The 72089-nt window shown below is 38.8% G+C and overlaps 2 protein-coding genes and 2 pseudogenes across 2 annotated transcripts; 2 read left to right on the forward strand and 2 right to left on the reverse strand.

Moving 5' to 3' along the window:
- The first annotated feature begins 9404 nt into the window (after window positions 1-9404).
- LOC118850849 lies at window positions 9405-12112 on the forward strand (annotated as a pseudogene).
- Window positions 12113-27189: 15077 nt separating this feature from the next.
- LOC118850631 (C-C chemokine receptor type 5-like) lies at window positions 27190-30699 on the reverse strand. The gene is made up of 2 exons (XM_036760183.1): window positions 30629-30699; window positions 27190-28419 (listed from the first exon to the last, which is right to left on the reverse strand). The coding sequence occupies exon 2, from the start codon at window positions 28406-28408 to the stop codon at window positions 27356-27358; it is 1053 nt and encodes a 350-aa protein (XP_036616078.1). The 5' UTR covers window positions 28409-28419; window positions 30629-30699; the 3' UTR covers window positions 27190-27355.
- Window positions 30700-32084: 1385 nt separating this feature from the next.
- Window positions 32085-49376, forward strand: LOC118850851 (annotated as a pseudogene).
- Window positions 49377-49484: 108 nt separating this feature from the next.
- Window positions 49485-56932, reverse strand: LOC118851603 (C-C chemokine receptor type 5-like). Its single transcript, XM_036761106.1, has 3 exons — window positions 56867-56932; window positions 56092-56170; window positions 49485-52858 (listed from the first exon to the last, which is right to left on the reverse strand). The coding sequence occupies exon 3, from the start codon at window positions 52845-52847 to the stop codon at window positions 51798-51800; it is 1050 nt and encodes a 349-aa protein (XP_036617001.1). The 5' UTR covers window positions 52848-52858; window positions 56092-56170; window positions 56867-56932; the 3' UTR covers window positions 49485-51797.
- Between the last annotated feature and the right edge of the window lie 15157 nt (window positions 56933-72089).

Below are 72089 nucleotides of genomic sequence, written 5' to 3' on the forward strand. Positions count from 1 at the left end.
AAAGATAGTATGAGTGACCGCTTTGCTAAAATCATACTCTTGCCCTACCAATCTAGCTACTAACCATTGGACTGGCATTTGACTTTCTTTGGATACGTAATTCCTGTCCCTTTCTCCATAATCTTTCAAAGATTTCTGACAAAGGCTCAGCTGGTCACACCTGCCATTTATTGCAATATATTGTTGGGTAGTTTGTGTGTGGCTGATTTCTTAAACTCAACAAGGGAAGTAATGTGGTCTTTTATTATCTATCTTCTTATCTCAGGTTTCAGTTTCCTATTAGCCATTTTCCTTCTGTCCTTTCCAGTCCAAAGATCAGTCCAAAGAGAGAATAGAGGGAAAATAATAGTTAAGTAGTTCTTTCTTCCATTATTTCTAATTATTATCCCATCCATCCTGAATAGAGGTCTCATCTCTGCTTTGATCTTCCTCTTTCCCCCAAGTGACAGGTGAGAATTTGACAAGAAAGGAATAGAATTCAAAAAGTGAAGTAGTAAGGGGCTACTTAGGGTATGAACAGATAGCCTTACATACCTCAAGGGTTGCTGAAAGCATCATGATGCTACAAAAAAGTAAATAACCCTTCTCCATAATTATGACTGAGCACCATCAAGAACATTTTATTTATTTGTTTGTTTATTTATTTGTATGCTCTGTTTAGCAAGGCGGGGAATAATATAATGTATTTCTGAGAGTATTCAACAAAAATAACTAAAGTCTTAAGCTTACTTAAGCATCACTGTTTCAAAAAATCACACATGAAATAACTTGGACAATAGTGTATAAATGTGGTGTATTTGATTCCATACTTTGCAAAGAACCGACTTGTCCTTTCAATGTATTTATCAATGATTTAGAGGGAGCCATACATAGAAAATTTGTGGGTTTTAAAAATAATTAAAATTTTTTAAAGTTTATAAAATTTAATTTCCATTGAAAGATATACATATCAAAATATACACATAAGAAACAGAGAACCTACAAGCAAAATAAGAATAACTAAAGAACCAACAAAAAGCCCTCCAAAACAGATTAATCAAAAAAGGAAAAATATAAACAAAACAAATAACAAAAACTCTGCATCCCAAATCCATGAACAACAAAGCAAACAGCATAAAAATTGGTGGAAGATGATTGTATATGCAACCTTACCCTCCTGTTACTTTTTCATTTATAAAATGAAGACCAAATGGATGAGCTTTAACTGGGTAACAACATTGTCCATTGTATTTACCATGAGTTTCCTTGCTGTTTGATGTTGTCTTCTTTTACATAGTTGAAGGCTATGTATATATTGTTCTTTTGATTCTACTTGTTTTCACCCTGAATTACTATGTGTGTGTTTTTATGCTTAGTTGTATTCTTTGAAATGTGTTACTCCTTTATTGCATAATTCCAGTTTTCCAGAATGATTGAGTCGCTTCAGAGCTCTGTAAACAGTGAACTAATGTTTCTGTTTCCCAGAGTGCTTGGCAGCACTGAATTTTGTCATCTTTTGCCAGCTTGATGGGTAAAAGATGACTTCCCCTAAGCTATTTTATTATTTTAATTTTTACTTCTCTTAGTATTAGTGATTTTGAGTAGTCAAATTTTAAAAAAATATGCTTTTATTGATGTCTTTTTTTCATTCACCAAAATTTCCCCAATATCCTTTCCATTTCTCTCCTCAAGAGTCACCCTATATAACAAATAATATTTTTAAAGACCACCCACCATAAAAAAGAAAAAAATGAGAAAAAAATCAGCAAAATTAATCAATAAATTGAAAAGTCTGAAAGTATCACAAATGTGGCACACTGCAACGGGGTATGGTGGAGTGGGGATTCTTTTTTTGAGCCATGCTTATTCTTTTTAATTTTGTAATATCCACTTTTGATTGTTTGCGGTAGTCTTTTCATTTGCATTACTGTAGTCATTGGATGTTATTTTCTTGGTTCTGTTTTACTCTTCATCTACTCATATAGATTTTTCCATGTTTCTCTGAATTTACCAGTCATTCAATAAACATTTATTAAGTTGCCTACTATGTGCTAGGCACTGTGCAAAGCATCATATTTGTCATTTTTTTTTTACAGCACAGTAATATTCCATTACATTCACATATTACAATATATTTTGCCATTCTTGAATTGATGGACATCTACCTTGTTTCCAATTCTTTGCTGGTGCTTTTCAAAAATTCACAGCTCTACCAACAAGTCACCAAAGTACCTATCTTCCCACAAGCCTCCTAATATTGATGGTTCCCATCTTTTGTCACCTTTGACAATTTACAGGATGCCTGGTAAAATCTTGGGGTTATTTGATATGCATTTCTCTTATTATTAGGGATTTGGAACATTCTTTCATGTGGTTGTCAACAGTTTGCAATTTTTCTTTTGAGAATTGTTTGTTCATTATTTTTGACCACTTACCTATTGAGTTATGACTTTTGATCTTAAACATCATAGTTTTTATGTCTTGGGTATAGAAACCTTTATCTGAAGAGTTTGATACAATTTTTTTTTTTGCATTCAGCTGCTTCTTCTTTTATCCTTGATGCATTAATTTTCTTTATGCAGAAGCTTTTCAGTTTCATGTAAAGTTATGTTTTATTTTTTGTAATTGCCTATATCCCTTGTTAAAGTAATAAATGAATGAATACACACACACACACACACACACACACACACACCCTCTCCTTACCCATGAGAGGTATATGATCTGCTTCTCCTCTGCTCTTAATTTTTTAATTATTATTTATGTACTTAATATTTTTAGTTTTCAGCATTGATTTCCACAAGAGTTTGAATTAGAAATTTTCTCCCCATTTCTACCCTCCCCCCACTCCGAGATGGCATATATTCTGATTGCCCCTTTCCCAGTCAGCCCTCCCTTCTGTCACTCCATTCTCCCCCATCCCCTTTTCCTTTACTTTCTTGTAGGGCAAGATAGATTTCTATGCCCCATTGCCTGTATATCTTATTTCCTAGTTGCATGCAAAAACTTTTTTTTTTGAACATCTACTTTAAAAACATTGAGTTCCAAATTCTCTCCTCTCTTCCCTCCCCACCCACCCTCCCTAAGAAGGCAAGTGATTCAACATAGGCCACATGTGTATCATTATGCAAAACCCTTCCACAATACTCATGTTGTGAAAAACTAACTATATTTTGCTCCTTCCTGCTGCCCTTTATTCAATTTTCTCCTTTGACCCTGTCCCTTTTCAAAAGTGTTTGCTTTTGATTACCTCCTCCCCCTATCTGCCCTCCCTTCTATTGTCCCCCCTTTTATATCCTTCCTCCTTCTTTCCTGTGGGGTAAGATACCCAATTGAGTGCATATGTTATTCCCTCCTCAGGTCAAATCCGATGAGAGCAAGATTCACTCATTCCCCCTCACCTGCTCCCTCTTCCCTTCCTACAGAACTGCTTTTTCTTGCCACTTTTATGCAAGATAATTTATCCCATTCTATCTCTCCCTTTCTCCCTCTCTCAATATATTCCTCTCTCATCCCTTAATTTGATTTTTTTAGATAGCATCCCTTCATTTTCAACTCACCCTGTGCCGTCTGTTTGTATATGTGTATATATATATATATGTGTATATATATATATATGTTTGTGTGTATGTATGTATGTATGTATATATGTATGTATATTCCCTTCAGATACCCTAATACTGAGGTCTCATGAATTATACACATCATCTTTCCATGTAAGAATGTAAACAAAACAGTTCAATTTTAGTAAGTCTCGTATGATTTCTCTTTCTTGTTTACCTTTTCATGCTTTTCTTGATTCTTGTGTTTGAAAGTCAGATTTTCTATTCAGCTCTGGTCTTTTCACTGAGAAAGTTTGAAAGTCCTCTATTTTGTTGAAAATCCATATTTTGCCTTGGAGCATGATACTCAGTTTTGCTGGGTAGGTGATTTTTGGTTTTAATCCTAGCTCCATTGACCTCCAGAATATCATATTCCCAGCCCTTGGATCCCTTAATGTAGAAGCTGCTAGATCTTGTGTTATCCTGTTTGTGTTTCCACAATACTCAAATTGTTTCTTTCTGGCTGCTTACAGTATTTTCTCCTTGATCTGGGAGCTCCGGAATTTGGCAACAATATTCCTAGGAGTTTTCTTTTTGGGATCTTTTTGAGGAGGCGATCTGTGGATTCTTTCAATTTCTATTTTACCCTCTGGCTCTAGAATATCAGGGCAGTTCTCCTTGATAATTTCTTGAAAGATGATACCTAGGCTCTTTTTTCGATCATGACTTTGAGGTAGTCCAATAATTTTAAAATTATCTCTCCTGGATCTATTTTCCAGGTCAGTGGTTTTTCCAATGAGATATTTCACATTATCTTCCATTTTTCATTCCTTTATTTCTGTTCTATAATATCTTGATTTCTCACAAAGTCACTACTTTCTACTTGCTCCAGTCTAATTTTTAAGGTAGTATTTTCTTCAGTGGTCTTTTGGACCTCCTTTTCCATTTGGCTAATTCTGCCTTTCCAGGCATTCTTCTCCTCATTGGCTTTTTGGAGCTCTTTTCCCATTTGAGTTAGTCTATTTTTAAGGTGTTGTTTTCTTCAGGATTTTTTTGGGTCGGTCTTCTTAGGAAGTCATTGACTTGTTTTTCATGGTTTTCTTGCATCACTCTCATTTCTCTGCCCAATTTTTCCTCTACTTCTCTACCTTGCTTTTCCAAATCCTTTTTGAGCTCTTCCATGGCCTGAGAGCAGTTCATGTTTTTCTTGGAGGCTTTTGATGTAGGCTCTTTGACTTTGTTGACGTCTTCTGGCTGTATGTTTTGGTCTTCTTTGTGACCAAAGAAAGATTGCAAAGTTTGAGTCTGAATCCGAGTCCCTTTTTGCTGCCTGGCCATGTTCCCAGTCAACTACTTGACCCTTGAGTTTTTTGTTGGGGTATAACTGCTTGCAGAGTAGAGAGTACTTTGTCCCAAGCTTGAGGAGCTGCACTGTTGTTTCCGGAGCTATTTCTACACAGCAAGCTCTGCCACACCAGCACTCCTCCTCCCCCAAGAACCACCAACCCAGACCAGAACTCAGATCTAAGCAGGCTCTGCACTCCTGCTCTGATCTGCCACTTAATTCCTCCCACCAGGTGGGCCTGGGGCTGGAAGCAACTGCAGCTGTAGCTCTGTAAGCAGCCTCAGAGCTGCATCACATCTGTTGCTTCCAGGGTGTTGGCAGACCACAAACTCCTTTCACTCTGTCCCTGAAATTTTTCCCACTAACCTTCTCTGTTGTCTTTGGTGTTTGTGGGTTGAGAAGTCTGGTAACTGCCACAGCTCACTGATTCGGGGCTCTTGGTCCTGTTCCACCCGGCTCCCATTCTTGTTGGTCTGGGAGTGGCCCACGCTAGGCTCTGCTCCTCTCTGCTCCCAGCATAGTGTGATAGACCTTACCCAGCAACCATCCAGGCTGTCCTGGGCTAGAGCCCTGCTTCCCTCTGCTATTTCATGGGTTCTGCAGTTCTAGAATTTGTTCAGAGCCATTTTTTATAGGTGTTTGGAGGGCTTTGGGGGACAGCTTTAGGCAAGTCCCTGCTTTCCAGCTGCCATCTTGGCCCCACCCCACTTCTCTCCTCTTCTGATCTTATTGTGGTATGATCGGGGATAGTTTAGTATATGTTTAGCAACCAGCTCTCTAGAAGAAAAAGTGCACATGATACACTTCTAAGTTTTATCTGTATCATTAACATTCTCTCCATTACTTTGTCACATCTGGAAAATCAACAAAGCAATAAATCGAGCTCTGATTTGTAGTATTTGACAATTTCTGAGCTATAATGCTCACACTGAAAATTTAATAATCTGCTCTTGTGAGTAGGCATGATCTGGTTGCAGCATAGCCCTGGGTGTGCTCTCTAATATCAAGGCCACTTATCCTTTCAGAAGGTGTTGTAGAATATGGTATAAAGTGTTAATCTAAGCCCTGTATCTGTCAGATTGCTTTACAGTTTTCCCACCAGTTTTTTTTAATGAAGTAGGAATTTCTAACTATTTGTTTTTTTTTGGTTTATCAAACATTGGATTATTGAATTCCATTGTTTCTGATTCTCCCTTGTTGTCTCTTCCAGAGATCTTCCCTTCTATTTTTTAGCCAACACCAGATGATTTTGATGACTGCTTTATGAGCTTGAGGTCTTGGATTTTGAACGCTTAAAATTAATTTTTGATTGTACTATTTCTCTTTGGAATTATTTGTTCAGATACTTTCATGGCTCATTAGAAAATGATTCATTCTTTTTTTTTTAAAGTAGATTTTTGGACATTGGAGAAATTTCATGCAAGCAGGTTTCCATGTCTCTTTCTTCTTATGATAGATGCATTACCTCTAAATGTACAAAGACCTTTTAAATTTTTAGGTTAATTGAGAATAGATCTATTTTGTTAATTGAAGGTTAGGTTATATCTATTTTGTCTTTCACTAATTCTCTTAGAGAGGCCATGTGGTATAGTGGATATATTGCTGGACTTGGAGTCAGGAATACCTGGGTTCATATTTTTACTCTGGCACTTACTCACTGTGTGGTCATGGGCATCTGCTATAACTTTCAAAGGCTCATCTACTAAGTTATAGGTTGTCATTTGTGTGGGATGAGGGAATTCTTACATCCATGAAATCATATTCTCTTGGTGTATTATTTCCTCTATATTGTAGATTGGGATCTGGGTTCAAATCCCATCTTTGATACATAATATCTGTTTATATCCTGTCTGTTAAATGTTTATATCCTGTCATGGAACCTGGGAATACTACACCCAGGCAACTTTCTAAGTTGCAGAAGAGTTCCCAACTTGCACCAGTAGGGGGGGTTTCTTCACCAGGAGTTCCTCACTCAATCACAGAAATCTCTGCCCTCTCCCCACCCCCTCTCTCAACTTCTCTTCCCCCTTCCTTGTGACATTTTAAACTTAGATCATGCATCTCTTGGGAATTTATGGCTGTATATCATGCTCGATATTGGTACAATTCCATTTTTTGCCAAACTATTCTCTAGTTCTCCATCAGTTTTTGTTGAATAATGAATGTCTTTCCCAGTGATCTGTGTTCTTGGGTTTATCAAATGTTAGATTACCATATGCATTTGGTTCTATTTCTTGTTTATCGAACTTATTCAGCTGATCTTTTTTTAAAATAAGGTACAAAGTTATTTTGATAAGCATTGATTTATAGAATAATTTTAGACCAGGAGGTGTGATTCTCCTTGCTCTCTTACTTTTTTCATTATTTATCTTGATGTTCTTGACCTATAATTTTCCACTTATGAATTTTGCTATTTTTTGTCTAATTTTGTAAAGTATTCCATTGGTATTTTTATTAGCATGGAATTAAATTTGTTGATTAACTTGGGTTGTATGGTAATCTATTTGTGTTTTGGTCATCTAACTCTCAGATATTTAATACATTTTGTTGTGATTTTAAATAGCATTTCTCTTTCTGTCCTTTTTCTTTGTAAAAATAATATGGAAATCATGCTGGCGATTTTGTGGGATTACTTTTTATTCCCTTTACTTTGTTAAAGCTTTTTGATTAGGTTTTTTTGTTGTTCTTCATTTTTTAAGTAAACCATCATATCATTTGAATAGAGAGGCATTTTAACCTCTTCTTGCCCAGTCCTTTTTCCCTTAGATTCTCTTTTTTGCCTTGTTGTTATTATTAGTCATGTAGCATTTATTAAGCAGCATCTGTGTGCCAAGTATTGTGTTAATTGCTGGGGATACAAAGAAAGGCAAAAAACATTCCCTGCTCTCAAGGAGCTCACAATCTATTGGAGGAGACAACATGTAAACCACTATGTGCAAACAAGATGCATACAGGATAAGTTGGAGATAATCAATAGAAAGAATGCACTAGCATGAAGTGAGACTGGGAAAGACTTTCTGCAGAAGGTAGGATTTGGGACTTGAAGGAAGGCAGGGAAGTCAGAAGGCCAATGTGAGGAGCAAGAGAATTCCAGGTATGGGGGACAGCAAATGAAAATGCCCAGAATCAGGAGATGTAGTGTTTTGTTTGGTGGTGGTGTTTTTTTTTTTTTGAGGGGGTGGGGTTGGAAGAGCAAAGAGACTAATGTCACTGAATTACAGGATATGAGAAGGGAAGTGAATATAAGAAGATTGGAAAGGTAAGAAGGGGACCTGGCTATGAAGGACTTTAAAAGCCAAGGAGAGAATTCTATATTTGATCCCAGAGATTGAATGAATGGGAAGGGCTGTACGTGACATGGTCAGACCTATGCTTTAGAAAGATAAATTTGACAACTGAATGGAAGTTGGACTGCAACGGGGAGAGACTTGGCCAACTAGGAAACTATTCAGTAGTCCAGATGTGAGGTGATGTGGTCTTGTACCAAGATAGTGTCAGTGTCAGGGGAGAGAGGGAGAGTTCAATTTTGCATATGTTGTGTTTAAGATGTCTATGGGATATCTGGTTTGATAGGCATTTGGAGATGTGAGACTAGTAGTCAGGAGAGAGTTTAGGGCTGGATAAATAAATCTGAGAATCATCAGCTTTAGAGATGTCATGTAACATGAATTTTTGATAATTGCATAGTTATGGTGACTCTGTACCATTTTGCATTTTGTCAGAAATCACATGTGCAATGCCTGATTTTTTTTTTTGAGTCAGCTGAGTGATCCCTTCTCAGGCTTTAGTTTTGGCTGAGATTTGCTTTTTGAATATGGTTTGATGGTTACTTACTCCATTCCAACTTGATCCTCCCACCACTTGGATATTGTCTATAGCACCCATCATCAAAGTATAACAATCCTTTTCTGTCTCTCCCTTCTTCAAGTCCATTTTTTTAAAACAAGTTTTGGCCCGTACTTTTGTACAGTTTACATCTCACTGGTCTGTTCTGGCATGCTTCTCATGATATCAGAATCACCTGGATCAATGATAGCCAGTGTACATACTCTATAGTACTTCCCACATGCTGTACCCAATTCGATGTTATTGCCACTGTAGTTACGTGCGCCAATTTTGGCCAACATAGCATAATATTCAAACTCTGATTTCCTCAAGGCTGGGCAGTTGTCGGCTAAGATGACCAATGTGTCTTTGCCTTGTTGGATCATTTTCAGGGTCTGTTTGTTGTCTAGCATGTATTTGCTGCTTTTCATCACCAGCTAGAGCCTTGAGTTGATGGACTTCAGTGACTTTTTCGTCTTCTTTGCAGCCACCATCTTCCTCCCTGCTGTGCTGGAGGACCCTCAGCCAGAGACCTGCTGCCAAGATCCATTTGTTTCTTTTTGAACTTTTTCTATAGGATTTGCCATCAGTTTCTAATCACTGTTTCTCCAGATGCCTATTGTAAGATTGGGATGTTAAAAAAATTTGAGAGACATAATTTCTTGGTAATTAGGCATTTTATTAATAATGCTAGCATTTTTAATAACAGGACAATGGCAGTCTCAAATGCCAAAGACCCTCATGGCAGTGGGCTTACATCTCATATACCCTTAGAAGATGGGTTTTCCTGAGGGTGGCAATCAAGACTCTGATTGATTAACAATTAATGAGAAGTGGACTTTACAAAGAGAAGTGAGCTCACTCCAATGAGGGGCTGAGAGTGACATCATGTCACTCTTGGACAGAGAGACTATCTCTATACCCAGACCACCCCCAGCCTTGGGCTATCTAGATAAGGAATCTATATCCCTCACCCAAGCCTGAGCAGAAGGGAGTTTTGCCATAGATCAGAAGTCTGATCTAGTTGGGTAGAGTAGTGATATCCAGAATGAGGAGAATGTTAGCCCTATGTTCCATCAACCCTGTCCTTGAGAGATTGGATAAGGAAATAGGAGGAGGGAAAAAGCTTGAGTCTCCCCATTTTTAATAATTGGCTATTAATATGAGAGAGAAATAATCAGTTATCTCAAGGTGGAAACCTCAAAGAAACAACATATTAGTTAATCTGATAGGTGTGGGGTGGTACTTCAGAGTTGTTTTAATTTGCATTTCTCTAATCAATAGTCATTTGGAGCATTTTTGCTATGAGTATAGACAGCCTTGATTACTTTTTCTGAAAATTGCCTGTTCATATCCTTTGACCATTTATAAATGGGGGAATGGCTCTTATTTTTATAATTTGACTTAGTTCTCCATATATGGGAGAAATGAGACCTTTATCAGAGAAATTTGGTGTAAATTTTTTTTCACAGTTATGATTACTGTGTATTTCCTTCCATTCTATTTTCCCCATTATCCTACTCTCTCTCTCCTTTCAGTCTAACCATCCTCAAAAATGTTTTTGCTTCTGACTACTGCCTCCCCCAGTCTGCCCTCCCTTTTATAGCCCCTTCCTTCACTTATCTTCTTCCCCTCTTATTTTCCTATAGGACAAGAGAGATTTCTATGCCCAACTGAGTGTGTATGTTATTCCCTCTTTGAGCCATTTCTGGTGAGAATAAGATTCATGCTTTTCTCTTCATCTCCCCCACCTTTCTATTTACTGTGAAAGCTCTTTTGTGAATCTGTTATGTAAGATAATTTGCCCCATTCACCTCTCCCTTTCTCCTTCTTGCAGTGCATTCCTTTCTCTAATCCCTTAATTTTGTTTTTTTAGATAATCATCCCATCATATTCAACTCACACCTATGTCCTTTGCTATGTATACCCCTTCTAATGGCCCTGATTAAAGTTCTAAGGAGTTACAAGTATCATTTTGCCATGTAGGATTGTAAACAGCTTAACCTTATTGAATTCTTTATGATTTTTCTTTCCTGTTTACCTTTTTTGTGCTTCTCTTGAGTTGCTGTCCACCCCATAAATCTGGTTTCTGTTCTGTAAGTTCAACCAGCAGTCTAGTGGGAGTAACAGCCGGAACTGTCTTCCTTCAGCCTGCAAAGCCTCTTGTGACCTGTGGTGCTACTACAGTAGCACCTGTCTCACTCCAGCCTGAAAAAACCCTCATCCCCAGGGCATAAGGAATGCTGTCACTGCCACCAATGAAACCCACTGTGACTTCTGGAGAAGTTACGGGGCCATCCATTTCTCTTCCACCTTCCAAGTCAGTTGTGAATTCTGGAGTAGCCACATCTGCCTCTGTAAAGCCTGTCATTGGGCCTCCTGTTCATATCAAACTTACACAACATGGATCCTTCCTTTCACAACCAGCCAGTACTCCACAAACTCTGAAAGTCAAACAGTTAGTAGTACAACAACCTTCTGGATGCGTTGTCAAACAAGTGACTACCCTACCATGTTCCTCAGCCCTGACCATTCAGAAATCTGGACAAAAGAGGATGCCCTTGAACACAATAATACAGACAAATCAATTTCCTACGGCTTCCACTCTAAAGCAAATTACCCTGCCAGGAAATAATGGAACAACATTCTTCAGAGATGAAGGTGACATCAATGATGTCACTTTCATGGCAGGAGTCAACCTCAGTGAAGAAAACACCTGCATCTTAACAGCAAACTCTGACTTAGTTGGCACACTGACTCATTCGCATAAAGAAGAACCATTCCTTTTTACAGGGACTCTCCAAAAGAGAATTTTAGACACTGGAAAAAGGCATGCCATCATGGAACTTAACTCTGACGTTGTGAACTTGCTCTCCAATGCTCCACAGGAGTGGTTATGAGGCCTTATAGAGAAACTGACTATAATTGCTCAGCATTGAATGACAACCTGCAAGGAGAGTGAAAATTATGTCACGTCTAGTGATACCAGATTGCAGCTTAGATTTCTAGAGAAGCTGGATCATGTTGAAAAACAGTGAAAGGATGAGGAAGAATGACAGATGTTGCTCAGAGCAGCTAAGAGTCTTTCAAATAAAGAAGATCCAGAGCAGCTGCGATTAAAGCAGAGAGCCAAAGAGATGCAGCAGCTTGAGTTCACACAAATGGGACAAAGAGATGCCAATATTACAGCCCTTGAAGCCTTGGACCAAGGACGAAGAGACCTCTGGACTGTGTTGTTGGATCTGGAATCAAGGGTTTAAATGGCAATGCCCTTGCCTCAGGGTCATCCAGCCTGACTGTCACCAGACAATTATTTCTCCCAAGAATTGTTTGAGTCTGCCTCAGGGATTTCATATTCTACATGGAACAAGAAGAAGGGATGAAATATTCACAAGCCCTGTACCATGCTCTTCTGAAGTGATAACTCCACCTTTCTATCCAGGCCCTTGGTATGTACTGCCAAAGAAGATGCAGAAAGCATTGTGGTCCTGTCCTGATGTCATCAATGGCCATTTCTGGAAGATAATCACCATTGAGGATAATCTTTGTTTACTTTTGTGCTTTTATTAAATACCTACCTAAGCACCTGTAGAGTTTCTAATAAATACAGTTCAGCTTTGAAAGAAAAACAGTCTTCCTAACTTCCGAGGCCAGCCCTTTACCCATTACACCACCTCACGATCTTGCATCACTCTCATTTATTTTCCTAATTTCTCCTCTTCCTCTCTTATTTGATTTTTCTAATCCTTTTTGAGCTGTTCCAAAAATTCTTTTTGGGTCTAAGATTAACTCTTTTTCTTTGAGGCTGTGGATGTAGCAGCTTTGACTCTGTTGTCTTCTTCTCAGTTTGTATTTTGATTTTCCCTCTCACCCTAGTAACTTTCTATGGTCAGATCTTTTTTGTTGTTTGCTGATTTTCCCAGCTTATTTCTTGACTTTTAACTTTGTGTTAAAGTTTGGCTCTGCTCCTATGGTGGAGGCACCATTATCCTTAGCTTCAATATTTTTGTGCAGCTGTTTTCAGAGCTAACTGTGGGGGTTTATGATTTTTATTTCTTCCAAGGTGGTATGATCCAAGGAGAGGGGTGCTTACTACTCTCCTGGCCTGTGTTCTGGTCTCTGAACAACCATAAGCACTCGTTCCCACCCTGGAACTGTGACCAGTGTCCATGCTGCCCTGAGGCCCCAAGCTCTGATGTGCTAGTGCTTCTCCTCACCCTGGGACTGGCACCCAGACCATGACCTGTAGCTAGATATAGGCAATGCAGCAGAGTCCTACCTCCAAGGCCAGTAAAGAGACCCCTGTAATCTCCTGACTAGTTGTCTGACCCTTTTACCGTCTATGGGCTGAGAGCTCTGGAAGACACTGCTGCCACTGCTGATTCTGTCACTCCCAAGGCCTGTTGCTGGTTTGCTGCAGTGTGGCCTGTGCTCAATCTTACCCCAATGTGACAGACCTTCCTGCCAATCTTCTAAGTTGTCTTGGGCTGGAAAGTTGTTTCACCTTCTCCTTTTGTGGGTTCTGCCACTCCAGAATTTGTTTTGAATCATTATTTGAAGTTGTTTGAAGGGGAATCTGGGAGAATTCAGGTGAGTCCCTGCCTTTTCTCAGTCATTTTGGCTTCATTCCCCCATTGAATATTTCAAACTAGATAATCCTGTTTGCAACCCAAATTCAACATGTCAAAATGGAACTAATTTTCTTCCTCTGAAAACATACCTTCCATTCAAACTTCCCTATTACTGTAGTGGATATCATTATCCTAGTCATCCAGGATTGCAACCTCAGAATTTTCCTTAAGTCCCCCTTCATCCTCACCCCAGATATCCAAAAAGCTGCTAAATCTCACCATTTATAGCTCCACATTTTCCCCATTTGTTTACTTCTCTTCACTCAGATGGCCACAGCCTTGGTTTAGGACCTTATCACCTCTCACCTAGATTTTTGCAATAGCCTCCCTTTAGTCTCTACCTCTCCAATCCATACCCTACACCACTGTCAAAATGATTTTCCTAAAAACAAGTCTTACCATGTCACTTCCATATTTAGTAAACTCCACTGATTCCATGTTGCTACCACCCTCAAAATATAGCCATTCACAACCCAGGCCCAACATATTCTCCAATTTTATTATGTATTATGCCTCTCCCCCCACTCCATGATACAATGAAATTGATCTACTTTGTCCTTTGTTGTCCTTTACACAAAATAGTTCATTTTCTATTTGCATGCATTTATATTGGCTGTCCCCTGTGGCTGGGATGTCCTCCTACTTCACCTCTGCCTCTTAGCATTTCTTGTTTCCTTTAAAACTCTGTTCAACTTATATACAAAAGTTTTTCCTGATTCCTGATCTGGGAGGGTTCTACCCTCCCTAATTTACATTTTATTTATTTTCTATGTATTTATCTTATTTCTTCTACTTGAATAGACTCCTTGAGGGCCAAATTTGTTTCTTTTTTGTGTTATATCTCTAGTACCTGGACAGTTCCTGGCACATAGTAGATGTTTAATAAATACTTGCTTAATAAAGTTTACACATATAAAATATTTGTAATTTGCAAATATTTATTTGCAGTTTGCATATATCAAAGGCTTGAGCTAAGCTTGTCCTCCTCAAGAATGTAGTCTAAAAGCCCTTTAGTGAATTGAAACAAAACTTCTATTTTAATGGAAAAAATATTCTGTTTTTCTGGATAGGCAATTTGGGACTATTGGTTGATTTCTTTTGGTTTTTGATATCTGTCCTTTCATTTCTTGTTCTGCATGGAAAGATTGATGCTTTTTAATATGTTGTTTATTTCTTCCATGCTGCTTACAAAATTTTCTCATTGTTGTTGAAACTCTGTATTTTGAAGATTGCATTTCTAGGTCAGCCTAATTTGTGATTCCTATGTGTTGGCATCTTGTGTTTTCTGTTGGCTATTACTCTTTCTTGTTTTTTCTACTCTTTTTTGTAATATCCTGAAAGATTGCATTAAGACTCTTTCTAAGTATTTTTTCTGGGAGATTTTTTTCTAGTTAATTATTTTATTTTTTATTAATAATTTTCTTTCCATTAGGACCACCAAATTCTTTACAGATTCTAACATCTTACTAAAAATCTCCACCAATATTTTCAAACTGTTGATTTTCTTATTTGTGTATCTTTACTCTTCATTCACTGATTTCTTCATTTTTTTCTTTCTCCATTAATTTCTTCTTTAGCTTTTCTGAAGAGTCATGTGATTGATCCATTTTTGATCCTGGGACTTTTTTCCTTTCTTTAGTTTCTTTCACCCCAAACTATTCATTATGTTGAGTCCCTCTGTCCTTCTCTTTTGTTTTCTTGTTTCATAAGTTGATTTTCCCCCCTTTGAAAGAGGACATATGCCCCCCTGTGAAAGGTTTTTGGGTTTTTTTGTTTATTCTTTTGCATTGGTAGATTTCCTGCTTTTTGCAATGATGTGGGAGAATTGGGTTCAAAAATGGCCACTTGTTCCACCATATTTCTCTTCCCCCAGATCTCTCCCTTCCTACTCCATAAGGCTGTCTTATTCAGTTTTTTGAGTAGCTGAAAGTGATCACTAATACTTTGGTGACAGGATCAAGTTTGAAAAGGATCTTAAGTCTGAAAGAATGGATTGAGTGAACAGGGAAAATGAAAAATTATTCTTAATGCTATAAAAAGGCAAATGCGGTAGTAGTATAAGACAGAAGAAACCTAGCTCAGCAGAAGTTCATGTGAAAAAGACTGGCAACAAGCTCAATACAAACCAATGGTATGATTACACCACCAAAATAGATCATACTACATTAGTCTGCATTAAGGGGAATATAATGGTCCCATTGGGGCAAGTCATTGTCCCATGACATTCTATAATGCTCAGACCACACTTAGAGTGTTGTGGCCAGTTGTAGAAGACATGTTTTTAAAGGGACAAATTGGGGCATATCCAGAGGCCAGTTATTAGGCTGAAGGGTCTGGAAACATTAGATGAGGAAAGCTGAAGGAAACAGGCATGTTTTACTTAGAAAAGGGAAATCTTAAAAGGAGCCTTATGTCTCTCATCAAATATTGTGTGAAAGACAGATTGGATTTGTTTTGAAGAGCTCCAGAAAGCAGAACTAAGATTAATATTAGGAGGAATATTTTTAGCTCAATATAAGTAAGTACTCTCTACCAATTAGAACTTTCTAACACTAGAAGGAGCCACCTCATGAAGTTGAGAGCTCCCTATCAGGGGAGAGTGATTTATGCAAATTCCATTTGACAGGGTTATTTTCAAGAAGGGTGTCAGACTGGGTCAGAGGTTGGACTTGATGCCCTCTAAGGTTTCCTTGATTGTAAATACTTTGGTGACAGCTGATCTCTTAATTGACAACTGTCTCCCAGGGACCACCATTTTAGGATGGACCCTAGTCATGTTTGACCTCACCCACACCTAGACTCAGTCTCCAGATTTTTCCTTCTCTTTGCCTGTTGCTTCACCATCTTGGAGAAACCCCTGCTCTAAGTCCCTGCTCTCCAGATTGAGATCTCCCTTCCTGAGTCCATCATTTCACAGAAAACCTCAGCCAAGCTTCACCTCACTCATGCCTGGACTCAGTCACTAGATTTCTTGTTATTTTTTTCCTGATGTCTTTATCCCTACATGGTTACACATGCCCCCACTTTCTAACTTCTTTATATATGTTATCTTTCCTGACTAGAATATAAGCTTCTTGAGGGTAGGGACTGTGTTTTTTTTGCTTGTATTTGTATCCTTAGCACTTAGCACATTCTAAACATTTAATAAGTGCTGTATTCATCCATCCATCTATTTATCTGTATATTTGTCTCTGTCTATCTAGCTAAAAATCTTCCTTTAGACATTGAGCAAATACCATGAAATCTAGTTAACTTTTCATGAAAAACAAGGTGAAATTATTTCTTAGATATTTGTCAGTAACGTATTTTTCTTGACAAGCCTCCCTTCTCTTTTTTTTCTGTTATACATAATCTGGTAATAGGAGGTTGCCAGAGGAATTGCTCTTCAAGTACAAGTTGGTTTGCATACCTTTCTTACCAACTGATTCCAGGACTATCTGAACATCTAATATTTCCCATGTCATTACTCCCTTCTCGATATAATTAAATAATTATTGGGAAAGCAGTCATGGCAGAGTGGATAAAGAGTTGGTCTTGGAATGAAGAACACCTGAATTCAAGTCCCTTCAGTTCTAAAAGTGGGGTCTGTCGACATCTGTGGGACTCCATAAAATGGAGATAAAAACAGCACCTAACTTGTTGACTTGACAGCTCCCAGGGCTGTTGTGAGGATAAAATGAGATGATATTTATAAAGCACTTTGCAAACCTTAAAGTGCTGTGTAAATCCAGCTGCCATTTATTAAGTCATAAAGCAGTTTTGATATACGTCAGTGGAGGGAGTGTCCATCCCAAACCCCATGTCCCTCACAGACCCCTGAAGTCTTCCTGTGAAAGGTTAATAGAATGGGAAGATCTCCCCCCCCCCCCCCTCCATTGTAGGCTTCATGTGGAGCCAATTAAGGGAAGGTTTATTAGAGGAGGTTATTAGAAAGGTTAAAGGCATGTGAAAGGTTAATAGAATGGGAAGATCTCCCCCCCTCCATTGTAGGCTTCATGTGGAGCCAATTAAGGGAAGGTTTATTAGAGGAGGCTTGTTTGTAGGAAGGCTTACACCTTTTGCTAATTTCTAATTAGGCACTGAGTCTCAAGGGTTGTGATGTCCTCTGGCTCTGAGAAGGGTATATATACTCTGAGGTTAGCATTTTGCTTTGGGGCTCAGTCATTGGAGGAGGGTTTGTTTGATTAGGGCAGAGGAGACTCTGGGTAGCTGTTAAGGAGTGCCCCCCCACCCCTGAAAACCCAGATGTTGGTGTTTCTCTCTCTGGTAACTATGTATGTACTGCTAATTTTTCAGACAGTTGGAACCCCAGTCTGTTGATTTGTGTTATTATTTCTGCTTGTAATCTCTGTATTTTCTCTGAAGTTGAGTGTTCTGACTTTTCCCCTGAACTAAGTGAATGACATACACACACACACACATACAAACACACATACATATATATATATTTACATACATATATGTACACACACATGTCACACCCCAGCACAGATTCCCATTCTTGGCAGTTCTCATTAACCCCCCTGGGACCTAGGTATTTTAGCAGAAATCACTTCAGATTTGTAGCATAGTTTGCCATAAGGAAGAAGACGCAATGAGCATTTATTCAGCACTTAACTATGTGCCAGCCAATGTGCTAAGTGCTGGAGATCCATCTATGAGCAAAAAGAAAAACAGTCCCTGCTCTCAAGGGGCTTCCATTCTAATGGAATCTACCTATCTGGCAGAATCACAAAAAAGCATGGAGATGCTTTTTCAGACTTATGTCAGGCAAATGGAAAGCATCCCTGATTTTCACTGTAACATTAAAGGTTTCATTTCACTTCCACCTGGAGTCAAATATTGTTTGGAAGGAATTAGATTCTTATTCTTCAACTCCTCTGTCCTTTGGCATATGTGGTATTACTAGGCTGGAGAGACTCTAGGGTTTTTTTAAAATCCCCACCACATAGCACAGTTCCTGGTATATAGTAGGTACTGAATAAATGCAATCTCCTCCAGAGACCAGGTTCTGAAGGACTGAACTGTTCCTCTCAAAATTCTCACCCTGGTTCCCCAAGGTCCTGATAGGTGAGTGCCTCACCTGTGAGCTGCCACCTGTTGAACTCTAGACATGCTCCACTTTATTTCCTGAACATCCCCTCGCTGGTTGTTTTTTGTGCCTCCAGCATCTACATACACCCCAGCTCCTATCCCCCAAATTTCTAGTTCAGAAACCATAATCAAATCAATACCGCCATTGCCAGGCACCCTGTGGGAGAGACAGGAGGCAGTATGTAGAGGGCAGGTCAAACCACCACCACCTGCTTGACCACCAGGTTTTACCACCACAGCTACTGAAGACCCAGGAAAGAAAGCTCTTGTCACCAAGAACTACCAGAGGTTAGAATATGCCAAAAATAACAAGAGAGAATGAGCTCTTCAGCTGCCAGTAAGATAATGTTTTGGTTCAAACCAAAAGAGAGATACTAGTCTCATACAAAAAGGTCCATTTTAGAAATCTCTAGGGGGGCAAGCTTGAAAGTGAATGTGTTAAATCCTGGCTTTTCCCTGGTTGTCTGCAGCCTCTCTCTCCCCTTGTGGTTTTTCCAAAGAGTCTCTCTTTGAGAAAACTGAGCTCTCTAAAGTCCCTTGTGCAGATGCTCTCAGCTTTCCTTCTTTCCCCCCATCAGAAGTCATATCTCCTTACATGGATGCAGCACAAATCTGCAAAACCATCTCCCAGGGTTGAGCAGAAGCAGAGTTATATTCATAACCAGCCTGTATTTGGCAAGATCACTGATGCTTCTTTCTTTTTCTTTTTCCTTTTGGTTCTTTTTCTCTCTTTATTTTGAAAACGATTATTCATTTATTTTAAACATTTATCTTAAATTTGAGTTGCAAGTTCTCTCCATCCCTCTTAACCCTTTCCCACCCAATGAGATCAGTAATATGATATCAATTACACATGTGAGATCATGAAAAACATATTTCCATGTTAGCCACATTGACTTCAATTTGCACTCAGATTTCATCAGTTCTCTCTCTGGAGGTGGATAGCATTTTTTCATCATGACCATTTTGGAATTGTCTTGGATCATTGTATTGATTAGAGTAGCCAAGTCTTTCACAGTTGATCATCATTATAATATTACTATTACTACGCACAATGATCTCCTGGTTCTTCTCACTTCATTCTGCATCATTTTATATAAATGTAGCCATGTTTTTCTGAAACCACCACCCTCATCATTTCTCATGAGCACAATAGTGGTTCAGCCTTTCCCTAATTGATGAATATCCCCTCAATTTCCGATTCTTTGCCACCACAAAATGGGCTGCTATAAATATTTTTGAACACATAGGTTATTTTCCTTTTTGTTTGATATGTTTGGAATACAGACCAATAGTGGTATTGCTGGGTCAAAGCATATGCACGGTTATATAGGCCTTTGGATATAGCTCCAAAATGTTTTCTGGAACTGTTGGACCAGTTTACCGCTGTGCCAAGAGGGCATTAGCGTGCTTATTTTTCCCCTATCTCTTCTAGCATTTGTCAATTCTGACAGGTATGAGGTGGTACCTCAGAGTCGTTTTTCTAATCAAGAGTGATTCAGAGCATTTTAAAATGCAACTATAGATATCTGATTTCTGGAAACTGCCTGTTCATATCCTTTGACCTTGTATCTATTGGGGAATGAAGCTTTTTTTTAAGTAAATTTGACACAGTTCTTTATATATTTTAGAAATGAGGCCATTATTAGAGAAACTTGCTATAAAATTTTTGAGATTACTTACTTTTTAATAAAATGTAGTTTCCCTCCTTTTAAAAATTTTATCTCTTTTAATTAGGTCTATTTTCATCTCTTTTAGTTAGGTCTATTTTTACTTTGGCTTTGTCTGAGATCATGATTGCTACTTATGTCTCTTTTTACTTTGGCTGAAGCATAATAGATTTTGCTACAATTCTTTTACTTTGTGTCTTTCTTAATCAATTGTGTCTCTTGTAAACAATGTATTGTTGGATTCTGGTTTCTAATCCATTTTGCTATCCACTTCCATTTTATGGGTGAGATCATCCCATTCACAGTTATGATTACCGTCTATTTCTCTCCATCCTATTTTCTTTTTTATGTCTCTCTGTCTTTTTCTGTATCTCTCTGTCTGTCTTTCTATGTCTCTGTCTCTGTCTCTCTCTCTCTTTCTCTCTCTCTCTTTCTCTCTCTTTCTGTCTCTCTCTCTCTCCTGTCCTTCCTCAAAAGTCTGCTTTGCTTCTGACCACTGCCTCCTTTAATCTACCCTCCTTTTTGTCTACTCTCCCATATATCTCTTATCCCCTTCTCCTCCTATTTTCCAATTGTGCAAGAGAGATTTCTATACCCAATCTAGTGTATATATTCTTCCTTCTTGAGCCAGTTCTGATGAGAGTGTGGTTCAAGCATTGTTCACCATCCTCACTCCAATCTTACCCTCCACTGTTAAAGCTCTTCCTTGCAAACCTCTTATGTGAGAACATTTTCCCCATTCTACCTCTCCCTTTCCTCTTCTCCCAGTACATCCCTCTTTTACACACCTACATATTTTTAGATCATCCCAACATAATCAACTCACACTCATGCCTTTTGTCTGTGTAGACTCCTTTTAACTGCCCTAATAATGATAAAGTTCTTAGAATTTACATGTATCACATTCCTATAAGGGAATGTGAACAGTTTTACTTTATTGAGTCCCTTGTGATTACTCTTTCATATTTACCTTTTTATGCTTCTCTTGAGCTTTGTGTTTGAATGTCAAACCTTCTATTCAGCTCTGGTCTTTTCATCAAGAATGCTCAAAAGTCCTCTATTTTATTAAATATCCATTTTTCCCCTTGAGGGATTATACTCAGTTTTGCTGGGTAGGTTATTATTGGTTGTAATCCTAGTTCCTTTGCCTTCCAGAATATCACATTCCAAGCCTTCTGATCCTTTAGTGCAGAAGCTGTTGAATCTTGTGTGATTTGAGTATAGCTCCCTGATAGTTGAATTGTTTCTTTCTGGCTCCTTGATCTGGGAGCTCTGTAATTTGGCTATAATAGTACTGGGAGTTTTAATTTTGGGGTCTCTTTAAGGAAGTGATTGGTGAAATCTCCCAATTTTTATTCTGTCCTCTGGATCTAAAATATCTGGGCAGTTTTTCTTGATAATTTCTTGAAATATGATATCTTTTTTTATCATGGCTTTTACCTAGTCCAGTAAATTCTTAAACAGTATGGCAGAAACTAGGTGTAGACCAGTATCCTACACTGTATACCAAGATGAGGTCAAAATGGGCACATGATTCAGACACAAAGGGTGATACCGTAAACAAATTAGGAGTGCAAGGAATAGTTTACCTGTGAGATCCATGGAGAAGGGAAGAGTTTATGACCAAACAAGAGACAGAAAGCATTATGAGATGCAAAATGGATAATTTTGATTATATTAAATTAAGATTGTTCTGCACAAACAAAACCAATGCAACCAAGATTAGAAGGAAAGCAGAAAGCTGGGAAACAATTTTTATAGTAAATTTCTCTGATAAAGGCCTCAATTTTCAAATATATGGAGAAATGAGTCAAATTTACATTAGGATACACATCATTCCTCAGTTGAAAAATGGTCAAAAAATATGAACAGGCAGTTTTCAGATAAAGTAATCAAAGCTGTCTGTAGTTATATGAAAAAGTGCTCTAAATCATTATTGATTAGAGAAACGCAAATTAAAACAGCTCTGAGGCACCTCATACCAATCAGATTGACTAGTATGACAGAAAAGGAAAATGATGTGTTGGAGGGGCTGTGGGAAAATTGGGACCCTAATGCACTGTTGGTAGAGTTGTGAACTGATCTAACCATTGTGGAGAGTAATTTGGAAATGTGCTCAAAGGGCTATAAACTTGTGCATATCCTTTGATCCAGCAATGCCACTACTAGGTCTGTACCTCAAAGAGATTTTTTTTAAAAGGGGAAAGGACCTATTTGTTCAAAAATATTTGTAGCAGCTCTTTTTGTGGTAGCGAAGAAATTAAGGAGATGCCCATCAATTAGGGAATGACCAAACAAGTTGCGCTATATGATTGTGATGGAATACAACTGTGCTATGGGAATGATGAGCAGGTGGATTTCAGAAAAACCTGGAAAGACTTACATGAACTGATAACAAAGTACATTGAGCAGAACTAGGAGAACCTTGTACACAATAACAGCAATACTGTATGATGCTCTATTGTAAATGACTTAGCTGTTCTCACCAACGCAATGATCCAAGACAATTCCAAAAGAGTCATGAAGAAAAATGCTATCTACCTCCAGAGAAGGAGAACTGATGCAGTCTGAATGCAGATCTAAGCATACTGTTTTTCACTTTATTTTTTCATGTTTTTTTGGTCTATGTCTTCTTTTACATCAATAATATGGAAATATGTTTTGCGTGATCACACATGTATACCTATATCAAACTGTTTACTGTCTCAGGGAGGGGAAGAGGGAAGGAGAGAATTTAGAACCCAAAATTTTAAAAAAATGAATGTTAAAAAATTGTCTTTACATGTAATTGGGAAAAAAGCAAATTATTTGATAAAAAATAAATCAACTAGTCTAGTAATTCTTAAATTATCTCTCCTTAATCCATTTTCCAAGTCAGCTGTTTTTAGATGAGATATATTTCACATTGTTTTCTATTTTTTCAAATTTTTGACTTTGTTGTTTCTTAAAGCCTCATGTATTCATTAACTTCTACTTGTCCAATTTTAATTTTTGAGAAATTGTTTGTTCAGTGATCTTTGCTACCTCTTTTTCCAGGAGTTCTTTTCCTCAGTGAATTTTTGTCCCTCTTTTACTATTAGGCTAATTCTGTTTTTTAAAAATAGTATTTAATTTTTCCCAATTATACATAAAAAACCCCAATTTTTAACATTAACTTAAAAAAGTTTTGAGTTTGAAATTTTCTCCCTCTCTTTCTCACTTCCCCTCTCCCTAAGATGGCAAGTCATTTGATACAGATCATGGATAGAGAACCTGCAGTCTTAAGGTCACATATGGCCTTCTAATCCTTAAATCCAGCCTTTTAACTGACTCCAAATTTGACTAAATACAAAATCCTTGAAAGGATTTGTTCTGTAAAATTTGGAGTCAGTAAAAAGGCCTCTCTTAAGGACCTAGAAGGCCACATGTGGCCTTAAGGCCACAGGTTGCCCACCCCTAATATAGGTTATATATTTGCAATCATGTAAAACATATTTCCATATTAGTCATGTTGTGAAAAAAAAAAAGACACAGACCTCTCCTGCTGACCTCCTAAGTTGTCTTGGGTTGGAAAAATAATTCACTCTGACTTTTTATTTGCTCTGCTGCTCCAAAATTTGATTTGCTGCATTATTTTAAAATTGTTTGGTGGGGAATGTTAGGAGAGTTCAGCTGGGTTGCTTGCTGCCTCTAATCCTCCATGTTGGCTCCCGCATGATCACTGGTGTTCCTTATCTCTCATTAATCACTATCTGATGCCTCCTGTTAAGAAAGATGGGATTGGGCTTTTTGCTGAGAGGAAGCTAGTAACATGCTTTGTTCATAATTCATGCATTTTGTCAAAGTATTTGCACCCATAGTTATGGTGTTTGCCCATCTGCACTGGTTTCTGAATTTGTAAGGAAGCTAGAGTTCCATCACGTCCCTTGATGTAAACCATTCTGTTATTTATCATATTAACTACCCAAGTTTCTATTTCTTGTTTGAGCCAACTTGGATTTCTATTGTGTTGGACTTGCTACAGTTAATCCTGTATGGATTACTAAACGCATCTCTTTTGAGTGGATGTGGATTTCATTGAAGGATTTATTAAGCCACTACTATGTGTCAGACACTGTGCTTGTTGTTTTACAAATATTATCTCTTTTGCTCCTCACCACAACCCTGGGAGGTAGATGCTGTTATTGTCCCCACTTTATAGTTGATGAAGCCAAGGTAGACTTGCCTACGGTCACACAGCTAGGAAGTTTTTGAAGCTGGATTTGAATTCAGAGCTTCCTTTCTCTAGGCCCATTGCTTTATCCAATAGGCTACCCAGCTGGTGACTGCAGTTAATCTAAGTATTGTTCTGTATACCAAGGAAAACCAGAAAATTTGTATGTATGTTTAGAGGTACTTTTGTCTAAGGTAGGGCATTGATTCCTTTTAAATATCTTATTGTTTTATACCATAGTTGCCTAATGTAATCTCCCATTAAAAATTTGCCCTGAAAATTTGTATGGATCACATGTCCCTTGAAAAATGTTTCTTAAAGGACCGGTCTATACCCTTAATTATGGCACCATATATGTCATGGTAGAACTGTTTGCTTAGTACTTATAACTATCTACTCATAGACAAATTAGAAGAATTGAAAAGCAGTGCTCTGAGTTACTTCCTATTACAGGTCACAGATTACGTTGTGCCAGGTCCTGTCAGGAAGCAGGAAAACCAGTCAAATACACCCAGCACAGCACTGAGAACACAGGCAAAAGGAACCTTGACAGGCAGGGAAAACATAGTAACTACTCTCAGGGTTTTTCATGGAACATCCATGCATAGGAGCACATCAGTATGAGACTGGCAACTGCACTTCTGGAGAAGCGAAACGTGGACTTTATCAGTCATATGTGTATGCCAGGGCTACCTCTCACTTATTTGATATTATAGGAAAATAAAAGCCTTGGGTCCCCATTTTTTCCCTATCAATTGTATTTATTTCCATCTAAGAATATTTTTGAAAAGACACTTGTGTTTTTATAACGCAATTGTGGAGTAAATTCATTTTGAAACCACAGTACAGTTGAGGCTGAAATGTTTATTTTAAATATGTGAACATTAGTTCATCTGGTCTTGCAAGAAATTAGATCATGGGCACAAGGAAAACCAGAAAGAAAAACCTTGAGACCAAAGCCAGTCTAAAATTATTTCACAGACTTTTCCCTTTTCCTCATTCCCTTAACAGCTGCTCTCTATTTCCATAACTGCATCTTCCTTCCTTCCTTCTTTCCTTCCTTCCTTTCCTTCCTTCCTTTCCTTCCTTCCTTCCTTCCTTCCTTTCCTTCCTTCCTTCCTTCCTTCCTTCCTTCCTTCCTTCATTCCTTCCTTCCTTCCTTCCTTCCTTCCTTCCTTCCTTCCTCCTTCCTTCCTTTCTTCCTTCCTTCCTTCCTTCCTTCCTTCCTTCCTTCCTTCCTCTTTCTTTCTTTCCATATTTCTGTCTTCCTTCTCTTTTTCTTCTTTCCTTCCTTCTTTCTTTCTTCTTTCCTTTTTTTCTTTCTTTCTTTTTCTTTCTTTCATTCTTCCTCCCTTCCTTTCTTTCTTTCTTCCTTTTCTTTCTTTCTTCCTTTTTTCCTTTCTTTCTTTCCCTTTCACTGATCTCTGTCTTCTGTTCTCAGTACTTATTCTCTTTCGAACTTGAACCTTTCTTTCTGGCATCACTTCCACTTCATTCTAATTATAGAGATAGTAACCTAAACACTGAATCCTCAATCCTCCTATTGGCAGTTTCCAATGGAAGTGCATGTTGTCATAAGACAACTCTCCTGAATCTGTTGAGACTGATGTTTCACTTTAAATCACCATAGAAAACTCAACAAGTTTCATTTGATGAGACAATATGCTGACAATTCCTTCCTTCTTATTCCTTTTCATCACAGCCTGCCATAGTAAGAATGAGCTGTAGATTCAGGACCAAAAGGTCTAACTCTGAATCCTGGTTCTGTTTCTTAATAGCCGCATCATTTGAGACAAGTTATTTAATCCTCTTGGCTCACAGTTTTTCCCTCTTGTGTAATGTAAGAGGATTGGACTGACTGATTTCTAGGGCCCTTTCCACTCTGGACTCTCTTGCCCTGAACTCAAGCCTATCTTTTTTTTCTTGATTCTTCTTTGAGCTTTTTTTGTTCTATCTATGCTGAAGTCTTCTACTTCAGAATGCTTCCACCATAGAGCAGTTTTGGTTGTGCTAGGAGGCTAGTAGAGATGAGAAGCAAAAGAAATGGTTCAGTGAGCTGTGGTTTTGGGGGAGCAAGAAAAGGTATGAGGGAATCAAGATGCACGGAGCTGACATAATGGAGACACAGGAGTAATACCGGTGAGATTAGAACCTATGGGAGTCTAGGGAAGGGTGCTAGCTTATTAGAACCTTATCTGTTTACCCTTCAACCAAACTGTCCTTGCTGCTCTCCAAACACATCTCTTTCATGCCTTTACACTTTTTGTTCATGTACTTTTTCCTATTTAAAATAACCCTCTCCCCACCTATCCAGTTCTCTTTGAGGGCAAAGCTGGAATCCCTTCTCTGTGAACCCTTCCCTGGATCCTTCCAATTAGCTCTCAATCTCAGCTTTCTCTAGTATTTAAAGCCTGAATTAGGGTTCTTAACCTATCTTCTGTCAATCCCCAAGGGGTCTGTGGATAGATTTTAGGAGTCCTTGAACTTGTTTTTAAATATTTTGACAACATTATTTTAGTATAATTGATTTCCTTTGTAATACCATACATTTTATTCTATGCATTTGAAAACTATTAGGAGAAGGGTTGTTTGAGCTTCAACAGATACTGCCAGAGGGCTCAATGACATAAAAAACATCCAGAACTCCCAGTCTAGATCCTTCTTTGGGCAATCAATTATGTTCTGCCTGCCTTATTCTTTGCCTTGTAGAGTTATATTCGTTGTTTCTTCACTGTATATGTCTTGCTTTCTCAACTAGATAGCAAAACCCTTGAGGGCAGGGACGATGTCTCATAATTCTTTAGATCCTTCATGGCATTAAGGGCAGAAGAGACAGACAGTATTATTGGTTGTTCGATTTTTAGGTGACACAACCCAAAGCCCAGAGATCACGCTCCACCAACAAGTTTCATTGAACTTTGTTGGGAATTTGATTTTATGGGTTTGAAAATATTTAGTATAGAGCATATCTGACTGGGAGGACTTATTTTTTTTTAAACAAGGACTTATTTTAAAACCTTAATGCAATTACTCCATTAACTGGAAAAAAAACCTATGCATGCAATAATACATCCACTTTACAGACCAGTAGAAATGTCCTGCTCCCCAGTAGATCGGGTATATGTTGAGCTCACTCGGTCAAGCGTCTCCCCATGGAAAATGGGGCAGTGTTTGCAGAAACGCTGGACAAGGTATTTGCGGAAGAAGGTAGAGAGGTATCTCCTAAACTTTTCCCCAACAAAGGCATAAATCACTGGGTTGATACAGCAGTGAATCATTCCAAGTGTCTCTGTTATTTGCATGGCTCGGTCCAGCCTCTTGGAGCTGTCACAATTGTTCAGACCAAATAAAGCTTGGAATGTACTCAAGAGAAGCACGATGTTATAGGGGGCCCAGAAGAGAAAGTAAATTATCATAATCACAAAGATTAACCTCACTGCCTTGTGTTTCTTCTTCTCATTCCGACACCTCAGCAATGTTTTTATGATTCCTGAGTAGCAAATGATCATAATAAAGAGGGGTAACGCTAACCCCAAAATATTCATCTTTAAAGTTTCAAAGTTCTTCCAGGCAGAAAATTGCTCTAATGGGAAATGAGGGCTGCAGGTGTGTTGCATCCCTTCCTTTTGAGATTTGGTGAAGATGAATGCTGGTAGAGAGGCTAAGCCAGCCACTACCCAGGTGATGACACTTGTCAAAATGCCAGAGGTGACAGTCCTAGCTTTCAGAGCAAACACGGCATGGACAATGGCCAGGTACCGATCGATGGTCAGGAGGATGATGAAGAAGACTCCTCCAAAGAAACCCATGTGATAGAATCCCGTCAGTGCCTTACACAGGCCATCACCAAAGATCCACTGGTCTGCAGCATAGTGAGCCCAAAAGGGGAGGGTGATGATGAAAAGTAAATCAGAAATGGCCAGATTGAGCAGATAGATGTCAGTCATGCTCTTCAGCTTTTTACATCTTATCAAGACCAGAAAAACTAGCACATTGCCCACAAAGCCAAAAATGAACACCAGGGAGTAGAGTGGAGGGAGGAGCTGTGATGCTGTGTGCTTTACATCAAGTTTCTGGCAGGGTTCTTCATAGTCGAATGGGTAGAATGGCGAAGTTGTCTCAATGTCCATCTTGCTTTGTCCTATGAATAAAGGAAGAGAATTTGCTTAATATATCCCCTTAAATACAAACTACCCTAAATACTAAAATTACAGTTAAGATATATATACAGACACATATCCACACATGAACTTTTCTTTGTGTATGTTTTACATGTAGGTATTTACATAGCTCTGTATATATTGCTTCCCCCAAATAGAATGTCGGGTCCTTAAGGCAAGGACTCTCTTTGTGTCCCCAGCTCCACATTGTTATGTGCTTAATAACTATTTGCTGAAGGAATGAGTGAATAAATGAATGGCAAATCATTGAGTATTTACAGGGAAACAGACCCAGAGGACTCATATTCTACCACTTGCTAGTCATTAAGGCCATGGCCAAGTTGTTTTACTTTTCTATTCCTCAGTTTCCTAATTTGAAAAATGAAGGGGTAGGATTAATTGACCCTTAGACTCTCTTCCAGCTTCCAACATTTCAAGATTTGGTGAGGATTTTCCTGTCATTTTCACAAAGCAAAGAAGAATTCTGCTCTGTTGGGAAGAGGGATGAGCATAATGTTCTACCAATAGAAATCTACTGGGTTTCCACAGTGTTTGCGAGTGAAACTTCAACAGTTTCAGATTGAGAGTGAGCCCTCCCCGTCCCCACCCACTTCCCCTGCACATATCATCTTAGGAGAACACTCATTTCAGTAGTGTGTTGTGAATAGGAGGACTGGGGACTCAAATTGAACTGGCTTGGGGGTCTCTACAATTTAAATGATGGGGACAGATGCACAGTTTTCCAGTGAGTTTTCTTAACACAATTTAGATAATCTAGGACATGGCACCCATATGCCTCAACCCTTTTCTCCGAGGGAGAAAAGTTCTCCCAAATTTATCAATTTTAATGGTCTCTCATTCTTTTCTACTTTGTTCAGCCATATTGAGGGATCATCCCTCATGCATATAATGGTGAAGTGGAAAGCATGCTGCAGGCCATACATAGTCAACACACTTCTTAGGCTTCCAATAGATGTTTCACATCCTCTTCAACCAGAAGGCTGTCCTCAGCCTACACATATTCCTTCTGGCATATTCCTAGACTCTCCCCAGTCCTAACTGAGGCCACTGAAAGGAATGCGTGCCACGTGGAATGACGCATGACTTTTCAGAGAGTTGTGGGTCATGGTTCTAGAAAAGACTTCAGAAGCCATAGAGTTCAACTTACTCTTCCTATAGAAGAGGAAGAAACCAAGGCCCATGGAGATCGAATGATTTTCCCAAGGTCATCTGGTGTCAGAGGTGGGATTTGGATCATAGGAGATTCTGGAGCTAGAAAGAACATCAGGGCTATCTCATCCAAACCCTTCATTTTACAGGTAAGGAGATCGAGTCTCAGAAAAATTAAATGACTTGTCCAAGGTGACACAAATAGTAAGTGACTGAGATGGGATTTGAATCCAGATCTTTTAAGAGCCATTGCTCTTTCTGTTGACATAGGCTCCTAGGGTCATAGATATAGGGCTGGAAGGGACCCTAGAGGCCACTTTGTCCAACTCTGTCATCCTACAGGTGAGGAAACTAAAGACTAGGAGGACTAAATGACTTGCCCAAAGGCAACCCAGCAGTAGATAGCCAAAGTAGCATTTGAACCCAGGTCCCCTGGTTCCAGGGCAAGTGCTCCTTCTGGTGGACCAAACTACCTCCCATTTACAGTTGACCCTACCCTACATTTGACAGAGGCTCTCTCAACAAGACTGAAGCTTGTGGGTAACTTGCTGTCAGTTTTGACTTTGTCATGGTTTCTCTTCCTTTGGAGAAACAGGACCCAGTCACTGAGACCCATCTGTAGGAACCTGGGAGTTCAGTTTAAATTCCCTCTCACACAAGCGAATCTCTTAAGTTTGTAGCAAAGTCTCTACTCTCTGACTACAGATTAAATTTGAAATTTGTCATCTGACTGACTTTCTTTTTCCCAGGTAGCATAGAGTTCTACAGCACTTATCATTCATTGCAATTTTCCTCAGACTCTAATGTGATCACAGGCTGGAATGGATCCCAAATTCTCTATTTTCCCTACCTTGATGAGGATGATTTAAAAAAAAAAAAGATAATCCTGCCACCATCTTGGCATATTGTCAAACACATTTCCCCACCTTGAGTTATTCTGTATTATTCCCTCTGATTTTCACCTGGTTCATCTGAGCAGCTTTGGTAATTAATAAATAGAAGTGCTAAAAGGTTACTTACCCTTAGAGTTCCTGTGAGGGGAACTTGTGTTCTTCTGGCCAAGCGATCTGTGAAATAAATTATGTGTAGACAGCATACTCCGAAGTAGGAAATGCTGTTTCCTGCCTATGAGGGAGGTGTTGGTTTTTTTTTTTTTGGGTCTAGATAGATAGCCAAAAGTTCTTCTTTTTATAAATAGAACATCCAGTGGATAATGGCATATGATCCATCTTGTGAAACATCCAGTTACTCTGCTTCCCAATTAGCTTGGTCTTCTGCCCATACACTAATGGTTGTAGATTCATTCTTACAAACATAAAGGGAAGTCCAGTGTCTCTATGGACCTGACTTTCTTGAGTTTTGTCTTCCACAAGGTGGCAGAGGAAACAGTTGATTCAGGCAACTTGGTCCCCAACTCAATTTTTTGTTTTGTAGTTTGTGGGTTTTTTGTTTTTTTGTTTTTGTGAATGTGTACCTCAAGGGATTTATTGATTCATTGTTTGACTCTATTGTTTTTTCACTTTTCCACTCTTTGTGTGATATCAGTGTCTGGAGTGAGCCTTTAACTGCTTTGTGTCTGTCCTTGATCTGGGTTGCATGTACACCCATGATCTTGTCACAGTGAAATTTTCCCAGGAGTCTGGATTTCAGAGCCTTATCTGTGAGCTGTATAGCAGGAAAGGGTATAAACAGGTTTCTGTTTAAAAGATGTCACTGCCTTCTAGTAGAGGCACTGGAGGAACAGAGAGGAGATGGAAATTGCAGCTGGTGTTTTTGAGAAATTATTTGCTTTATCTGTAAAATGGAGATTATAATAGTTGCCCTTTCCTCCTGATAAGAGTGTTGTGAGCTTATCAGTGGGTCTGAGTTATTACCATAATCCTGGCCTTCTGGTCAATTAGTGCCCTCAGGGTGATGCATGTTGTGCAGCATATTTTAAAAGACACCAAGGAAATAGTAGACATGGTCCCTCCCTTTAGGTAGCTAAAATAAGATAATCCATGTGAAACAATTATTAGAAAACATTTATCATTGATAAGGAAAGTGTTGGATAGAGGGCTGGAATTGGAGTCAGGAAGACCTTAGTTCAAATCTTCTCCCAGATACTAATTAGCCATGTGACCTTGAGCACGTCATTTACTTTGTTTGCCTCAGTTTCTTGATTTGTAAGATGGTGCCAATCATAGCACCTACTTCAACTGTGTTAATATTTGTAAAGCACCTTGCAAACCTTAGAGCATTTTATAAATGCTAGTTATTGTTAATATTATTAATTTTATTATCAACAATAAAAGATAGGGACTGTATCACAAGATTGTTGTGAGGATGAAATGAGAGAAACTAAAGTGTTTTCACAAACCTTAAAGTGCTGTATGAATGCTGGCTCTTACTATTATTGACAAAAACAAGAAAGCATGGAAAATTCTACATATGGTAACACCTCACTTATCTGACAGCCAGTAATCTGAATGTCTGAATGAACCTGGAAGTGCCTGAAACACAGCTGAGAAGACAGCGTGGTGGTGCAATAGCCAGTGAGGAAGGGAGTTCCCCATTGCTGCAGGTCTTCAAGTGAGACTAGATGACCCAAAGTTAATGGTTTGTAGAGGGAATTCTTCAGGTATTTGTTGGACTAGATAATATCTATGGTCCATTCCAGTCTTGACATTCTATGACTTTCATGATTATAGAAGAAAAAAGACAAAATTGGCATGTTGGGAGTTTGGGTTTTAGGTCTGACTCTGCCATCAATTATCTGTTTGATCCTGGGAAATTAATGAATCACAGTAGGTTTTAATGTTCTTGTCTGTAAAATGAAGAGACTAGTATGAATCTGTAAGATGAAAGGACTATGACAGCAGCAGCAACAGTCATTTATTAAGCACCTACTTTGTGCTCAGTGCTCTGTTAGGCACTGGGGATGCAATGGTTAAAAAAAGAAAAAGCAGTTTATGATCTATGGGGAAAACAAAATGTGGACATATAAGTAAATACAAAACAGATAACAAAATGATATCTGGGGAGAGGGCACTAGTAATTGGCATGATCAGAAGAGGCTTCCTGTAAGGGGTAGCATTTGAGCTGAGCTATGAAGTGAGATGGAGGTGAGAAAAGAATACATTCCAGGCAGGGGAGACAACCAGTGCAAAGGCCTGGAGGTGGGAGATGAGTGAGATTTTCTAACTTTAGAATTTTATGTTTCCACAATAATCCAGATATGAACCAAAAAAAGGTCTCTGACTAGCCAAAAGAGCTACCACAAGGTCCCTTCATTAAGAGCATATACTCTTATTTTACGTAAACTTCTTAGAAGATCAGTTATCTGCTTTCAGAGGCCACAGCGGATTAAAAATGTCAGACCTGAGGTGGCTTAGTGTTGGTACCACCCCAGCCAGCAACAAGAATCTCAGAATGAGAAGGCACCTCAGTGTCCATCTAATCCCATCTGTACCAGACCAAGAATGTCTATTACAAGTGTCCCTCTAAGTTGCCTATTTTATTTCTCATTGGCTATAATTGTTAAGAAGTCTCCCCCCAACCCCTTATATGGTGAAACAATGAACTTACTCTTCTAGGGTGAAGTTTGCTAGGGGTACCCCTGAGGGGTTAAGGGTATTTTTTTCTAGTGCTATCAGCTCACATTTCCATTCTAGTGTGTTTTCCTCACTGTTAACCACCAGTGACTAGTGCCCAGTACCATTTTCACCAATTTGTGCCAACTAGTTTTTACAAAAAGATGTTTATTGCTAAGATATAGCCAGAACAGAGGTTACAAGCATTTCCTGCCAGTCTCTGGGGCCCAGTGGAATGATTGCCCCCTTATTTCTGGAAGCTCCATACCTTTTAATGCAGCCTTAGGTCATGTTAGCTTTTTTTTTAATCTGCTTCTTATGATGTTCATTTAGCACCAAAGATCCCAGATCTTTGTGGTGGCAAAGAACTGGAAATTGAGGGGGCACCCATCAATTGGGGAATGTCTAAGCGTGTTGTCATATATGATACTGATAGAATCTATGTTATAAGAAATGATGAGTTGGTTAATTTTAGAAAAACAGGTAAAGACTTGCATGAAATAATGAAAAGTGAAATGAGTGGAACCAAGAGAATATTGTACACAGTAACAGCAATTTTGGTTGAAGAACAGCTGTAAACGACCAAGTTATTCTGCATGTTATAAAGACTCAAATCAATTATAAAGGATCTATGAAGGAAGATGTTATCATCTCCAGAGAAAAGAAATGATCAATAGAAGTGTGTATAGTATGGTTTTACATCTATTTATAAATCTGTGTCAAATAGAGGCCTTGTGTAGTTCCCTGTGTAGAGGGAGGAAGGGAGATAGTTTGGACTTTAAAATGTAACCAAAAAATAAATTTTTAAAAAAATTTAAAAGGAAAGAAAGAAATTTCATCTGATGCAGCACAACGTTTTCACCTCTTAAGATCTTTTTGGACACAGATTTTGCTCTCTTCATTAAGTATCTCTTCTAGCTTTATATTATCTTAAAATTTGATAAATATGTCCTCTGGTTTCACATCCCACCTTTGATACATAATATCTGTTTATATCCTGTCTGTTAAATGACTGGTCAAGTCATGGAACCTGGGAATACTACACCCAGGCAACTTTCTAAGTTGCAGAAAAGTTTCCAATTTGCACCAGTAGGGGGAGTTTCCTCACCAGAAGTTTCTCACTCAATCACAGAAACCTGCTCTGCCCTCCCCCCACCCCCTCCCTCAACTTCCCCTCCCCCGTCCTTGTGACATTTTAAACTTAGATCATACATCTCTTGGGAATTTATGACTGTATATCATGCTCAATATTGGTATAATTCCATTTTTTTCCAAACTATTCTCTAGTTCTCCATCAGTTTTGGTTGAATAATGAATGTCTTTCCCAGTGATCTGTGTTCTTGGGTTTATCAAATGTTAGATTACCATATGCATGTGGTTCTATTTCTTGTTTATCCAACTTATTCAGGTGATCTTTTTTTAAAATAAGGTACAAAGTTATTTTGATAAGCATTGATTTATAGAATAATTTTATACCAGGAGGTATTATTTATCTTGACGTTCTTGACCTATAATTTTCCACACAAGAATTTTGCTATTATTTTGTCTAATTTTGTAAAGTATTCCATTGGTATTTTTATTAGCATGGAATTAAATTTGTTGATTAACTTGGGTTGTATGGTAATCTATTTGTGTTTTGGTCATCTAACTCTCAGATATTTAATACATTTTGTTGTGATTTTAAATAGCATTTCTCTTTCTGTCCTTTTTCTTTGTAAAAATAATGTGGAAATCATGCTGGTGATTTTGTGGGATTACTTTTTATTCCCTTTACTTTGTTAAAGCTTTTTGATTAGGTTTTTTTGTTGTTCTTCATTTTTTAAGTAAACCATCATATCATTTGAATAGAGAGGCATTTTAACCTCTTCTTGCCCAGTCCTTTTTCCCTTAGATTCTCTTTTTTGCCTTGTTGCTATTATTAGTCATGTAGCATTTATTAAGCAGCATCTGTGTGCCAAGTATTGTGTTAATTGCTGGGGATACAAAGAAAGGCAAAAAACATTCCCTGCTCTCAAGGAGCTCACAATCTATTGGAGGAGACAACATGTAAACCACTATGTGCAAACAAGATGCATACAGGATAAGTTGGAGATAATCAATAGAAAGAATGCACTAGCATGAAGTGAGACTGGGAAAGACTTTCTGCAGAAGGTAGGATTTGGGACTTGAAGGAAGGCAGGGAAGTCAGAAGGCCAATGTGAGGAGCAAGAGAATTCCAGGTATGGGGGACAGCAAATGAAAATGCCCAGAATCAGGAGATGTAGTGTTTTGTTTGGTGGTGGTGTTTTTTTTTTTTGAGGGGGTGGGGTTGGAAGAGCAAAGAGACTAATGTCACTGAATTACAGGATATGAGAAGGGAAGTGAATATAAGAAGATTGGAAAGGTAAGAAGGGGGCCTGGCTATGAAGGACTTTAGAAGCCAAGGAGAGAATTTTATATTTGATCCCAGAGGTTGAATGAATGGGAAGAGCTGTGTGTGACATGTTCAGACCTATGCTTTAGAAAGATAAATTTGACAACTGAATGGAAGTTGGACTGCAACGGGGAGAGACTTGGCCAACTCGGAAACTATTGCAGTAGTCCAGATATGAGATGATATGGTCTTGTATAAAGATGGCGTCAGTGTCAGGGGAGAGAGGGAGAGTTCAATTTTGCATATGTTGTGTTTAAGATGTCTATGGGATATCTGGTTTGACAGGCATTTGGAAATGTGAGACTAATAGTCAGGGGAGAGTTTAGGGCTGGATAAGTAAATCTGAGAATCATCAGCTTTAGAGATGTCATGTGACATGAATTATTGATAATTGCATAGTTACAGTGATTCTGTACCATTTTGCATTTTGTCAGAAATCACATATGCAATGCCTGATTTTTTTTTTTGAGTCAGCTGAGTGATCCCTTCTCAGGCCTTAGTTTTGGCTAAAATTAGACTTTTGAATATGGTTTGATGGTTACTTACTCTACTCCACCTTGATCCTCCCACCATTTGGATATTGTCTATGGCACCCATCACCAAAGTATAACAATCCTTTCCTCCCTCTCCCTTCTTCAAGTCCATTTGTTTCTTTCTGATCCTTTTCTATAGGATTTGCCATCAGTTTCCAGTCACTGTGGCTATTGCAAGATTGTGATGTTTAAAAAGTTCAAGACCCTCATGGCAGTGAGCTCACAGCTTATATGCTCTTAGAAGAGGGGTTTTCCTGAGGGTGGCAATCAACTCTGATTGATTAACAATTAATGAGAAGTGGACTTTACAAAGAGAAGTAAGCTCACTCCAATGAGGGGCTGAGAGTGACATCATGTCACTCTTGGACAGAGAGACTATCCCCATACCCAGACAGCCCCCAGCCTTGGGCAATCTAGATAAAGAATATAAATCCCCCACCCAAGCCTGAGCAGAAGGGAGTTTCACCATAGATTAGAAGTCTGATCTAGTTGGGTAGAGTAGTGATATCCAGAATGAGGAGAATGTTAGCCCTATCTTCCATCAACCCTGTCCTTGAGAAATTGGATAAGGAAATAGGACAGAGGGAAAAACTGGAGTGTCCCCAATTTTAATAATTGGCTATTAATATGACAGAGAAATAATCAGTTGTCTCAAGGTGGAAACCTCAAAGAAACAATATATTAGCTAATCTGATAGGTGTGGGGTGGTACTTCAGAGTTGTTTTAATTTGCATTTCTCTAATCAATAGTCATTAGGAGCATTTTTCATATGAGTATAGACAGCCTTGATTACTTTTTCTGAAAACTGCCAGTTCATATCCTTTGACGATTTGTAAATTGGGGAATGGGTCTTATTTTTATACTTTGACTTAGTTCTCCATATATGGGAGAAATGAGACCTTTGTCAGAGAAATTTGGTGTAAATTTTTTTTTCACAGTTATGATTACTGTGTATTTCCTTCCATTCTATTTTCCCCATTATCCTACTCTCTCTCTCTTTTCACTCTATCCATCCTCAAAAGTGTTTTTGCTTCTGACTACTGCCTCTCCCAATCTGCCTTCCCTTTTATCAGCCCCTTCCTTCTCTTATCCTCTTCCCCTCTTATTTTCCTATAGGACAAGAGAGATTTCTATACCCAACTGAGTGTATATATTATTCCCTCTTTGAGACATTTCTGGTGAGAATAAGACTCATGCATTTCTCTTCACCTCTGCCATCTTTCTCTTTACTGTGAAAGCTCTTTTGTGAATCTGTTATGTGAGATAATTTGCCCCATTCACCTCTCCCTTTCTCCTTCTTGCAGTGCATTCCTTTCTCTAATCCCTTAATTTTGATTTTTTAGATAATCATCCCATCATATTCAACTCACACCTATGTCCTTTGCTATGTATACCCCTTCTAATGGCCCTGATTAAAGTTCTTAGGAGCTACAAGTATCATTTTGCCATGTAGGATTGTAAACAGCTTGACCTTATTGAATTCTTTATGATTTTTCTTTCCTGTTTACCTTTTTTGTGCTTCTCTTGAGTTGCTGTCCACCCCATAAATCTGGTTTCTGTTCTGTAAGTTCAACCAGCAGTCTAGTGGGAGCAACAGCCGGAACTGTCTTCCTTCAGCCTGCAAAGCCTCTTGTGACCTGTGGTGCTACTACAGTAGCACCTGTCTCACTCCAGCCTGAAAAAACCCTCATCCCCAGGGCATAAGGAATGCTGTCACTGCCACCAATGAAACCCACTGTGACTTCTGGAGAAGTTACGGGGCCATCCATTTCTCTGCCAACTTCAAAGCCAGTTGTGAATTCTGGAGTAGCCTCATCAGCCTCTGTAAAGCCTGTCATTGGGCCTCCTATTCATATCAAACTTATACAACATGGATCCTTCCTTTCACAACCAGCCAGTATTCCACAAAATCTGAAAGTCAAACAGTTAATAGTACAGCAGCCTTCTGGATGCATTGTCAAACAAGTGACTACCCTACCATGTTCCTCAGTCCTGACTATTCAGAAATCTGGACAAAAGAGGATGCCCTTGAACACAATAATACAGACAAGTCAATTTCCTACGGCTTCCACTCTAAAGCAAATTACCCTGCCAGGAAATAAAATCCTGTCACTTCAAACACCTCCTGTTCAGAAAAATAAAATAAAAGACAATGGAACAACATTCTTCAGAGATGAAGGTGACATCAATGCTGTCACTTTCATGGCGGGAGTCAACCTCAGCGAAGAAAACACCTGCATCTTAACAGCAAACTCTGAATTAGTTGGCACACTGACTCATTCGCATAAAGAAGAACCATTCCTTTTTACAGGGACTCTCCAAAAGAGAATTTTAGACACTGGTAAAAGGCATGCCATCACGGAACTTAACTCTGATGTTGTGAACTTCCTCTCCCATGCTGCACACGAGCGATTATGAGGCCTTATAGAGAAACTGACTATAATTGCTCAGCATTGAATGACAACCTGCAAGGAGAGTGAAAATTATGTCATGTCTAATGATACTAGGTCGCAACTTAGATTTCTTGAGAAGCTGGATCACATTGAAAAACAGCGAAAGGATGAAGAAGAACGAGAGATGTTGCTCAGAGCGGCTAAAAGTCATTCTAATAAAGAAGGTGTTTTTTCTTCAGTATTTTTTGTCTCCTTTACCAAACTGTTCATTCTTTTTTCATGATTTTCTTGCATCACTCTCATTTATTTTCCTAATTTCTCCTCTAGCTCTCTTATTTGATTTTTCTAATTGTTTTTGAGCCCTTCCAAAAGTTCTTTTTGGGTATAAGATTAATTCTTTTTGTTTGAGGCTTTGGACATAGCAGCTTTGACTCTGTTGTCTTCTTCTCAGTTTATATTTTGATTTTCCCTCTCACCCTGGTAACTTTCTGTGGTCAGATCTTTTTTGTTGTTTGCTTCTTGTCTTTTCTTTTTGTTTTTAGACCTTTTTTTAAAATTTATTTACTTTATTTAATATTTTTAGTTTTCAGCATTGATTTCCACAAGAGTTTGAATTACAAAGTTTCTCCCCATTTCTACCCTCCCCCTCCCACTCCAAGATGGCATATATATTCTGGTTGCCCTGTTCCCCAGTAAGCCCTCCCTTCTGTCACCCCACTCCCCCCATCCCCTTTCCTCTCATTTTCTTGTAGGGCAATAAAGATTTCTATGCCCTATTGCCTGTATATCTTATTTCCTAGTTGCATGCAAAATCTTTTTTTTTTTTGAACTTCTGTTTTTAAAACTTTGAGTTCCAAATTCTTTCCCCTCTTTCCTCCCCACCCACCCTCCCTAAGAAGGCAAGCAATTCGGCATAGGCCACATGCTTATCATTATGTAAAACCCTCCCACAATACTTGTATTGTGAAAGACTAACTATATTTTGCTCCTTCCTGTCCTATCCCCCTATATTCAATTTTCTCCCTTTACCTTGTCCCTTTTTGAAAGTGTTTGTTTTTGATTACCCCCTCCCCCTATCTGCCCTCCCTTCTATTGTCCCCCATTTTTTTCTCCTTCCTCCTTCTTTCCTGTGGGGTAAGATACCCAATAGAGTGTGTATGTTATTCCCTCCTCAGGTCAAATCTGATGAGGGCAAGATTCACTCATTACCCCTCACCTGCCCCCTCTTCCCTTCCTACAGAACAGCTTTATCTTGCCACTTTTATGCAAGTTAATTTACCCCATTCTATCTCTCCCCTTCTCCCTCTCTCAATATATTCCTCTCACATCCCTTAATATAATTTTATTTTTTAGATATCATCCCTTCATATTCAACTCACCCTGTGTCCTCTGTCTATATACATACACACACACACACACACACACACACACGTATATTCCCTTCAGTTACCCTAATACTGAGGTCTCATGAATTATACACATCATCTTTCCATGTAGGAATGTAAACAAAGCAGTCACTAAGTCCCTTATCATTTCTCTTTCTTGTTTACCTTTTCATGCTTGTCTTGATTCTTGTGTTTGAAAGTCAAATTTTCTATTCAGCTCTGGTCTTTTCATTGAAAAAGCTTGAAAGTCCTCTATTTTATTGAAAATCCATATTTTGCCTTGGAGCATGATACTCAGTTTTACTGAGTAAGTGATTCTTGGTTTTAATCCTAGCTCCATTGACCTCTGGAATATCATATTCCAAGCCCTTTGATCCCTTAATGTAGAAGCTAGTAGATCTTGTATTATTCTGATTGTGTTTCCACAACACTCAATTTTTTTTTCTGGCTGCTTGCAGTATTTTCTCTTTGATCTGGGAGTTCTGGAATTTGGCGACAATATTCCTAGGAGTTTTCTTCTTGGGATCTTTTTCAGGAGGCGATCGATGGATTCTTTCAATTTCTATTTTACCCTCTGGCTCTAGAATATCAGGGCAGTTCTCCTTGATAATTTCTGGAAAGATGATGTCTAGGCTGTTTTTTAGATCATGGCTTTGAGGTAGTCTGATATTTTTAAATTATCTCTCCTGGATCTATTTTCCAGGTCGGTGGTTTTTCCAATGAGATATTTCACATTGTCTTCCACTTTTTCATTCCTTTGGCTCTGTTTTATAATATCTTGATTTCTCATAAAGTCACTGGCTTCCACTTGCTCCAGTCTAATTTTTAAGGTAGTATTTACTTCAGCGGTCTTTTGGACCTCCTTTTCCATTTGGCTAATTCTGCCTTTCCAGGTATTCTTCTCCTCATTGGCTTTTTAGAGCTCTTTTGCTGTTTGAGTTAGTCTATTTTTTAAGGTGTTATTTTCTTCGGTATTTTTTGGGGGTCTCCTTTAGCAAATCATTGACTTGTTTTTCATGTTTTTCTTGCATCACTCTCATTTCTCTTCCCAATTTTTCCTCTACTTCTCTACCTTGCTTTTCCAAATCCTTTTTGAGCTCTTCCATGGCCTGAGAGCAGTTCGTGTTTTTCTTGGAGGCTTTTGTTGACTTTGACTTTGACTTTGTTGACTTCTGGCTGTATGTTTTGGTCTTCTTTGTGACCAAAGAAAAATTGCAAAGTCTGAGTCTGAATCTGAGTCTGTTTTCACTGCCTGGCCACGTTCCCAGCCAATTTACTTGACCCTTGAGTTTTTCGTTGGGGTATGACTGCTTGTAGAGTATAGAATACTTTGTCCCAAGCTTGAGGGGCTGCAATGTTGTTTTCAGAGCTATTTCTACATAGCAAGCTCTGCCACACCAGCACTACTCCTCCCCCAAGAACCACCAACCTGGGCCATACTCAGATCTAAGCTGGTTTTGCCAGATCCACCATTTAATTCTTCCCACCAGGTGGGCCTGGGGCCTGAAGCAACTGCAGCTGTAACTCTGCAAGCAGCCTCAAGTTGCATCACCTCAGGTGCCCCTCCCATGCCTGCCCCACCCCTGCAGTGGCCGAACCTCGAACTTATTCCATTCTGTCCCAGCAGCTTTTCCCACTAACCTTCTCTGTTGTCTTTGGTGTTTGTGGGTTGAGAAGTCTGGTAACTGCCACGCCTCACTGATTCAGGGCACTAGGGCCAGTTCCGTCCCGCTCCCGGTCTGGTTTGTCTGGGTGCAGCTCACACTGGGCTCTGCTCCGCTCTGCTCCCAGGTCTTTGTGATTGACCTTACCCCACCACCATCCAAGCTGTCCTGGGCTGGAGCCCTGCTTCCTTCTGCTATTTTGTGGGTTCTGCAGTTCTAGAATTTGTTCAGAGTTATTTTCATAGGTGTTTGGAGGGACCTGGGGGGAGTCCCTGCTTTCCAGTCACCATCTTGGCTCTGCCCCCCCACCCCCCGCCCGGGTTGCTTATTTTCTCAGCTTATTTCTTGATTTTAACTTTGTATTAAAGTTTGGCTCTGCTCCTATGGTGGAGGCACCATTATCCTTAGCTTCAATATTTTTGTGCAGCTGTTTTCAGAGCTAACTGTGGGGGTTTATGATTTTTATTTCTTCCAAGGTGGTATGATCTAAGGAGAGGGGTGCTTACTACTCTCCTGGCCTGTGTTCTGGTCTCTGAACGACCATAAGCACTCGTTCCCACCCTGGAACTGTGACCAGTGTCCATGCTGCCCTGAGGCCCCAAGCTCTGATGTGCTAGTGCTTCACCTCACCCTGGGACTGGCACCCAGACCATGACCTGTAGCTAGATATAGGCAATGCAGCAGAGTCCTACCTCCAAGGCCAGTAAAGAGACCCCTGTAATCTCCTGACTAGTTGTCTGACCCTTTTACCGTCTATGGGCTGAGAGCTCTGGAAGACACTGCTGCCACTGCTGATTCCAAATTTGTTTCTTTTTTGTGTTAAATCTCTAGTACCTGGCACAGTTCCTGGCACATAGTAGATGTTTAATAAATACTTGCTTAATAAAGTTTACACATATAAAATATTTGTAATTTGCAAATATTTATTTGCAGTTTGCATATATCAAAGGCTTGAGCTAAGCTTGTCCTCCTCAAGAATGTAGTCTAAAAGCCCTTTAGTGAATTGAAACAAAACTTCTATTTTAATGGAAAAAATATTCTGTTTTTCTGGATAGGCAATTTGGGACTATTGGTTGATTTCTTTTGGTTTTTGATATCTGTCCTTTCATTTCTTGTTCTGCATGGAAAGATTGATGCCTTTTAATACGTTGTTTATTTCTTCCATGCTGCTTACAAAATTTTCTCATTGTTGTTGAAACTCTGTATTTTGAAGATTGCATTTCTAGGTCAGCCTAATTTGTGATTCCTATGTGTTGGCGTCTTGTGTTTTCTGTTGGCTATTACTCTTTCCTGTTTTTTCTACTCTTTTTTGTAATATCCTGAAAGATTGCATTAAGACTCTTTCTAAGTATTTTTTCTGGGAGATTTTTTTCTAGTTAATTATTTTATTTTTTATTAATAATTTTCTTTCCATTAGGACCACCAAATTCTTTACAGATTCTAACATCTTACTAAAAATCTCCACCAATATTTTCAAACTGTTGATTTTCTTATTTGTGTATCTTTACTTTTCATTCACTGATTTCTTCATTTTTTTCTTTCTCCATTAATTTCTTCTCTAGCTTTTCTGAAGAAACATGTGATAGATTCATTTTTGATCCTGGGACTTTTTTCCTTTCTTTAGTTTCTTTCACCCCAAACTATTCATTAAGTTGAGTCCCTCTGTCCTTCTCTTTTGTTTACTTATTTCATAAGTTGATTTTCCCCCCTTTCAAAGAGGACATATGACCTGTGAAAGGGTTTTTTTTGTTTATTCTTTTGCATTGGTAGATTTCCTGCTCTTTTTGCAGTGATGTGGGGGAGTTGGGTTCAAAAATGGCTGCTTGTTCCACCATATTTCTCTTCCCCCAGATCTCTCCCTTCCTACTCCATAAGGCTGTCTTATTCAGTTTTTTGAGTAGCTGAAAGTGATCACTAATACTTTGGTGACAGGATCAAGTTTGAAAAGGATCTTTAGGCTGAAAGAATGGATTGAGTGAACAGGGAAAATGCAAAATTATTCTTAATGCTAAAAAAGGCAAATGCAGTAGTAGTATAAGACAGAAGAAACCTAGCTCAGCAGAAGTTCATGTGAAAAAGACTGGCAGGGGTTTTATTTAACAACAAGCTCAATACAAACCAATGGTATGATTACACTACCAGAATAGATCATACTACATTAGTCTGCATTAATTGGAGTATAATGGTCCCATTGGGGCAAGTCATTATCCCATGACATTCCATAGTGCTCAGACCACACTTAGAGTGTTGTGGCTAGTTGTAGAAGACATGTTTTTAGAGGAACAAGCTGGGGCATATCCAGAGGATAGTTATTAGGCTGAAGGGTCTGGAAGCATTAGATGAGGAAAGCTGAAGGAACCAGGCATGTTTTACTTAGTAAAGGGAAATCTTAAAAGGAGCATTATGTCTCTCATCAGATATTGTGTGAAAGAGAGATTGATTTTGAAGAGCTCCATAAGGCAGAACTAAGATTAATATTAGGAGGAATATTTTTAGCTCAATATAGGTAAGTACTCTCTACCAATTAGAACTGTCTAACACTAGAAGGAGCCACCTCATGAAGTTGAGAGCTCCCTATCAGGGGAGAGTGATTTATGCAAATTCCTTTTGACAGGGTTATTTTCAAGAAGGGAGTCAAACTGGGTCAGAGGTTGGACTTGATGCCCTCTAAGGTTTCCTTGATTATAAATACTTTGGTGATAGCTGATCTCTTGATTGACGACTGTCTCCCAGGGACCACCATTTTAGGACGGACCCTAGTCATGTTTGACTTCACTCACACCTGGACTCAGTCTCCAGATTTCTCCTTCTCTTTGCCTGTTGCTTCACCATCTTGGAGAAAACTCTGTTCTAAGTCCCTGCTCTCCAGATTGAGATCTCCCTCCCTGAGTCCATCATTTTGCAGAAAACCTCAGCCAAGCTTCACCTCACTCATGCCTGGACTCAGTCACTAGATTTCTTGTTATTTTTTTTCCTGATGTCTTTATCCCTACATGGTTACACATGCCCCCACTTTCTAACTTCTTTATATATATTATCTTGCCTGACTAGAATATAAGCTTCTTGAGGGTAGGAACTGTGGTTTTTTTGCTTGTATTTGTATCCTTAGCACTTAGCACATGCTAAACATTCAATAAGTGCTCTATTCATCCATCCATCTGTCTATCTATATATGTGTCTCTGTCTGTCTATCTAAAAATCCTCCTTTGGACATTGAGCAAATATCATGAAATCTAGTTAACTTTTCATGAAAAACAATATGAAATTATTTCTTAGACCTTTGTCAATGACGTATTTTCCTTGACAAGCCTCTCTTCTCCTTTTTTCTGTTATACATAATCTGGCAGTAGGAGGCTGCCAGAGGAATTGCTCTTCAGGTACAAGTTGGATTGCATACCTTCCTTACCAACTGATTCCAGGACTATCTGAACATCTAAGATTTCCCATGTCATTACTCCCTTCTCGATATAATTAAATAATTATTGGGAAAGCAGTCATGGCAGAGTGGATAAAGAGTTGGTCTTGGAATGAAGAACACCTGAATTCAAGTCCCTTCAGTTCTCAAAGTGGAGTCTGTTGACATCTGTGGGACTTCACAAAATGGAGATAAAAACAGCACCTAACTTGTTGACTTGACAGCTCCCAGGGCTGTTGTGAGGATAAATGAGATGATATTTGTAAAGCACTTTGTAAGCCTTAAAGTGCTATGTAAATCTAGCTATTGTTTATTAAGTCATAAAGCAGTTTTGATATATGTCAGTGGAGGGAGTGTCCATCCCAATGCCCTGTCCCTCACAGACCCCTGAAGTCTTCCTTAGGGCATGTGCAAGGTTAATATAATGGGAAGATCTTCCTCTGCTCATTAATAGGCCTAACATGGAGCCCATTAAGGGAATCTTTATTAGGGGAGGCTTTTTTTGTAGGAAGGCTCACACCTTTTGCTAATTTCTAATTAGGCACTGAGTCTCAAGGGTTGTGATGTCCTCTGGCTCTGAGAAGGGTATATATACTCTGAGGTTAGCATTTTGCTTTGGGGCTCACTCATTGGAGGAGTGTTTGTTTGATTAGGGCAGAGGAGACTCTGGATAGCTGTTAAGGAGCGCCCCACCCCACTCTTGAAAACCCAGATGTTGGTGCTTCTCTCTCTGGTAACTATGTATGTATTGCTAATTTCTCAGACAGAAGCCCAGTCTGTTGATTTGTGTTATTATTTCTGCTTGTAATCTCTGTATTTTCTCTGATGTTCAGGATTCTGACTTTTCCCCTGAACTAAGTGAATGACATGTATACATACATACATATATACACACACACACACACACACACACACACACACATATATATATACACACACATATATATGAATGATCGTTGACCCCTTTAAAGTTGCTTTCCTTTAGAAAAGCAGATCAAAGAAGCTGTGCTAGCAGCCATCCTGGGTATGCCAGGGTGCTTGCTGTTACAGCATAGAAGTGTGATATTCACACACTCATTTAAAGGCACATAGATAACATGTTACACCCCAGCACAGATTCCCATTCTTGGCAGTTCTCACTAACCACCATGGGACCTAGATATTTTAGCAGAAATCACTTCAGATTTGTAGCATAGTTTGCCATAAGTAAGAAGACACAAAGAGCATTTATTCAGCACTTAACTATGTGCCAGCCACTGTGCTAAGTGCAGGAGATCCATCTACGAGCAAAAAGAAAAACAGTCCCTGCTCTCAAGGAGCTTCCATTCTAATGGAATCTGCCTATCTGGCAGAACCACAAAAAAGCATGGAGATGCTTTTTCAGACCTATCTCAGGCAAATGGAAAGCATCCCTGATTTTCACTGTAACATTAAAGGTTTCATTCCACTTCCACTTGGAGTCAAATATCATTTGAAAAGAATTACAGACTTATTCTTCAACTACTCTGTCCTTTGGCATAGGTGGTATCAATAGGCTGGAGAGACTCTAGGGTTTTTTTTTAATCCCCACCACATAACACAGTTTCTAGTATGTAGTAGGTACTGAATAAGTGCTTATCTCCTTCTCCAGAGACCAGGATCTGGAGGACTGAACTGTTCCTCTCAAAATCCTCACCCTGGGTCCCCAAGGTCCTGATGGGTGAGTGCCTCACCTGTGAGATGCCATCTGTTGAGCTCTAGACATGCTCCACTTCATTTCCTGAACATCTCCTCTCTGGTTGTTTTGTTGTTCCTCCAGCATCTATACACACCCCAGCTCCTTTCCCCCAAATTTCTAGTTATGAAACCATAATCAAATCAATACTGCCATTGCCAGGCACCCTGTGGGAGAGACAGGAGGCAGTATGTAGAGGGCAGGTCAAACCACCACCACCTCCTCGACCACCAGGTTTTACAGCTACAGCTGCTGGAGACCCAAGAAAGAAAGCTCTTTTCACCAAGAACTGCCAGATGTCTCAAGGTAAAAAAAACAAAAACAAAACAGATATGATTTAATCAGTGGAAATGGCATCAGAGAAGAGGCATGACCATCTGCTGTGCTGCTGCCCCTTGAGGACCAGAGGGGTCTTTCCACCTGACTTGCAGCTGAAACCTTCCATATGTGTTGTCTCCTCTGTTAGAATGTGAGCCTCCAGAGAGGGGAGACCATTCAACTTTTCTATCTGTATCCCCAGAACTGAGCATAGTGCTTTGCACATAAAACATGGTTAATAAATGCCTTATTCATTCATTTGTTTGCTCATTGTGAATTGAAAAGGTATGTCAATCTATTCCCTATGGCCCTACTCATCACCTCTGTAACTTTTCAAGCCAGAATACCTCTCCTTGTCTACCACTCCCCTATATAGGCTGTCTCCCCCTTTAAGGGTTCTTGAAGTCAGGAATTTGTCTTTGCTTTCATATTTGTGTCTGTGACTGAGCACAGTAGACTACATTCATTCATTCATTTGTTCATTCAATTGCATATCAAAATAACAAAACATAAAATAAAAGAGTACATTCCATACAACATAACAACACAATTGAGCATTTAAAACATTTTTGATCAAAATTTATTTTTTTATCATGATCAAAACAGAGAAACTGATTTGTTAGGAGACTGCCAAGCTTTGTTTAGTACATCTCTCTTCAATATCCCCCAATCTTGTTTAATTAAAACGGGAACCCCAAGTGGAAGAGTCTGAGTCTGGCCAACAGCCAACCCCTTATACATGAATCTGATTCATGATACACAATTCTGGAGAAAGGCAGCTGTGGCAATCAGGGACATCAATTTTTCTGGAGGAAGAGTTCAGGTTAAAGATTCTGGGAAAGTCAAATTGTTCTGTTGTAGTAGAAGAGATGTTTGTAAAGGAAAACTTCCTATAACTCAGGGCAGTGTTATATTGTGTGGAAGCGGCAAGTGTTTTCATCAGCTTTGAATAATAGTGATGTAAGAACTTCCATTTATAAAACACTTTAAAATTTTATAAAGTGCTTTTCCATACATGATCTCATGTGATTCTCATATTGTTCTTGGAGGCAAATAGTTTAAGTTATCATCCATATCTTTAAGATGAGGAAACAGGCTGGAGAGAGATGAGAAGGATGTAATTTGCCCAATATCATAGGTAAGTTTATTCAATCCAGTACTAGAATCCAGGTCGTCTTTATTTTTGTGTGTGTGTGTGTGTATACACACATATATATGTATGTTTATACACACACACACACACACATATATATATATATATACATGTATTTGATGCTTTTTAAATACACTATAATAATTTCTTAATAACTGCCTCCTTCCCCACTTCCATACCCCTCTAGCCAATGCAAACCTCTATCGCGACATCAACAAAAAAGAAAAAAAATGGTGAGAAAAAACAACTGACTCAGAAATTTCCTCTCCCAACGTATGACACATTTTAATATGTGTCATATAAAGAGAGTGGAAATATATCTTCTTGTCAGTTTTCTGGAGTCAAGATGAATTAAGAGCTTCTAATTTTAAATTCAGAGTTCTTTCTTCTATTATAAGAAAAATTTATCTTAGCCCTGTGCTTACATGCTTAGAATGCTAAATTTTGTAGTTTACAAATTGAATTTCATGCCCTAGCTCAGAGACTGAATCAGAACAGATTCTGAGCAATGCAAAGAGGAAGAAGGGCAAGGAAGGATGTAGAGGGAACCATAAAAGACAGCTTGAATATTAACTAGATTTTTTTTCACAAGTTGTTGTCTCATGAGCCGTATAAATATTTTCCCTGACTTATTTCTCCTTTCTTCCTCCCTTATTTTTTTAAAGTTTTATTGATTTCCCTTTGTTTTTGCACTATGGTCATTTCTTATATATTCTTCTCCACCACTGAATCCTCCTTTATAACAACAGCAATAAAAACCCAACAAACATATAAATGAAACCAATGCATCTAGCAACCTATCGTATGCCCTATTCTGCACCCAGAGACCCCTCTGTCTCCTGAATGGAGAGAGGTAAGTTTCATTATCAGTTCTCCCTGTCTCCCATTATTTTTGAGTGATGTTTGTCTGCAAAGTCCAGATTCAGACAATATGGAAAAACTCCTTATTCAGTTTAACACAAATTTCAGTTTATTTAAGTAACTTTGTTTTTAGTTGACTCCTGGCAAGGTGCCTATTTGACAAAATAGCTATTAAAGAAAAACATGTTTTCCAAAGTTACATTTGAAGATGTCATTACATGCCTTTCACTCACATTTTACTAGTAATATTCTATAACAGGGGTTTAGAAAGGACTAATTTTCTAATTCTCAACCTTATAGGCAGCAAGAGGACAATTAACACAGAGAGCTGGCTGAGTAAGACATGAGTTCAAATATAGCTTAGATATTTAGGAGCTGTGTGACCCTGGGCAAATCATTTGACCACTGTCTGCCTCAGTTTCCATATCTGTAAAACTGGGATAATAATATCTCCTACATTTGAGAGTTGTGGTGAGGATCAAATGAAATATTTGTCAACCTTAAAGAGCTCTACAAATTGTAGCTTGTTATTCTTTTGACAAAGTAGAAGAGATCGACATTATTTACTTGCCCTTAAGTGATACTTAATCTGTAGGGGGAAAAAAATAATGTTCCTTGGCCAGGTTCCTTTATTAAACTTTACCTTCCAAACACACTTTTTTAGATTATCTTGTTTCCTGTCCTTCCACTTATTTCATGTCCTTCCACTTAGATGCTTCTGGCATGGATTCTGGCTTTAAATTGCCTTCTGGTTAATTAACTTGTGGGAGACAGTCGTTTCCCAGGCTGCTGATGTGGGAAGGCATCCTGGTGTAGTAGAAAACAAGTTCCAATAGGAGGCAGGGACCGGGGCTGGGTTCTAGTTCCAGTGACCTTGGGCAAGTCCTTACCCTCACTATGCCTTGGTTTCCTCTTCTGCAAAACACGAATGGTCCTTGGACTGCTAGGGTTGTTGATGGAATCAGATGAGATAAAGACAGAATACAGATTTGAATTCTTGCTCTGTGACCCCGGCCTTTACACTAGGTAACCGTGTGACCATAGGCAAAGCACTTGACCTCATCTGGAAGATGGGGATAATTCTTGCAGCTCCTACCTCATGAGTTTTTTTTTTAAATGGGGCTTTAATGAGATAACATGTGTGGAGTCCTTTGTAAAACCTAAAATGCTATAATGAATGGCCTCAGTTCTCATGTCTACAAGATGAACGGGTTAGTTTGGATGACCTCTAGATAATAAGATGCTTTATAACCCTATATTTTAGGTAAAATTACTTTTAAAGCAATATACAGCTGCACTAAGATTTTTGGGACATGCTGTATAAGTGCATCCTTAAGGTCTTGTGTTGCCAGGTCCAACCTGAGGCCAGTTGTACCCCTTTAGAACAGCAGAAAATGTCGTGAGGAAGATTTCGTTTTCTAAATAAAGTCGTATCTGGATAAAAAAATGCAGTTCTAGGAAGCAAATTGGAGAATCCATCTTTTGAGTGACACTAACAATAACATCAGCTTTGGCCATCTGAGCTGACCTAGTTTCTAAGTTACATCCTGAGGATGCTTTAGGGAAAAAAGCATTACCATTTAATAATCACACCAAGGGACAAAGCTGGAGGCTCCATATCCAGGACATTGTCTACATTCTTATACGAAGGAGGCAAACAACACAAATAGGCCAATACATTGAATCTGGGAAGCTGAATTATCCAACTTACTCTAGGTATTGTCAGTCTTTAGGGTTTAAGAGGGTGCCCCTTCACCTCTCTGGACCTCATTATCTTCAGCTGGGAAATGGGGGGTTTGGACTAGAGGTTCTAAGGCTCTAGCTCTCAGTCTGTGACAGTGACCACAGCCTGCCTGTGACCTGTGACCATTTCTACACTGAACTTTTAAGCCATCAGCCACTCTTCTTCTCATCCAACTAGGTGTATCTTGGCCTAGGCCCTTGTTATTCTGCTCCTCACCAGTCTACTGTGTACCATTTCTATGCTGTTTTATCCTCATTTTAAAAAAAAGAATAGAATGGAAACTCCATTAGAGCAAGGAGACAAGGATGATTTCACTTGTATGTCTGCATCCCTAGTAGCTAGTATACAGAAGGTGCATAATAAATGCTTATTGATAGACTATATATATATTTTTTTCCTATTTCATAAAATGATAACATTCCAAAAAGTTTTGGTTTCAGTCTTACATTTCATTTTAAGCACAAAAGCCATGTATGCATATCTCATAACATATCATCCATGATATAAAAGAATCCATAAACTTGAATGTCTGGTGAACTTGCCCCAACCCTAATGATCCAGCTTCTAGCACATTTCTGATAACATGCTAAGATAGACAATGTTTAACTCAGCTACTTTATCTATCTATCCATCTCTCTCTCTCTCTCTCTCTCTCTGTATGTATATACACATATATACATCTACACATCCATATATGTATGTATGTATGTGGAAGTAGGGTTGATGGTTGATTAGACTAAATAGGAGAGACACACAAGGATACAGGCCATTCTTTTGTAACTCAGGAGAAGTCACTTGATACTCAAGGAGTCTTCTGGTGCTATCGGATAATGTATTTGTTGAGAAGTGGAAATATTAAGTTCAGGTCTGTACCTGGAGTCTGAATATTCTTGTATTTCCTTTCCTTTTAGGGATCTCTGTTCTTGAATCTCAAAGATTTTCAGTTCCTTTCAAGACTTGTAGGACACCGCCCCCACCTCCCCAACCAAGCCCATTTTTTTTAATGAAAAGGAAAGAATCCTTTTTACAAACCAGCAGAGACTTCTTGCTCCCCAGTAGATGGAGTGTATGTTGAGCTCACTCGGTCAAGCGTCTCCCCATGGAAAATGGGGCAGTGTTTGCAGAAACGCCGGACAATGTATTTGCGGAAGAAGGTAGAGAGGTATCTCCTAAACTTTTCCCCAACAAAGGCATAGATCACTGGGTTGATACAGCAGTGAGTCATTCCAAGTGTCTCTGTCAATTGCATGGCTCGGTCCAGCCTGTTGGAGCTGTCACAATTATCTAGACCAAAGAAAACTTGGAATGTATTCAAGAGAAGCACGATGTTATAGGGAGCCCAGAAGAGAAAGTAAATGATCATAATCACAAAGATTAATCTCACTGCCTTGTGTTTCTTCTTCTCATTCCGACACCTCAGCAATGTTTTTATGATTCCTGAGTAGCAAATGATCATAATAAAGAGGGGTAACACTAACCCCAAAATATTCATCTTTAAAGTTTGGAAGTTCTTCCAGACAGTGGACTGATCTGATGGGAAATGAGGGCTGCAGGTGTGTTGCATCCCTTCCTTTTGAGATTTGGTGAAGATGATTGCTGGGAGAGACGCAAAGCCAGCCACCACCCAGGTGATGACACTTGTCAAAATGCCAAAGGTGACAGTCCTAGCTTTCAGAGCAAACACGGCATGGACAATGGCCAGGTACCGATCAATGGTCAGGAGGATGATGAAGAAGACTCCTCCAAAGAAACCCATGTGATAGAATCCTGTCAGCACTTTACATAGGACATCGCCAAAGATCCACTGGTCTGCAGCGTAGTGAGCCCAGAAGGGGAGAGTGAGGATGAAAAGTAAATCAGAGATGGCCAGATTGAGCAGATAGATGTCTGTCATGCTTTTCAGCTTTTTACATCTTATCAAGGTGAGAAAAACTAGCGCATTACCCACAAAGCCAAAAATGAACACCAGGGAGTAGAGAGGGGGGAGGAGCCATGATGCTGTCTGCTTCACATCAAGTTTCTGGCAGGGAGCTTTAAAATCATAGTAGAATGGTGAGGTGGTTGCCTCGTCCATTTTGTTCTGTCCTGTGAATGAAGCAAAAAATGTGCTGTTCCTTCAGTACAGTATCACCAGGAATCACAAGATCATAAATTTACAGCTAGCAGGGATCTTGGAGGTCATCTAGTCCAATCTCCTTGTTTTATAGATGAGGAATTTGTGGTCAGAAAGGTTAAATTACTTACTTAATGTTAAGTAGGTAGCGACTTGGGCATAATTTGAACCCAACTCCCCTAACTACAAATTTATTGCTGTTTTCACTAGAGTGAACTGCCTCTCAAGTAGTCTATGAGAGATGCATAAAATCAATCTATCAACCAACCAACAGCATTTATTAAGTGTTTAGTATATGGCAGGCACTGTACATGTATCAGTACATATATATGATAGCGTTGAGGGTGGTGTTCTTTATCTATGGGAATGATGCTTCTGACCCATTGTCTAGACTCTAGCATTTATAGAGTTGCTTTAAGGTTTATAAAGCAGCATATGTAAGTGATCAGATTTGGTCATCACAATGACCCTACGAGGGAGGTGTTCTTGCTAGTCCCTATTTCACAGATGTGGCAAATCAGTCTGACAGATTCAAACTTAGGTCTCCTAACACCAAGTTCAGCACAATGTCATCCAGATGCCTCTAGGGATCATTGGAACATGCTCTTTTAGGCATTTCCCCTCCAAGAAGCAATAATGGGTTTGTAGTGATCCACGAATACCTTTCCACTCCATTCCTCTTGTGACCATATGCAGATTTCATAAATATTAAATTTCACATATGGTAATCAGTTGCAGCAAATTCTTGTATCTACATGATATAACAGAAAGAATATTGTATTGGGGAATCAGAGGGCATGCCTTCAGTCCCAGATCTGCCACTTGCAAACCTTATTATCTTAAGCAAATCACTGTACACTTCTAGGACAAAGTTTGTTGTTGTTGAGTCGTTTTAGTCATGTCTAACTCTCTGTGACCCCATTTGAGGTTTTCTTGGCAAAGATACTGGAGTAGTTTGCCATTTCCTTCTCCAGTTCATTTTACAGTTGAGGAATTGGAGGCAAACAATTAAATGACTCGCCTGAGGTAATACAGCTAGTAAGTGTCTGGGGCCAGGACAAAGTTTGCTCACTTGTGGAATGAAGGCTTTAGTCTAGATTATATCCAAACTCCTTCCTAATTCTACCTCAGTTGAAGGTAGAAAACCAGACATTAAATATTCAGCTCAGTGAATAGAAGGGCAAACAGATGCAAAATACAAGGATTTGCTAATTATTTTTCTCTATTATAGGCAGTTAATGGCTTTTGGTCTGTAGCCTTTACACCTGTATACCTGTGGGCACATATTAGCTGCATCAGATAATTAAGTTTGTAGGCTGTATTGTAGCCAAAGGGTCTAGAGTGAACAAAGGCTCTGGATGCCCAAGAGAACATCTTAGGGAAATTAACATGGAGAAACTCTTCCCCTTGTTGTGGCATCCTTCCTTGGCTTTGGAGTATTCCAAAAAGACTATTGAGATCACAGGTAGAGTGGAGTGTTCTTTATTTTTGATGGGGGGGGGAGAATTTCCCTTTCCCTTTAAAATACATGCAGTGGAGATAGCAGAACCTGTCGAGGGTATAGGGTGGGAGAGGTAAGCAGAGATGAATTGGACTAACTAAATTAATGGAGTGGAGTACTCTTCCTGTGTTGCATTTGGTGAAGCTCATTATTTTTGTGAGGGAGGGGAGAGTTCAACTTGGGATTTCATTAGGGAAGGGACTCCCAATGAGAAAGTGCCTTCCACTGATACAGATCAACATCTCCTCTTTGACTTAAAGTTTTCTTTGAGGGGGCGCTGGGAAGTTAAGTGACTTACCCAGGGTCACACAGCATTAAAGTCAGGTCTTTCAAACTCCAAGGCCATCTCTTTCTCCACAAAGCCCCACTGACTCTTATAAATCTTGTAGAAATAGTGTCTGGGAGCTAGGATTTCATTGGCTTGGAGAAGTTCTGAATGAAAATTCCTTCTATCAATGCAAAGCTCATTTTCTAGAACCCTGATAGTTGAAGTGCCTTGCCCAGGGTCACACAGTCACAGTATGTCTGACCCAGTGTGTGTCAGAGGCAAAACTTTAACTCAGGTCAGGCTGTGACTCTTAGAAAGGTTGTAGGTATCAGGTATGGTGCAAACTGTCTTTAACTAGCCAAGGGGGCAGCTAAGTAGCACAGTGCATGGAGTGCACTGGGCTTGGAGTCAGGAAGACTCATCTTCCTGAGCTCAGATCTGGTCTCAGACATTTCCTAGCTGTGTGACCTTGGGCAAGTCAGTTATTCCTGTTTGCCTCAGTTTCCTCATCTGTTAAATGAGCTGAAGAAGGAAATGGTGGTATCTTTGCCAAGAAAACCCTAAGTAGGATTGCAAAGAGTCAGACACAGATGAACAACAACAGAAACAACACACCAACATTCCCCCGTTGATGCAAGCTCTAACCTGGATTTTCTACAAATTATTTTTAACATCTCAAAACTGTCAGGTCAAAGGATCAGCACATCATAGATTTAGAGCTAGAAAGAACCTTAGAGTCCAGCCTGGCTCATTTTACAAATAGAGAAACTGAGGTTCCAGAGAAGTTGACTGACTTCTTTTTCTACATGACATAGTTCCTTTAGCATAAACAGCTGAAATAATTACTTGAGTCAGAGGGAGAACTGTGACTCCCTCAAAGTCCATTCACAAGCTATTTTTATATTAGTCATATCATAAAGAAGGCCTGAGTTCAAATATTGACCGTGAGACCCTGGGCAAGTCACTTAATCTCAGACTTCTAGAAAGTGAGCTCTGCATTGACAGAAGGAACTTCCTCATTCTGAATTTCCTGAGGCAAATGAAATCATAGCCCCAGACCCTCTCTCTAACCCATAACAGAAAGTAAGGGTTCTTCTCCTTTCTTTGGCACAGATCCTTTGGGCAGTCAGGGCAAGCCTTTGGACCCCCCTCAGAATGTTTTTAAATGCTTAAAATTAAATACATAGGCCTGTCAAGGCAACTAATTATATTGAAATACAGTTATCAAAATATTTTTCCATCCAAATTCATGTTCTGCCTGAAACCTATCCAGGGACCCAATACCAGGTTAAAAACCCCTGATTGAAAGCTGTGCAAGAAGTAAAGTTCTTGCAGAAAAGGGAGCTTTCGTTGCAATTTGCACTGGACTAAGCAGATATATAGGAATGCCATGTGAGGTTTAAATACCACCTTAAATGAAAAAAGCTCTCACCTACCAACAGTGTCTCTCAGGAAATGGATGAATCACAGGATTTCAGAAGCCATCTAGTCCAGTCCACACCTAAATAAGAATCCCTGACAGGAGAAGAAACATAATGAGTCAGGTGCCTGTACCATTTATTATGTATGTAGAATCTTAGCAGGAGAAGGACATTGCATTCCACAGTGGACATTTTTAGCACATGACTAATCCATCCCATCCTTCCCTGAGGTGAGGAGAGAAGCTGGATGGTATGAGGATGGAGTAAGGAGAGGAGGGAAGAAAGTTAATTCTGCTTCATTTGGGGGTAAATTTCAGTCCCCTTTATGTTTTTTCGGTAAAAATATCTTCTCTCTCACTTAACCCCTCTGGGGAATTCCCATTTCCCCCCCTTCCTTGATGTCTGGGTTTATAGTCAGAGGAAGCTGGGTTTGAATCCTGATACTGTCACCTATTTGACTTTGGGTTTGTCACGTCACTGTCTGGGCCTCAGTTTCCTCATCTGGAAAAAGGTATTGGACTAGATGACCTCTCAGATAGCTTCCAGCTCAAAATCCCATGATCCATTTGCAACTGTGCTTCACAAAATGATCCAGCAATAAATAACCAATATTTTAGGGGAAAGCATTTGCCCTGATCTTGCTGATTATTTTCAGATCTAAATGCCACCCAAATGTAAATACACAATGCACAGGATGCTTGTAATAACCTCCCCCTCTCACTCCCTTTTAGAGAAACAAGTCATGGTAGCAAATAAATAAAATAATAATAAGAAAAATTCCACAACTCACCAATAGACAGTTTTCTCTACAAGGCACAAAAGTTTTAACCTCCTCATAGACCTTGCTGTAAAAATCAGTAGATAGAGCTTGGCGTGCAAAAGTAGGAAATAACATTTCCTGCAAAAAAAAAAAAAGGGCGGAGATATACCAAACACGTATACATAGTATAGAATTAACCAAACCTCTCCCCCCCACTCACACAAATCCCCAAACCGAAGTGCCATAGTTCTCCTTCTCCTTGTTCTAGCACTCAAATAGACTATATCTGTTGAAATCTTGTTTCGCAATCCTAGATTTGAGTTAGGCACATCCTGGTATGTGGCTCAGGGTCCCACAATTCTCATTATTTTACAAACCTAAAAGCTTCCCCAGATATGGTGATGCATATCTCCTCTGCCCAATGGTTTGCAGCAAATGGTACCAATGATCCCTAGTGATGCACCCACAGTAATAGTTCAATTGCAGTTGAGTGAGATAGAGAGACACAATCTCAAAACAAACCTAAAAAAGAAAGATGCCTGGCTGATGAATCCCAAAGGAAGAATCAAGACACAAGCTCTGTAGGCTGACATTAAAAACCTAATTTTACAGATGGCCTGGGATGTAGTAGGCACTTAATAAATGTTTTAAAGTCATTGACTGGAGAAACAAAAAAAGAAGAGGGAGATTTCAGACTATCAGTGGCAGAGCTAAAAACTCCAAAGCTGAAATTAGCTATGTTCTCCTAGATACTTCACTGACTCTTCACTGAGCCTGGGACCTGTTCTCTGCCAAGAAATATAGTACAGAAAACTGTGCCATGGTAAGAAAGGATTGGAATCAGGGATGGGAAGAAAGGAGTGTTGTACTTTTAAAAAATTTTTATTTAGTATCTTATTTTACCACAGTTACATGTAAAAACTCTTTTTAACATTTGTTTTTAAAACTTTGAGTTCCAAATTCTTTTCCTTCCTCCCTCCCCCTGCCCAACCCCTCCACAATTGAGAAGGCAATCAATTTAATCTGTTATACATGCGTAGTCATGCAAAACATTTACATATTAGTCATGTTGTGAAAGAAAACATAGACCAAAAAAGAAAACCTCAAGAAAAATAAGAAAGTTTAAAAAAGTATGCTTCAACCTGTATTCAGACACCACCAGCTCTTTCTCTGGGGATGGAAGCATTTTTCCTCATAAGGTTTTCAGAATTGTCTTGGATCATTGTTTTGCTGAGAATAGCTAAATCAATCACAGCTATCATCCTATAATATTACTGTTACTTTGTGCTTAGTAAATTTCACTTTGCATCAGCTCATGTAAATCTTTCCAGGTTTTTCTGACAGCATCCTGCTCATCATTTCTCATAGTACAATAATATTCTGTCATAATCACATACCACAATTTATTCAGCCATTCTCCAGTTGATGGGCATCCTTTCAATTTTCAATTTTTTGCCACCAGAAAAGAGCTGCTATAAATATTTTTGTACACATACGTTCTTTTCCTTTTTTTTTTATCTCTTTTTGGGATACAGACCTAGTAGTGGTATTGCTAGGTCAAAGGGTCTGTGTGGTTTTATAGCCCTTTGGGCATAATTGCAAATTGCTCTCCAGAGTGGTTGAATCAGTTCACAACCTCACCAACAGTGCATTAATGTCACATTTTTCCCACATCCCCTCCAACATTTGTCATTTCCCTTTTTCTGTCCTATTAACCAATCTAATAGGTATGAGGTATACCTCAGAATTGTTTTAATTTGTATTTCTCTAATCAGTAGTGAGTTAGAGTATTTTTTCATATGGCTATAAGTAGTTTTGATTACTTCATCTGAAAACTGTTCATATCTTTTGATCATTTATCAGTTAGGGAATGGCTCTTACTTTTATAAATTTAACTCAGTTCTTTATATGTTTGAGAAATGAGGCCTCTATCAGAGAAACTTGCTTCAAAATTTTTTCACAGTTACTTTTGCTAACTGTATTTCCTTCCATTCTATTCCCCACCTGTTTATCCTATTCTGTCTCTCCTTTCACTCTGCCCCTCCTCAAAAGTGCTTTGCTTCTGACTGCCCCCTCCCTCAATCTGCTCTCCCTTCTATCACTCCCCTTTCCCTTATCTTCTTCCCCTCCTACTTTCCTGTAGGGTAAGATAGAGTTTTATACCCATTTGAGTGTGTATGTCATTCCCTCTTTGAGCCAGTTCTGATGAGAGTAAGGTTCACTTACTCTTCCTCACTTCCCCCCTCTTCCCCTCCACTGTAAAAGCTTTTTTTTTTGCCTCTTTTACGTGAGATAATTTACCCAATTCTACCTCTTCCTTTCCCTTTCTCCTGGTACATTACTCTCTCACCCCTTAATTTTATTTTTCTAGATATCATCCCTTCTTATTCAACTTGTACCTGTGCCCTCTGTCTATATTTTAAGTTGTCATTGTCTTCATTATTTTTTTGTGTCTCTTTTACCAAACTATTGACTCTGTTTTTATGATTTTCTTGCATCACTCTCATTTCTCTTCCCACTTTTTCCTCCACTTCTCTTACTTGATTTTCAAAATCCTTTTTGAGCTCTTTCATGGGCTGAGACCAATTCATGTTTTTCTTGGAGGCTTTGGATGTTTGAACTTTGACTTTGTTATCTTCTTTTGAGTTGTGTTGTGATTTTCCTTGTCACCATACTAATTTCCTATGGTCAGAATTTTTTTTTCTGTCGTTTGCTCATTTTCTCAGCCTATTTCTTGACTTTTGACTCTTTTCTAAAGTAGGGCTCTGGGGTAGAGGGTTCACTGTCCCAAGCTTCAGGGGTTTTATGCAGCTGTTTTCTAGGGACCTATAAGTTTTCAGTTTTTCCAAGGTGGTAAGATCTAAGGTGAGGTGTTTTACTACTCTTCTGGCCTGTGAGCTACCACAAGCACTCATTTCTGCCCTATAACTGTGATGAGGGTCCCTGCTCCACTGCTGCCACAAGCTCTGGTGTGCTAGTGCTCTTCCTTGCCCTGGGACTGCCACCCAGGACTGTGACCCAGATCTGAGTATGGGCAAAGCAACAGAGTTCTGTCTCGGTTCTAGCAAAAAGACCCCTGTAATCTCCTTCTGACCAGTTGTTTGATCCCTTAGACTACTGTGTGCTGAAAGCTTTGGGAGCAGCTGCTGTGACTGCTGATTCAGTGGCTCCCAAGGCCTGCTCCTTGTTTATTGGGGCTGTGTTGGTGAGGCCTGCTCTGGACTGTGCTCCACTCTTACCCAGGTGTGATAAACCTTTCCTGTCAACCTAAGTTGTCTTTGGCTGGAAAATTATTTCAGCCCGTCCTTTTGTGGGTTCTGACGCTCCAGGAATTATTTTATGGCATTATTTAAAGGTGTTTGGAGGGGTTTCAGGGAAAGCTCTGGCAAGTAGCTGCCTTTTCTCCACCATCTAGGCTTTGCCCCCCAAGTGTTGTACTTCTAATCTCCAAGAAGTCTGGTAGTCTTAGTTCTTGTGAGTGAGCCATCCACCCATGGTTAGGATCATGGTGTTAGAGCTGGAAGGGGCCTTAAAAACTACCTGGTCCAAACCCCCTCATTTCAGAGATGAAGAAACTGAATTTGAGAGAGATTAAGTGACTTGCCCATGAACTCATAGCTAGTAAGTGTCAGATGCAGGATTTGAACCCAAGTCTGCCTTACTCCCAAAATGGCACTTTTATGTACTTACTTGCCACTGATCCTTTTCACTGATTCTCTTAGAAAAGTAAAGATACATTTACTTTCAGTCAAGATAAACTCTTGCCACCTAAAAACCAAATGGACCAAAATCCTTACATTTAGAATGGGTGGGAGATAGGTATCTGTGGTTTTTTTTGGTTCACGTTTCCTTTGACCTAGTTAACAAAATTCAGTGTAAGCTCTAGGATTTTAACCATTCTTTTTTTGTTGTTGTTGAAAATAAAGTGTAATATGGGCCTGCAGGACCCACTGGGCTTTCTTCATTCCTCCGAAGGGTGTAATGCCTGCGCCCAACCATAAAAAAGGAAATGAATAATTGCTTCATCAAGAAGCTTGGACTTAGCTTCTCTGGGGTTCTAGTTGCTTTGTTCTGGACACACACACACACACACACACACACACACACACACACACACACAGAATACCCCACATATACACACATACATTCACATAATTCAACTCTCCCCAACAGAGACACATGCACACGCATGTGCATACATACACACATGTGCCTCAACCCTACCACTGCCAAAAGCCACATCTTATCTATATTGGAGCAGATTTCCTCAGCCAAGATAGCTTAGGCTTAGCAAATAACTCCATGAAAGGAAACTTTCCAGGAAATGGCTTGCAAAGTCCTCTCTCAGTCCTCAAGTTAAGAACAAACAAGGAAATGAAAAGGAGATAAAGAATTTTATCTCTGATTTTGGAAAAAAAAAAGTTAAAGATTTTGTCCAAAGATAGGGAGCTGATATCTATCAGCCAATAAAGGTAAACACCTAACAGTGGGAAGGTAAAGAAAGCAATTTTTCCTTTTTTGGTTTTTGCAGATCTTCAAGGTATTACATTGAGTAACCATCAACAAAGACATCCAAATAAGAAATTTTTTTTCTCTTCTTGCAGATTAAAAAAATACTACATTTAAGTAGCCATAAACAGCCATTCAAGTAAGCAGTTGTTTTTCCAAATTAAAAAAATACCGCTTTGAGTAACCATCAACAAAGACATTCAAATAAAGTGCAATTTTAAAATAAAATCTGAAATAAAATTGTAAATTATAATTAATACAAGAAGGATCAAACTGGGTAACTTTCACTCTCTCTGCCTACCTAGATGCAGCTAATCTATTGACTTACAAGCGAGGTCCTAGGGAATTGTCTGAAGCATGTAAAAGTTGAATGACTTAAGTGACCAGGGTCACCCAGCTAGAATTTGTCAGAGCTGTAATTATAGCCCAGACCTTCTTGACTCCCAGTCCAACCCTCTATTCACTACATTTGCAGCCTCTTTGATTTATTATTTATAGTTTGTTTATTGAATAATATACATTTTCACTAAATAATAGTGTAATACAGGTGAGAAAGCACTACATTTAGAGGCAGAGGACCCTGGTTTGAATCCTGCCTTTGCCATTTACTAAGGATGTTATCTTAGGCAAGTTCCTTAAACTCTCGGAGGGTTGGTTTCCATATCTTTAAAATGATTGAACTAGAAGACCTCTGAGGCCCCTTCCAGCTCTAAATCCTAGTAACAAAAATATTCCACTTGCTTCTGATCTCTTTTGCTTCTGTGTTTCCTGTTCTAAATCTTATTGCTGTTATTATGATTATTTTCACTTGCTCTGTTCATCCATGGGATGGAGTTCAGGTAGAAATGGGCCTAGGACAGGTCACTATCCTGCTATTATTGTCTTATGTTTTATGTTTATGCCTGCTTTCTTCTTTCCCCCCTAAATTGACTAAAAGTGTCGTGAAGTAAACTCATCTTCTCCAGGATCCTTGAAAACTCCTTTGGGAGATGATGGGTTTTTCCTCATGTTCCTACATGGTTTTGATTTCTCCTATGATGTCTCCTTGTATTTGGAAATCTCAGAAGTCAATGTAACTTAGACATTACAATTATTTGTTTAAAATGTTCTCAAATTTTGAAGAATTGAAGTTCTTTCTGGGGGATTGTGGGCAATAGTTTTGTCTGTTTTGTTGTTGATGTTATTATCTCCTTATCTTGTTCAGTAGTGTTCAGAAAGTAAGTGGTCCTCTGTCAAGGTCAATAATTACTAGAATCAATAATAAGCTATTCTTAACACTGCTGGGACTTTTAGGTATGCCTTTTCTGCTCCTCAGCCAGTAAGGTTGTTTTCTTGAAAGTGTTTGTAGATTTTAAAAAAAAATAATACAAGCTGTGAATGCTTTTAGAAAGCACACAAATATATGTAACGTGGGTATGCCTATATGGATATATGATTCCATGGTTGGTATGAATGTATAGATGCTGCTTGTGAGTATCGAGGTCTATCTAGAGCCATGCCCACAGTAGTTGGTGGGGTGGGGAGAAGCAGGTAGGGTCAAGAATATTGCAAGGCTGGGAGATCTTTTCTCAAGTCTCTGAGAGAGGTATTGGGCTAGAATAATATCTATCTGTCTTATCCATCCCTTAAATGTCTTTGATTTAAGGGTAAAATGATTAGGAGTTCAGAAGGAAAGCCACTATGCTGATCGCTCTTAGAGGGTAGGGTAGCCTTTGGCTTATTTTCAACTTAGCGCCTTTCCACCAAACTTTGGTTATGTAAAACTGTGTCAAACTCAAATAGAAACTGGGGACACTAAACCATACATAAGGATCCTTATGGGCTGTATATTGACTTAGAAAACCATATATTAACACTATCTGTGTTTTATTGTATTTTTATTTATTTTGTTAATTTTTTCCAATTACGTTTTAACCTAGTTGCACTCAGGTTTATTGTAGACACCTCTGATGTCAGAGACGATCACAAATGGAGAATAGCTAGTAAACACATTTATCCAAGAAAAAGAACAAATAAAAATTGGAGAAGTACTACAGGTTAGAATATGACGAAAATAGCAAGAGAGAATGAGCTCTTCAGCTGCCAGTAAGATAATATTTTGACTCAAACCAAAAGAGAGATACTAGTCTCACACAAAATGGTCCTTTTTAGAAATCTCTAGGGAGGCAAGCTTGAAAGTGAATGTGTTAAATCCTGGATTTTCCCTGGTTGTCTGCAGCCTCTCTCTCCCCTTGTGGCTTTTCCAAAGAGTCTCTGAAACTATACATCTCTTTGGGAAAACTGAGCTCTGTAAAGTCCCATATGCAGATACTCTCAGCTGTCTTTCTTTCCCCTAATCAGAAGTCATATCTTCTTACTTGAAGCAGCACAAATCTGCAAAACCACCTCCCAGGGTTGGGCAGAAGCAGTTATATTCATAATCAGCCTGTATTTGGCAAGATCACTGATGCTTCTTTGTTTTTCTTTTTCCTTTTGGTTCTTTTTTCTTTCTTTATGTTTTAAATGGGGATTCATTTATTTTAAACATTTATTTTAAATTCTGAGTTGCTAATTCTCTCCCTCCCTCCTAACCCTTTCCCACCCAATGAGATCAGTAATATGATATCAACTACACATGTGAGATCATGAAAAACATATTTCCATATTAGCCATAATGAAAAAAAAAGAAAAAGAAATTGAGAAAACTATACTTTGATTTGCACTCAGATTTCATCAGTTCTCTCTCTGGAGGTGGATAGCATCTTTTCATCATGACCATTTTGGAATTTGTATTGATTAGAGTAGCCAAGTCTTTCACAGTTGATAATCATTATAATATTACTATTACTATGCACAATGATCTCCTGGTTCTTCTCACTTCACTTTGCATCATTTTATATAAGTCTGGCCATGTTTTTCTGAAACCACCATCCTCATCATTTCTCATGAGCACAATAGTGGTTCAGCCTTTCCCTAATTGATGAGTATCCCCTCAATTTCCAATTCTTTGCCACCACAAAAAATGGGCTACTATAAATGATTTTGAACATATAGGTTCTTTTCCTTTTTGTTTGATGTCTTTGGGATACAGACCAATAGTGGTATTGCTGGGTCAAAGCATGTGCACAGTTATATAGCCCTTTGGATATAGCTCCAAAATGTTTTCCAGAATTGCTGGACCCGTTTACCACTATGCCAAGAGTGCATTAGTCCACCTATTTTTCCCTTATCTTTTCCAGCATTTGTCAGTTCTACCAGGTATGAGGTGGTACCTCAGAGTTGTTTCTCTAATCAAGAGTGATTTAGAGCATTTTAAAATGCAACTATAGATATCTGATTTCTGGAAACTGCCTGTTCATATCCTTCAACCTTGTATCAATTGGGGAATGGATCTTTTTTTTTTTTAAATAAATTTGACAAAGTTCTTTATATATTTTAGAAATGAGGCCATTATTAGAGAAACTTGCTATAAAATTTTTGAGATTACTTACTTTTTAATAAAATGCAGTTTCCCTCCTTTTTAAAATGTTATCTCTTTTAATTAGGTCTATTTTCATCTCTTTTAGTTAGGTCTATTTTTGCTTTGGCTTTGTCTGAGATAATGATTGCTACTTATGTCTCTTTTTACTTTGGCTGAAGCATAATAGATTTTGCTACAATTCTTTATTTTAACTTTGTGTCTTTCTTAATCAATTGTATCTCTTATAAACAACATATTGTTGGATTCTGGTTTCTAATCCATTTTCCTATCCACTTCCATTTTATGGGTGAGATCATCCCATTCATATTCACAGTTATGATTACTGTCTATTTCTCTCCATCCTATTTTCTTTTTTATCTCTTTCTGTCTCTCTGTCTCTCTCTCTCTCCTGTCCTTCCTCAAAAGTCTGTTTTGCTTCTGACCACTGCCTCCTTTAATCTACCCTCCTTTTTTTGTCCACTCTCCCCCATATCTTTTATCCCTTTCCCCTCCTATTTTCTAATTGCATAAGAGAGATTTCTATACCCAATTGAGTGTATGTATTCTTCCTTCTTGAGCCGATTCTGATGAGAGTGAGGTTCAAGCATTGTTCAACATCCCCACTCCAATTTTACCTTCCACTATTAAAGCTCTTCCTTGCAAACCTCTTATGTGAGAAAATTTTCCCCATTCTACCTCTCCCTTTCGTCTTCTCCCAGTGCATACCTGTTTTTCACACCTTCCTTTTTTTTAGATCATCCCAACACAATCAACTCACACTCATGCCTTTTGTCTGTGTGGACTCCTTTTAACTGCCCTAATAATGATAAAGTTCTTAGAAGTTACATGTATTACCTTCCTATAAGGGAATGTGAACAGTTTTACTTTATTGAGTCCCTTATGATTACTCTTTCATGTTTATCTTTTTATGCTTCTCTTGAGTTTTGTGTTTGAATGTCAACTTTCTATTCAGCTCTGGTCTTTTCATCAAGAATGCTCAAAAGTCCTCTATTTTATTAAATATCCATTTTTCCCCTTGAGGGATTATACTCAGTTTTGCTGGGTAGGTTATTATTGGTTGTAATCCTAGTTCCTTTGCCTTCCAGAATATCACATTCCAAGCCTTCTGATCCTTTAGTGCAGAAGCTGTTGAATCTTGTGTAATCTTGAGTATAGCTCCCTGATAGTTGAATTGTTTCTTTCTGGCTGCTTGCAGTATTTTAGCCTTGACCTGGGAGCTCTGTAATTTGGCTATAATAGTACTGGGAGTTTTAATTTTGGGATCTCTTTAAGGCGGTGATTGGTGGATTCTTTCAATTTTTATTTTGCCTTCTGGATCTAAAATGTCTGGGCAGTTTTTCTTGATAATTTCTTGAAATATGATATCTTTTTTTTATCATGGCTTTTACCTAGTCCAGTAAATTCTTAAACGGTATGGCAGAAACTAGGTATAGGCCAATATCCTACACTGTATACCAAGATGAGGTCAAAATGGGTATATGAGTCAGACATAAAGGGTGATACCATAAACAAATTAGGAGTGCAAGGAATAGTTTACCTGTGAGATCCATGGAGAAGGGAAGAGTTTATGACCAAACAAGAGACATGAAGTGTTATGAGATACCAAATGGATAATTTTGATTATATTAAATTGATTGTTTTGCACAAACAAAACCAATTCAACCAAGATTAGAAGGAAAGCAGAAAGCTGGGAAACAATTTTTATAGTAAATTTCTCTGATAAAGGCCTCAATTCTTAAATATATAGAGAAATGAGTCAAATTTATATTAGGATACACATCATTCCCCAGTTGAAAAATGGTCAAAAATGTGAACAGGCAGTTTTCAGATAAAGTAATCAAAACTATCTATACTTATGTGAAAAAGTGCTCTAAATCATTACTGATTAGAGAAATGCAAATTAAAACAACTCTGAGGCACCTCATACCAATCAGATTGACTAACATGATAGAAAAGGAAAATGATGTGTTGGAGGGGCTGTGGGAAAATTGAGACACTAATGCATTGTTGGTAGACTTGTGAACTGATCTAACCATTCTGGAGATTAATTTGAAAATGTGCCCAAAGGGCTATAAACCTGTGCATACCCTTTGATCCAGCAATGCCACTACTAGGTCTGTATCCCAAAGATTTTTTTTTTCAAAAGGAGAAAGGACCTATTTGTTCAAAAATATTTGTAGCAGCTCTTTTTGTGGTAGCGAAGAAATTAAGGAGATGCCCATCAATTAGGGAATGACCAAACAAGTTGTGCTATATGATTGTGATAGAATACAATTGTGCTATGAGAATGATAAGCAGGTAGATTTCAGAAAAACCTGGAAAGACTTACATGAACTGATAACAAAGTACAGTGAGCAGAACTAGGAGAACCTTGTACACAATAACAGCAATACTGTATGATGATCATCTATTGTAAATGACTTAGCTGTTCTCACCAACACAATGATCCAAAACAATTCCAAAAGAGTCACGAAGAAAAATGCTATCTACCTTCAGAGAAAGAGAACTGATGCAGTCTGAATGCAGATCTAAGCATACTGTTTTTCACTTTATTTTTTTCATGTTTTTTTTAGTCTATGTCTTCTTTCACAACGTCATTAATATGGAAATATGGTTTGCATGATTGTACATGTATAACCTATATCAAATTGTTTACTGTCTCAGGGAGGGGGAGAGGGAAGAAGAAAATTTAGAACCCAAAATTTAAAAAAAATGAAAGTTAAAAATTTGTCTTTACATGTAATTGGGAAAAAACAAATTATTTGATAAAAAATAAATCAACTAGTCTAGTGATTCTTAAATTATCTCTCCTTAATCCATTTTCCAAGTCAGCTGTTTTTTGATGATTTATATTTCACATTGTTTTCTATTTTTTCAAATTTTTGACTGTTGTTTCTTAAAGCCTCATGGAGTCATTAAGTTCTACTTGTCCAATTTTAATTTTTGAGGAATTGTTTGTTCAGTGAGCTTTTGTACCTCTTTTTCCAGGAGTTCTTTTCTTCAGTGAATTTTTGTCCCTCTTTTCCAATTAGCCTAATTCTGTTTTTTAAAAAATAGTAGTTAATTTTTCCCAATTGTATGTAAAAAAAACCCAATTTTTAACATTCATTTAAAAAAGTTTTGAGTTTGAAATTTTCTCCCTCTCTTTCTCACTTCCCCTCTCCCTAAGATGGCAAGAAATTTGATATAGGTCACAGATGGGGGACCTGCAGCCTTAAGGCCACATGTGGCCTTCTAATCCTTAAGTCCAGCCTTTTGACTGACTCCAAAATTTGACTAAATACAAAATCCTTAAAACAATTTGTCCTGCAAATTTTGGAGTCAGTCAAAAGGCCTCACTTAAGGACCTAGAAGGCCACATGTGGCCTTAAGGCCAGAGGTTCCCCATCCCTAATATAGGTTATATATTTGCCATCATGTGAAACATATTTCCATATTAGTCATGTGAAAAAAAAGACACAGACCTCTCCTGCTGACCTCCTAAGTTGTCTTGGGTTGGAAAAATAACTCACTGACTTTTTGTTGGCTCTGCTGCTCCAAAATTTGATTTGTAGCATTATTTTAAAATTGTTTGGTGGAGAATGTTGGGAGAGTTCAACTGGGTTGCTTGCTGCCTCTAATCCTCCGTGTTGGCTCCGGAACAATCACTGGTGTTCCTTATCTCTCATCAGTCACTATCTGATGCCTCCTGTTAAGAAAGATGGGATTGGGTTTTTTGTTGAGAGGAAGCTGATAACGTGCTTTGTTCATAATTCATGCATTTTGTCAAAGTATTTGCACCCATAGTTATGGTGTTTGCCCATCTGCACTGGTTTCTGAATTTGTAAGGAAGCTAGAGTTCCATCACCTCCCCTGTTGTAAACTGTTCTGTCATTTATCATATCAACTGCCTAAGCTTCTATCTCTTGTTTGAGCCAACTTGGATTTCTGTTGTGTTGGACTTGCTACAATTACATGACCACAACTTTTCCACATCCTTCTCCCTCAAGGATTCCCTTTTTTCTCTAATTTCTTTGTTTCTCAAGTGTCTGTAGTGAAGCTTTTTGGTGGTAAAATGCTTGCTGTACTTTGAACTTCTTTCACTCCTTGTATTTCTACTTTGACTTTTTGGCTCTTGCTTTCACATGCTGATTAAGGGCATTTTTTTCTAATAAACTTCTGTTTTCCAGATTCTGTTCTGCATGTTTTTGTTTTTGTTTTTCTTCCCTATAATTGGACAACATAGTGTTTAAGCTTCTAGTGAGTGTACCAGCCAGATAGTGTAGTACAACAGGAAAAAAAAATCATTGACTTTGGAGCCAGAGGAGCTGGGTTCAAATTTTATCTCTGATGCTTACTCCCTGTGTGATCTTGGGCAAGTCTCTTGACTTTGCTAGGCCTCAGGTTATTCAGTTTTAAAGTGGGGGAGTTGGGCTAGATTGCCTCTGAGATCCTTTCCAGCTATGAACCTGTGATTCTAAATTTCTAGACTTTCGGCTTATCTTAGGCAGCTCTCTTGGGTGGCCAATAATAATAGCTGAAGCCGCTTGAGGGAGAGATGGGAGGCAGCTCATGCCAGGTGAGTCACCAGCTCCACCATCACTTCCCCTCAGACCCTTATAGAGACAGCCTGGAATCCAAGCGCCCTGGAAATTACATTGCTACTCTTTGTTCTGCTCTCCCTCCTCATCAGGCCCCCGACCACTGGCCTTGCTTTTAGCTTGTAATTAAATGCTAGTGCAGCTGGATAGTGAAGTGCATAGAGTGCTGGACCTGGAGTCAGGAAGACTCATCTTCCTAAATTCCTAGCTGTGTGACCCTGGGCAAGTCACTTAACCCTGCCTGCCTCAGTTTCCTCATCTGTAAAATAAGCTGGAGAAAAAAGTGGCAGACCACTTTCGAACGGTGCCATGAAGATTCAGACAGGACTGAAACAATTGAATGACGATGACAACAAATACTTGTAGCCATTCTCATGTGCAAAAAGAGCTGTGTCATCGCCACCGCCTTACCACTAACTGCCAGCCAACTGCCACCAATGGTGGGAAAAGCAGTGAGTCTTGGGAACAGCAGCAGTCCCCTCACTATTTGCCCAGTTACCATCCTGGCCCCTACAGCCGCAGTCCAGGGAAATAATCCTTGCGGCAATGCAGCCTGGCAATTTCCTCTGGCATAGTGTTAGCCCTCACCTTCTTAGCAGCCATAATTACAGAAATCCCAGATAAAAAATCTCCACCTCCGAAATCCTTGGCACTGTCAAATACTTAATATATCAGAAACCAATATGGTTTTATTAACTGAAATGCTACTAAATAAGATGCATCACCAAGTGCCCCAGGGCTCTTCTCTCTGACTTGCAGCTGAAACTTCCTATATGAGTAATCTCCCGCAATTAGAAGGTGAGTTTCTTGAAATTAGGGACCGTCTTGCTTTCCTCCTCCACAATTAGAATGCTGATTTCTTGAAAGCAAAGACTGTTTTGCTTTTCTGAGTATATCTCCAGAGGTTAGCAGAGTCCTTTGCATATTACAAGTACTTAATAAATATTTTCACTCATTCATTCATCAGCTGGCCCAAAACTTATCAATAATGATGTGCAAGAATGATGTTGTGATATTATTCTACTAAAATACATTAAACAACTTCTTTGTCTTGTGAAATCTTTCTCCAGTTATATCAAAATATGACTCGGACTTACCAGTTGTGAAGTTGTTAATGTATACCAAGGAAAGATACAGACTACAGGTTTCAAGTTTGTATCTGGAGGTTGTGTCAAATCAACATGTGAAAGTAATACTTACAAATATCTTGGTCTCCTAAAGGTGAGAAACATCAAGTAAAAATAAGTCAAAGAGGAATACATCAAATGGAAAGACCCCAGGGTACCTTGACTGAAGCAACAAAGGAACTGGTGATATTCCTTATTTAGTGGCATTTTAATTAATAAAACAACTTTGGTTTCTGATATATTAATCAGAAACATGAAATCATAGCTGAATAAGAATGAATAATGCATTTATTAAATACTTGCTATATGTATAACACGGTGCTAACTACTGGGAGCACAAATAGAAGAATACAGCAAGTCAGCAAAGTCTCATGATCCTTAGAATGTAGCAGCAAAGCAGACGTACTTAATGTCTCTTCTTTAATCATTTCCTCCTCTAAAATTGTATCTGTTTCTGATGTTAAGCCATTGACAATACTAAGGACTCTGGTGCTAGGAATTTTCTTTCTTAGGTCTTTAGTAGCTATGGCTGTAACACCTGCAGGAGCAGTAGCCAGGCTGCATTTCCACAGAAGTGGTTTCCTAAGATGGTGACTGAGGTCACTGGGATGGAAGCATTACTATTACTAAGGCTCTTGGGTTCAGAGTCCTGGACTGCATCCAACAGGGTGTAAGGGGAGATGGTGCTCAAGGTGGTGCTGCTTTGACTTGTCTGGTACACACTGCCTCCTACCTCTCCCTCAGGATGCCCACTGCTTCAGGTAGGCTGGCACACCTGTCTTGTGGGTGCCAGCTGGTTGGCACTTGGTGGGGATGACTGCCCACATCTTCATAGGAGCTGAATTGAACTCAATGGAGAATAAGTTAAAGTGATTAATACCTACATGATAGCAATCTTAACATACAACTTTGGACCTATAAAACAGACCGTGATTATCTAAAAAGTATCTGAACTCCACAACACGAACAAAACAGAAGGTCGATCACCCCTAAAGTATCTACAGAAAGATGAGCATTTCCTTCCCACAAAAGAGGAAGGTGATTGATTGATTCAAGCTCTGGCTTGAAGACCTCTAGTGAGAGAGTATTTAATTCTTCCTGAGGCAGCACATTCTGCTTTTATATACTTTTCAATGTTAAGTTTTTCCTTACCTTAAGCCCAAATCTTCTTCCATTGTCTTGCCATTATTAATTATATATTATAGTTATATAATTATATATAGATATATAATTATTAATATAGTTATTATATTTATATTATATATTATATAACATATATAATATACCATATTGTAAGGATATTATGTATAAATAATATATTATAATTATATAGTTTTATAATTAATATGTGTTATATAAATCAATATATTGATTATTAATTAATAATAATTATTTTTATTGGGCAAATCAATTTCCCTATCTCTACCATGAGAGTGTTAAAGTAGGCAGGACCCTTCCAGCACTAAGTCTGTGTTCCTATGATTTTGAGTTCTTTCATGGTCTCTGTAGAAACTCCTAAATCTACACAGTGAGCCCTAATCTTCCTTCTCAACATCAGTTCCACGTCTTCAGCTGCC

Source organism: Trichosurus vulpecula, chromosome 5 (assembly GCF_011100635.1).
Source record: "Trichosurus vulpecula isolate mTriVul1 chromosome 5, mTriVul1.pri, whole genome shotgun sequence".
In the NCBI taxonomy this organism is placed as follows: domain Eukaryota; kingdom Metazoa; phylum Chordata; class Mammalia; order Diprotodontia; family Phalangeridae; genus Trichosurus; species Trichosurus vulpecula.

Coding starts and splice junctions, on each gene's coding strand:
- LOC118850631 (XM_036760183.1), bottom strand. CDS start 28,408: ATGGACATTGAGACAACTTCGCCATTCTACCCATTCGACTATGAAGAA.
- LOC118851603 (XM_036761106.1), bottom strand. CDS start 52,847: ATGGACGAGGCAACCACCTCACCATTCTACTATGATTTTAAAGCTCCC.